This window comes from Marmota marmota, unplaced genomic scaffold, assembly GCF_001458135.2.
Source record: "Marmota marmota marmota unplaced genomic scaffold, marMar, whole genome shotgun sequence".
Taxonomy (NCBI): Eukaryota; Metazoa; Chordata; class Mammalia; order Rodentia; family Sciuridae; genus Marmota; species Marmota marmota.
The window spans coordinates 12,527,801-12,598,878 of record NW_026000222.1 but is presented as its reverse complement, the minus strand read 5'-3'; the positions used below and the strand labels follow the sequence as shown (position 1 = coordinate 12,598,878).

The 71,078-nt window shown below is 48.3% G+C and overlaps 1 protein-coding gene and 1 non-coding gene across 2 annotated transcripts; one reads left to right on the top strand and one right to left on the bottom strand.

Annotated features, from left to right (window-relative positions):
- Positions 1–22,011: 22,011 nt before the first annotated feature.
- Positions 22,012–49,332, bottom strand: Calb2 (calbindin 2). Its single transcript, XM_048792417.1, has 9 exons — positions 49,147–49,332; positions 37,813–37,889; positions 34,422–34,511; positions 32,071–32,151; positions 27,873–27,929; positions 27,213–27,290; positions 26,630–26,685; positions 25,683–25,854; positions 22,012–22,681 (listed from the first exon to the last, which is right to left on the bottom strand). Exons 1-9 carry the CDS (start codon positions 49,238–49,240, stop codon positions 22,565–22,567), a joined length of 822 nt encoding a protein of 273 aa, XP_048648374.1. The 5' UTR covers positions 49,241–49,332; the 3' UTR covers positions 22,012–22,564.
- On the top strand, positions 45,637–45,709 carry Trnav-cac. The gene has a single exon. It is a non-coding gene; the product is annotated as a tRNA-Val (tRNA).
- Positions 49,333–71,078: the final 21,746 nt, after the last annotated feature.

Genomic DNA, 71,078 nt, shown 5'->3' with positions numbered 1-71,078 from the left:
TGTCTCTTCTCTCCATTTAAATTCTTTAAAGCTCTTCTCACCTTGGAATGCTTTATTAATCTCGTGTGAAGTCTTGTAATATTTCTATAGATTCTGGGTTTTTTGACATCTTTGCTATTTTTCCTTGTTCCTCTGATTCCAAATGAACATGCAGATTCCCTACTAGAGTTCGGTTTGATTTATTCAAGCCCAGACATTTCCTCAGGCTGATTCCTGTTTTGCACCCTGATGAGCTCAAAAGATGCCCTTAAATTTTTGTTCACAATATGCCAATGAATTTAGGATGCCTTGAAGTCACTTCGTTCTGGGGACCAGTCTCTGGGTGAGGAAGGAAAATTGCTTCCCCCACTTTTTTCCTGTTAGCTAAAGCCAGGCACCAGGGGGTGCAAACGACAGGGGTCACCTGGGGCATTCTAATGGACAGGTGAAAGAGGATATAGGTCCCTTCTGCCAGCCTTAGCTCCAGGCACTCTCTCCAACTACTTGGACACAGCAGAAGAGTTTGGAGGCAGTGTCCTGTGTCCCCAGTCTTTCTCCCTGGGAGCTCAGCTTCCAGTGGCAAAGTGCAGTGCTCTCAGATGCTGGGTTGTGGGGATCTTGTGCCCTTCCGTTGTGGCATTCTGCATTTCTCTGTGTTGCCAGGAAGATATGGGAGCACTGACCTCTTCCAGGCTCCCCTGGACCTTGATGAGCTCTACCCTGGCATAGAGCAGCGCGAGTGGCCACTGAAGAGGGGGCTGCTGGGACTGGGGCTGGTGGGACCAGGGATCCTGGGGAAAATGGGAGGGGAGCGTGCAGGGGCTAGGTGTGGGGTCCCAAGCTGGGTGAAATGGGAGCCCTGGGAGGCCAGTTTGGGGTCCAAGTGACCCCTTCTCAGGGCTGGGGTGGTGATTGAAGAGAAGAGGACAAAGAGAGCAGAGGAAGCTGAGGTTCGATGTGTCCGGGACCACCTTCCAGATGTGCTCAGGCCCATACCGTCTCACTTTGGATCAGGCCTTCCAAGCTACCCAGTTCAGCCTGTGCCCCTTGCAGGTCACAGAGAGCTCTGCTTGTAGCTCATCTGTGGACCCCCTTAGGTAGAGGAGCCCATCCCAGGGGGAGCCTGCCTCTCTGCCTGCCAGCCCTGGACTCCTCATCCCTCACACTCTTCCTCTGTCTCTCCACCCAACTCCTAGGCCACCTGAACCCCACTGTTCATGTCACCTCTGAAAGATGCAGGTATTGACCTGGAAAAATTACCTTTCTGCAGAATGGAGGCATGGAGAACTTGGTTTTTGTCTGCAGATCTGTTGATAGCATATTCCGCTCCCCCCCACCCCCGCCCCGCCCCGCAGTTAGCACTCCCTGAGGCTCAGCAGCAGAGGAACATCATTGTTTGTGTTTGGGCATGATCAAAAGCACTGATATGTGGACTTTATTCTTGAGGGCTGACTTAGCTGGATATCAAATCCTAGGGTCAGGGTGGTTTCCTTGAGCCTCCTACCCCCAGTCCTATATTGCTGTGGAGATGTCTGGCCCAGCCTGGTTCTCACCTCTTTGTACAGGCTTCCTGGTTTATTCTTTTTTAGCTTCCAAGTGCAGTGTCTATTCTTGGGTGGTTCAAGGTGTGAAGGCAGTGTGGGTTCTGAGGCCAGATAGGCTAGAGTCAAGATCTCCTGAATCCATCCCTCATTGTATGGGCTTGGGAATTTGATATCTCTGTGCTTCCATTTTTTTTTTTTAAATTCAAAACATGGGCATAATAATGGCACTGACTTTACAGGGTTCAGTGGAGTGACCTATACAAAGGACATAGGATGAGGTTGGGACATAGTAGATGGACATGATTAGTACCACCACTAAATCAAATCTTGCATGAATAATTTATAAGCTTGTCAAAAGTGTTACATAATCCAAATAGCAAGAGAACCAGTCAAGGAAAACTGGATTTCTTTTAGCCCTGTTAGTACTGATTTCCATGGGAAGAAGGAATCATGGACAATGTTATTTGGGGTGACAGTGGACGGTTTTAGAGCCCTGCAGAGCTATGGTTTCTTCTTCAGATACTTGGGTGTTGGAACCTGTGTCCTAAAGACCCAGAGTCAGCTTGTAGCAATGCCAGGTGGGGGTGGTACTGCTAAAGGTGCAGCCACATAGTTCTACATATTTTTTTTTTCATTTGAGACACTCTTCTTTCTCCCTGATTCATATTCCATGTTAATTGTTCCCAGTGTGCCCCACCTTAGAAAAGCGTATTGAGACATAATTCATATAGAGTTCACCCATTACCACATACACCTCAGTGGTTTTTATATATGTAAAGTCTAATGCAGCATCACCACCATAAGTTTTAGAATGTTTTCTTCACCCCCCCCCAAAGGAAAACATACTGAGTAGCAGTCAGTCTTCATTTCTCTCCCTGCACCCCTAGGCCCCACCAATCTACTTCCTGTTCCTATAGGTTGGCCTCTTCAATCCACTTGATATAAATGGAGTCATACAGTATGTGGTCTTCTGTGACTGGTTTCTTTCATTCAGCATAAAGTGTTTAAGGTCCATACAGGTTGTAGCATGTGTCAAAACTTCATTATTTTTATGGAAAAATCATATTCTATTGCATTATTATATTAATACAAAACCATTTAAAATAATCAGTAAGAGAGAGGGGTAAGGAAGTATAAATAAACCAGTTTGGCAGTATATTGATATTTGGTGAAGTAGGATGAGGGTGACAAGAGATTGTTTATACTGTCTCTGTTTGAAGTGCCTCATAATGAAATTCTATGTGAACTTCAAAGACCAGATAGTTCCAGTGATCTACCAATTGTTTCAGATTATTTTTTTTTTTCAGTGAGTGGGTACCAGGGATTGAACCCACGGGTGCTTAGTCACTGAGCCACATGCCCACGCCTTTTTAAAATTTTTATTTTGAGACAGGTTCTTGCTGAGTTGCTTAGAGTCCTGCTAAATTGCTGAGGCTGGTTTTGAACTTGTAGTCCTCCTGCCTCAGCCTCCTGCACTGCTGGGATTACAGGTACGTGCAACCGAGCCTGGCTATTATTATTATTATTTAAACAATGAAGTAAAACTTTCTAACTCTTGTGAGGCAAGAATAATATTAAGACCTAGACCTGATGATGATAATACAATAAAAAAATTAAAAATCAGTATCACTTTTGTATATCAAGGCAAAATGCCAAATAAAACATTACCAAACAGAATCCAACACTATATTAAGAAAACAACATACCATGAGTAAGTGGAATATTCCAGGGATGTAATGTTGGACTAATACTAGGAAATGTGTTCATAAGTTCTCATATCAATAGTTTTTAACAAAACTTAACACCTGTTTTTAATTTTTAAAAATTAAAGAAAATGAATTGATCAATACCTCTATAATGAGATATTGAGATTGATCTAGATCTGTCTATTCAAGGCATTATCTCGTTTAATAAGAAATACAAGAGGACTAGCCCTGCCAGACATCAGACATTACACAGAACTCAAAAGCTCAGGGGGGCTTTGGGACATGGAAAGACACTGACAAGCAACTGGATGAATTTGAATGGAGTCTGTAGATTAGGTAGCTTATCAGTGTTCATTTTCTGGTTTCAATCATTGCATTAGTGTCGCGTGTTACAGGTAAGTTGGGTGAAGAGTCTATGGGAACTTTACTATTTTCATAACTGTTTTGTAAGTCTGAAAATTATTTTGAAAGGAAAAGTTAAAAATTAAAAAACAAAAGAATAAAATAGAAGTCTGCCGCCCTTACTCCTGAGATTCGGATTCAGTAAGTGTTGGAAATGGGCAGAGATGATGCTCTCAACACACTCTAGGCATTTCCAGCATTCAGGTATAAACTCTCTTGGATTAGGTGACCTTTCACATCTCTTCTACTCAAGAAATATTTGAATGAATAAACACATTTCATGGAAATGGAATAAATAAATAAAAACATGGCAAAGTGACTTGAGCTTGGCAAGGGGCTAGGCTGAGGGTGTGAGGGTTTCCATGACAGGAAATACGTCTGTGTTAAATGCTTTTTTAATTTATTTGGTACCAGGGGTGGAACCCAGGAGTGCTTAACCACTGAGCAACACCCCATCTCTTTCTTTTATTGAGACAGGGTCTCCCTAAATTGCTTAGAGCCTCACTAAGTTGCTCAGGCTGGCTTTGAACTCAGCCTCTGAGTTGCTGGGATTATAGGCATGTGCCACTGTGCCCAGCACGATATGTTTTTAAACCAAATGCTCCCTACGAATCAGATACTTTTTGCTTTAAACTAAATGCCCAAATTCCTTCCTTCAGAATATGTTTTAAATTATTTTTGGTGCCAAGTACTGGGATTCGTGTTGTGGGGATAAAAAGTAGGGAGACACAGGTCCTGCCCCGTTGGAGTCTGTGGTTCATTTGGAAGGATACACAGTGTGTCTCGTGTGACTAGTAGGAGGCAGAGGGCAGTTGAGATGGAGAGACTGGACCAGGCTTACTGAAGGGCGGGGTGAGCGGTTGGTCTGTTGGAATGTGGGGGAGGGAAAAATCTAGGAGGCAGTTGGGGGTGGCTATAAGCAGAGAGGACCGTTGGAGTGAGGAGACAGTTGGAGAGAGATCGGCCAAGGGATGTGACTGATAGTGCTGTGAGCAGACCAAGGGTCATTGGGAGGGGATGCCAGGTGGAGAAAGAAGTAAGTCCTATATCTGCTGTGTTTGGGTCTGTGAGAGACACAGTTCAGATTCCTGCTCTCCAGAATCCCACAGTCCAGGGCCGGACTTCTGGATAGAAGGAACTTAGTGCCCTAATGGAGGGAGTAGGGATGAACCGCCCAAGGCTCGAGTTAGACTCGGGGTCCAGAGATTGGGGCTGGTTGAGTTTTGGGGAAAGACAGACATCCGTATGGACCTAGCCCGATGACCTTTGGAAATGTGGGTCTGTTGATCAATAGAGAAATCTTGGAACCAAAACTTGGCATTTGCTCCCACAACTGTCTGAGAATGGATTCTGGAGGGGAGAATGTGGCCTGAGGGTCATGGAGTGGACACAGGAGAGTCTTGGGTAGGGTCACACTGGAAGCCATTGGAGGAGAGAGACACTTGAGCCAGTCACCTGATTCACACTCCTCTTGGGCTCCAGTACAAGAGGATTCCTGCATCCTATTCCTCCATTATGCCGTGTCTAATCCAGGATAGAACCAATCCTAGAAGGTCTCCAGCCCAGACTCCTCTCCAGTTCCAACATTTTCCATGGATCCCTGTGGCCTCCAGCCCAGGGTGTGAATCAGATGTCCCTGGCCAAAGTTCTCTGCCTGATTTCAGGGCCTTGTTTGTGCTTTGAGCCCCCCACCCCCCACCCCAGCTTTGTCTCCTCCTGCTTTCCAACCTGTCCCTGGTGCCCTGGCCATGCAGATCCCTTTCCTTTCTTTTAATACCCTTCATCCATCTTTTTCTTTTGGTTCAAAATGAGGCCCGTCCCTCCACCAGGGGTATTCTAACCCACCCTCCTGCACAAGCCCCACCTGCAGGAATTCTCCCCAGCCATGAATCCACACTGATGCTTTCCTCCCTTCTGTTTCCCTAGGTTTAGAGATGATTCCACAGCACGGCTCAAGGTGAGGGGCTGCACTTGGCTGAGACCATGTGTGTCTGTCCTAAGTTATAAATAACAGAAACTCCTTGAGCCAGGGCCGGGATCATAGCTATCCCTGGGATAGATACAGGCCACGCACTGACTGCTCTGGGGAGATTCCAAGACGCTGCCAAGCTCCCGTCACCATTTGATACCATCTTGTGCCCAAGTCCAGTTCTGGGGTTGGAGGGGCAGAAGTGGTGTGGGAGAAAGAGCACTGGACTGGGAGTCAGGGTCTTGAGTCTTCCATTACATAGACAGTGGCCATCAGCAAATGGATTCCTCTGGGTTTTGACCTCTGCATTCATACAGTGTAGACGTGGTATTGGACCAGACTGTCCTGACTTCCTCTTCAGTGACTAGGACCAGAAGTTTCTCAAACTTGAATGTGCACACTGTTAAAATGCAGATTCTGGTTAGTGCATTTGGCGTGGGTCCTAGGAGTTTGCATTTCTAACTGAATCCTGGGTGAGGTGATGTTGGTTGCCTGGGAACTGAACTTGGAGTTAACAAAGGTCTAGCTCAGTGGTTCTCAGCCCTAGCTGAATATTAGAATGGTCTGAGGAGTAGCTCCTTCCCCTCCCCTTCTCCATTTCTAAAGAAAAGTTCACCTGGAGGAGACTGTAAGGAACCTGATGTTAGGGTTGCATCCAAGGCACATTTAATCTGAATTTGCTGACAGAGAATTGAAGACCAATTAGTTGTTTTCAGGAGAACGTTTTTTTGTCTCTGTTGCCCCCTTGTGGTCACCTTGTGCACACATTTCAAACAAAAAGTTCATTTTCCATTAGAGACAAGAATATCAAAACAATAAAGAAAATAATGCTGCTGCCCATGGTGAATGGGCTTCCTCGTGACCCCTGGACCCACCTTGCCACGCATGAGTGCCTCCTCTGCACTGGAACTGAATATAATTCTTTAAAAGAGCTTCAGTCCTGTTTTCCTGGGATGTCGCAAATGAGTGAGGAAAATTCCATCATGTACAGGGATGATCCAGCAAAAAAGGGGCCTTGGAAGGGTGGCTGGCTGGACTCCAGACCCCAGCATCCACACTGTCCAGGGCCAGACGGGTCTGTTTCAGTTTTGAATCTCATCCTGAAGCCTGTGGAGTTGACCACAGCGTTGACTTGAGGGGCTGGGGTGGCTGTCAGAGGCCTTTGGAGACTGAGAAAAAAGTCTTTCTAAAAAGTCCTTTAATGGATGAGCATGAAGTCATGGTGAAGACCCAGCCCCTGGACCCATGATTCTCCATTGCTGCTGCCCTTTTTTTGAAGCTGTGAGTTCATTCTCAGGAGCCCTGATGAAGTTCCCTGGGGCCTTGGGTCAGCAAGCTCTGTCTGCCTGCTCACCTGCAGGGGGGCGGAGGGGGGAGGAGTTCTGCCTAAAGAACTAGTGAGCCCTAAGAGCAGGGGAGGTGAGCCCAGCTGGGAGGGGCCCCCCAGAAGCCATGGTGCCGGGGCTACCCTGGCCACCCCTTCTTGCCCTTGGTTGGTTGATACCAGACACCACAGAGGAGCAGAGACAATTTTGCTCCAGGAGTGTCTATAAGAACACTTAAATTCTTTTTAAAATCACATCCCTGTCCTGTTCTCAGTCTTGACTTCGCCATTAATGGGAGCGCCCCAACCCTCCTCCCATCCTGATCACACCTACTGTGTACTGTCCCACAGACAGTGCTGAGCCTCCTGCTCCAAACCTTTGCTCTAAATACTCCTTCCCATCCCACTGAGGCAAATCCAATGCCATTGCCTATGGGCTTTTTTCTCCCCACCCCCATCTCCTCTTGCCATAATGGCACAGAATGAACTTGCTCTGTCCCCTGGATCCCCCAGGCAACTTCACCAGGCACAACCCCTTTGCACTGTTTCTTCCCCCACCCCTACCTCCAGGGACAATTTCTCTTTCTTAGGGGGGAAGGGTGGTTTAGAGTTTGCTGAGTCCCCTGAAACTGGTGCATAAGATGTTTCCCATGTGTTGAATTCTCAAATGTCCAGACTGGGGACAGCCTTGTGTAGGATCCAGGAAACCAAGAAGTGTTTTTTGGCAGGATGAAGATATGAGTGCTGTTGGGTGCACTTCTGTAATCCCAGCGACTCTGAAGGCTGAGGCAGGAGGACTGCAAGTTGGAGACCAACTACAGCAACTTAGCAAGGCCCTAAGCAATTTAGTGAGACCCTGTCTCAAAAAGGCGGGGTGCTGGGGATGTGGCTCAGTGATTAAGTGACCCTGGGTTCAATACCTGGCACCAAAAAAAAAAATAAAAATAAAAATAAAATTGAGTGCTGAGGGAATCATAGGAATCCCACCAGATGTGGACCTGGCCAGAGGGAGGTGGTATGGTGAGACAGTCACGTTCTCAAGGTGGAGAGGTGCTGTGGCTCACGGTGAGTTAGGAAGTGGGGAAGAGGAAGCAGCTGGGACAAGGGGGAAAGTGAAATGCCTTCTCTCTTCTGCACCTGCCTCAGCCCTGCCCATTGCACTCATTTCCATCAAATCTTTGCCTCGAGGTTTCTTGGGCCATCAGCCTCATTCAGGAAACCTCACGGGGGCCTGAACAGTGTCTGCTCATTTCTGGTCCCCAAACTGCAGGTCCCAGTGGTTGGTACGCAGAAAGCCATAATCGGTGATGCGGAGTAGATAAGTTTGGGGAGGCAGTAGGGGGAGCATGCCTGGCTTGTGGCGGGAGTCCCAGGGAGTCCTAAGGGGTGATGTGGAGTGGAAGGAAAGAATATGCCTGGAGCCCAACCCACAGCTCTCCTGAGCAGCATCCACAGAAATCTTAACACACCTAAGGTATGGGTCACTCAGCAATTAGCCAGCAGAGGGCACTCTGGTGCCACCTGCCTTGGCTTTCCTAGCCATCCCACAAGTCCTGATGATAGGATGTGGAATTCTGGAAGCCAGCTGGCTCCTCTCTGCACAGGGTGCAGGGACAGGCAGATGCCTCTCTGTGCAACCTGCCCTCCATGGGATGAGGATCTGGAAGGGTCTGATATGAGGTAAAGTGGCATGGGCCAAGAGAACTAGCTAGTCCCCACCTCAGTGCCTCTGCCCCTGCCTATCGCGCACGCCCGCCTGCTTCTCTCCCATCAAAGGGTGGGGCTTATCTATTCCAGCCTGTTTTGGGATGCAGAGTGACCTCAGTCATCCTGGGCTGTGGTGCTGCTGTCAGGCAATGGGATGCAGGTGTTGGACCTGTGCATTTGGAGGCCCATGTTGCCCTGAAAGGGACCAGAATCAAGAGGATCAACCTTCTTTCACTATTGGGCCTGGTCCCAAGTTAAGCATTTCCCATCCCCCTCTCCAAAAGTCACCTGTGCTCAACTGTAGGGATGAGGTTCCCAGTCCCAATAAAGTGCTAGGGTCCTCCTAAGAGACACCCGAAAGCAGACCTCTTCTGCTAGGTATCAGAATTGCACCAGGCAGCACGACAAACTGGTTTTGACGACATGACTGCTCCCTAACAGTAAAAAATACCCAAAGAAGGAATGAACGTCAGCCGTGGGTGCTGATAGGAGGAGCAGGGTGCTGGGAGTTTGACTTCACAATACTGTTTTACCCATTTTAAAAAGTCGGTTTAGCAAATGGGGGACATCTATAAAGCTGACTGGCTGTTGCTTTCTTAAAAAGATTTGAACATGTGTGTTTTCAAACTATTTTTAAAAAGCACCTCTGAACACAGTTTGGTTGAATGCAGTTTCTTGATTGTCACAGGCCTCTGACAGATGTGACAGCGTCTTTCCCAGGCCATCAGGGTGCAAAGACAGAGGATGGGCCTCTGGGGCTCGGATTCCCACGCCTAGGGTCAGTCTCAGGCCGCAGTGTCCAGCCAGAGGAAAATCAGGTTGGTTCTAGCATGAGTATGATCCTGTCTGGCCCATGAGTAGTCACTTACTAGGAAACAAGTGCAGAGACAGAGGGGAACCAAGAGAAGATTTAATGGAGGAAAAATACTGAAACCTCAGGGATTCATCATGAATTACTCTCATTCATTTCCAGGTGTTTTCAGATTGCTGATCTGTCTGAGGAGCACAGAAAGCCCCCTGGTAGGCTCTGAGTAGGCAGGTTGGTGATGGTAAATACACCAGGTGGGTCTCGGAGCTGATTCGCTCACCATGAATCGACCACCGGTGTGCTGGTCACTTTCACCTGTGAGTATGTTTGGGGATGAGAAGGAGCTGACCGGGGACCTTGAGGCTTCCTACCAGGAGCTGTGAGCCAGCTCTGCACCTGGGGACACCTGCACCTGTGAGAGATTCAGAGCAGTGATCAGCTTCCCGCAAAGCCCTGAGGCCCGTGGAGGGTGCTGCCTCTGCTGGGCGCCTGCTCTCGTCCACGTTCATGTCCATCTCTCCATGTCTGCCTGGGGGAGCAGCTGTAGCTGGTAGCTGTGCGGCAGGATGTGAGGACCGACCAGGTATCTTCAGTGATCCTCCGGTCTCAGCCTTGCATTTCACTGTGTGAGCTGGATGGAAAGCCAAGTGTTGTGTGGGGGGTGGGCAGGGGGCGGGCAGGGCACTCCCAGGGTGGCCGCCCAGTGGGTTTCACGAATGTCTCAGAACCTGGAATACTGGAGCCATTCCTGCAGCCCTGCCAGTCACTAGCAGTGTCACCTTGGAAAGGTTGCCTTAACTTCTCTGTAACCCCCTTCTTCTCTGTCACATGGTGATCATAATAGTCGCAACTCAGTTGGATGGCTGTGAGGTTTAAATGAGGTAATATGTGCAAACAGCTCTTTTGAACAGGGTCCCTTTTATTTATAAAGATTAAAAAAAATAGTTGGCATACTTCCTTTGAAAAGTACCTGACCTCAATATCTTTGAGTGTTGGAGATTGAGAGGTGTTCATGACTGCTCATAAGAAACTGTTGAATCCACCCACACCCAAAAGCTCCTCTCAATGTATGATGTACGGTACACATATTTCCCCCCTAGGGATGAAGTCTCAGCTTAACTAAGATACTCAGAGGGGTTATGACTCAAGATTGGATGTCCAGGGGATCTCAAGGGATCTCAAGTGCCTGTATTCTAGACCTGCCTTTCTCAGCCTTGGCACTATTGACATTAGGGGCCCTATTATTTTTTGGTGTAGGGAAATGTCCTGTGCATTGTAGGATGATTGGCAGTATCCCTCTCTTTTACCACCTCCTCCCCTCTCCTTCCCTAGTTTTGCTGAATGTTCCCAGGTAGGGGTGAGGGGGACAAAGTCACCCTGATGGAGAACTGCCGCTTTACCACGTTGCCGTGTGCTGCGCTCTCTGTGAGCGGTTACGGGTGCTGTGTTGAAGTTCAGTGGGGTTTCTTTTCTGAACTTGTTGATCTCTGCTTACTTCTATGCACTGACTGAGCGGCTCACTGCAGTCCCAGGAAATGGGTTTTTCAAAGTTTAAGGACTACAGACTTTGCAAACCCCAGCCCTGTTTGAAATAAAGTACTGGTTCCTACACCGGGCTGGGCAGCTGAGTCAACTGAAACCAAGGTCTTCTATTTCTTGTTGTGCAAACCTGAAGGTTTTTTACAGCCATAAATGCAACATAAAACTTGCAGTCCTTTACTGTTGGGTAAGATAAGAGCTAATGATTAAAATGAACCCGTGAATTCTGTGGGGAAGAAGATCTTGAGGTAATTTTCTTTTGTGGTGAATACATTTTTGTTTAATCGCACACCAGCGCGTTGGTGGACCCGGATTCAGACAGACACCAAAGGTGGGTCCTAAGGAGAAGTCTTCACAGGATACAGGTGGAAGCCTTTGATGTCCCCACTCTGTAGGAGGGGGCCTAAATGCTCTGGGTGGGAGGGCTGGGCATCATTTGGGGGCATCACATGATGAGTATCTCTGCAATTTCTGTTGTTATGCTTAGTCAACCTCCAGAGACAAATGTGGCTCAGCTCTTCTTCTCTTGTTTGACTTCTTAAACATCAGCTCTAAGATCTCCACCTAGTTTCCATCTCAAGGATGTGTTGCTGCTCAGGAATGAAGAGTGTCTCCCCAGACTTGGGAAGCTTTTTTCCTGAATCCCTCATGGAGCTTGCTCCGGGGTGGTCCTCTTGCTGTGGGCTTGCCAGCACATTGGTTCCTCATCGTTGGGTTTGCCTCTGGTGCCTGGCACAGGGCAATGGAAGCAAGCTTTGGACATGCTGTTGGTGCAACAAGAAGCACCACTAGACCAAGTACTAGTTTTTGTCTTGAGTTGGTTGATGACCCGAGGTGTAAAAATCAACATGGAGAGAAGCTCTCAAAGGTATGCTTCAATAATGAGCATGATCATTTGAGCCTCCTTTTTGATCATGTAGACCTGGGTCATCATTTGTGCAGTTGATCCTGAGCCCTTGGTGCTTAGGATTCCAACTCACACCTTGCAATGGTTGTGCCCCAGCAGATATAGTGGATGCTGAGCATCTAGAGTTGGGTTAGGCATGTGCCCCTCAGCAGTGCTGCCTGCAAGGCTCTCTGCAGATCAGGTGTGGCTGTTAACCTGGGACTCCCTTTGCAACGATGCTAGGAGGTTGAGTGCTGCACAATGCAGACTGATGTTGCGGGTCATCGTTGACGTGTGGTATTGGAGATTCTGGCTTCCCATCTGAGCATGGTAGCCACAGGGCTTGGATATCAGGTTTGGAATTCATTGCAAATGACATCTCTTGAGACTACATCTCTTAAAATTGTGCTCACACCCCCGAGGATCACTGTGGTCTAAATTGTGAACAGTGTGCAGTCTCTTGCTTGCTGTGTCTTCAGCAGGAAAACATCTCATCCTCTGTGAGTGAGGCCCCAATCTCATGATTCTCACTTAGGGGAGTCAGGGGCAGATGCGGAGGACCTGAGGGAGTTGATGGTCAGATTGGCCCCAGATCTGCCATTTTTTTGGGAACAGAGTTGGTTCCCCTGTGACACTTTGGCACAGAGGTTCTTCTGCACTTACCTGCAGAGGTGAAGGGTTTCAGCAAAGCACAGATATGAGGTCAGGAGAGACAGCCCTGGGACAGGGTGTCAGGCTTGCTCAGCAGGCGCCAGACTCAGTCTAGGCTAAGCTCCCAGTGAGGGTTGAGGACACTGCATCTTGACTGGTCAGCAGCAGAAAGCAGTGTGTGTGTGTGTGTGGGGGGGCGGTCCTTATACTGGTCAAAACAGTGATTTGGAACCCCAGACCTTAGACTATGGTCTGCCTTGTACCCTCTTGAGAAACAGAAGTTCTTATTTAGGGAAAGATTGTGTTTTCTCGAAGGGTCTACGGGAACAGCAGGTGGAAGGAAGGGGAGGCACAGGATGTCCTCCTGCTATCAGGGGTGGTGGTCTCCCTGGTGGGGTGATCATGGAACTCGTGGAAAGGATGGGCAGCCTGTGATGTCTAGCTCTGTAGAAGAGAAGGGTTTCTTGCCCCTGTGGTGGGGCCTCTGCTGAGCCCTAGGAAGTGGTGTTGGGGCCTCCAGTCTAGACAGGCTCCTCCAGCAGGAAGAGAGATTCCACAGTTCAGGCAGTGGGTGGTGGTGGGGAGTTGGGCCTGGAGAACGCTCTGGAGATGGAGGGCATCTCCCAGGAAGTCTCTGGTGGCTGCTGTTTCTGGGAGCTGCTATGAGGGGCATGGTTTGTGGAAATGTCTTGGTTTTTCCTACAAGATGCCTCAGGTGGGCAGTTCTGAGTAGCCAGAGCTCTTTCACCCTCCTGAGCCATGAAGGAGGGTCTGCGGGTGTTCCTTGTAGACAGGACTGTGCATTCTACAAGACCTTTCTGTTGCTCTCGATTTTATCCAGGTCTGGGATTCGATGTTTGTGCATTTTCACTTCCTCAAGCAGCTTCTTCTCTTTCTCCTTCCTGACCAACTGTCTGTCCACCAACATGACGTGCTGCCTGTGGCCTCGGGGGGCCTCATGGTTTTACCTTCATTTTCCAGATGAGCACTGACCAGCAGCAAGCCGCGCCGGGCCTCTTCCTCGCCTTCCTCCCTCCTCCATCAATTGCCTGCTCCGACCCCTCTCATTGGGGACGGAAGGCTGCATCTTTTTCCAACCACTCTCTTTCTTCCTGACTTTGTTTGTGTTGCAGAGCCATGACTTGCTGCTGATGGCCTTCTGAAGGCTTGTTGTGAGGTTCCTCTTGATTTTTTGATAGAACATTGGCTGCCCGCCTTCCTTTTTCTTCCTGTGATGGCACAGTGAGAGCTCTTCTCTCCACTGGGAAGGGAACGGGGCTGCCCATTTTGAAACGTGGCAGACAATATTTTGTCCTGGGATCATGATATGACTTGTCAGACTTCGAATTTTGTCACCCTGGTGTTCAATTGCTTTCTGACTTGTGGCGCATTGGATGCTAGGGGAAGGTGTGTAAGTGGGTGGTGGATGGACCCCCTCCCCTCCAGTCTCTCTTTGGTTGAGGGGTGCCCTGGGTGGGGGTTAGCTCCCCAGAACTTGTGGCCTAGGGCCTGTTGGGCCATTTCTTTCCCTGTCTACACTTTTGCCTATGCCTCCTCAGCATGAACCAGTTGTGGCTTTAACTGCTCAGTCTCTGATGAGACTTCCTATCTTGTGAGGAGAGTCTGCTGACTTCACTATGAAACCAGAGCCTGAGAAAGGTCACACTGGGAAGGGAGTCCAGAGCAGTCCCCTTCCTTTGAGGACTTAACAGGGGTCTCCTCTGCTGCCTCCCTGGGAGCTCGCATCCTCTTGGCTTCTCCTTTCTGTCTGTTGACAGGAAGCCTCGGGTGACATCCACCAAGTCCCCACAGTCCCCATCTCAGAGGAGCAGCAAGAAGGGGGTTCTGTACCTTCAGAGCCATCCTAGCTGCAGTGAACCCCTGGAGGGGGGATTTTTGGTCAGGAAGGACTCTTCAAAACTTTAAAACTAATATTCAGAAACCTTGCTTTTCCTTAACTCTAAGTTCAGTTTGCGATTTTCTGCTCTGTCAAATTGTATCCTTCTCCTTGAAGGGAGGTGGTGAGATTCTGGGTCACTTTCAGAGCAGTTGGTGATGAGAGTCCCCACCCTTGCTCATGATATGCTGACAGCCACAGGCTGACTCGGCCTTCGGCTGACTGTTGATAAGTTCATTTCTTCCTTTATATTCAAAAGGGGCAGGGCCTGCTGGAGGACCCTGTGTCCCATGCACATGGCCTTAGGCTTGGCTTAATGCTCTGTGGCTGCCATCTTGAGATTGGGGGTTTTCGAAGCAGTGGGCTCTGTGTCTTTTAGCCCTGGGCCCTACAAATCAATTTCTGGATCTGAAGAGGGGCCGCATCAGTGGGAAGTGTGCTCTTAGAAGATTACTGAGGGCAGTGAGGGGAAGAACAGCTGGTGTCTAAGAGAACCAGTGGTCCAAAAAGGCCGGAGTGGAGGGGAGAGTGGAGCCCGCAGGAACGGAAAGACTCGGGGGTTTTCTTACTAAACAGGAGGAGCAGGGCGAGAGGACGGGCATTTCATTTGGGATTCAAGAAGTCAAGAATGCTGGCACATGACCTGTCAATCTGCCAGATAGGACCGTGCTAGCCCTCAGTGTGCGTGGAACACGGTGCATGGCCTGTTAGCAATGCTCCAATAAATAAGTTGCTAAACAGCCACACCTTCACATTGGGACCAAATGAGTTTCTGGTCAAGGGCACGGGTTAAGCAAAAACCCGTGGGTCATGTGGTGTTGGAGACAGTTTCTTCTAAGTGACGGAGCCTGCCTGCACCTAAGAGCAGTAGGTTGGGATCTGGTGGCTCTCACCTCTGGGTTAGCTCTGTGCTTGTGGAAGAGCTTTCTTCTCTCGGTTTCTGGCCCCCAACTCTGCAGTCTTTGGGATCCTGTCAAGTCCCATTTTCCTCCATCTTCCCCACCATGGGCTCTGTGGCTTGCCCACTGTTGGCACCTTTAAAATGTCCCCTGAACAGAGAGAGCACTGCTGGTGCAGCCCACCGCTTCTTGCTTTTTCCCTATTTTTCATTACCTATGATGCTCCGCACCCTGCTAGCATTCCTGCCCTGTCCCCACAACTGAACAAATGTGTAGGTGGTCTGTAAATGACCAACCTGCCTTCCTGGGGTGCTGCTCCCCGTGGGGCTGACCCTCATCCTTGGTGCCTCACTCTGTGTGACTTGCTGGAGAAAATCCTCCAGGCTGAGGCACCTTTGGGAAGGCGGTGATGCTGGGAGCCCTGGACAGGGACTCTTACAGTGGCAACTCTGGCCTGGGCAACGTTGCAGGGTGGCCAGTGAAATTTTCCTTTGGAGAAGGTGTGCCCCGAGGGGTGAGCTCAGCATGCTCCATGGGTCCCGGCAGATCACCACTGATGGTCCAGGTAGGGTCTCTCTCCTCTTATTCCCTTCAAGCTGGGTTCCTCATTCTCTTGCCGCTGTGGGCGACCGTTGAGGTATGTCAGTGGTGCTTTTCTTGAGTGACCTAACAAACAGCATTGTTTGTTTAGGTGCTTGTGATTCACATAGATGGCATTATTTTACCAGTTCTTATTCTCTTTTCTTTCTCAGCATTGTGTTTTAAGATTTGCCCCTCCCCTCTGCACACTGAAAACTTATTGAGATTGCCCAAAGAGCTTTTGTTTATGTGGGTTAAAACTATTGATATTTGCTGCATTAGACATTAAAACGGAAACACTTAAAAATACTTCCCCATTCATTTGAATATAGCAACGATGGTAACATTGCAAGCGAAGGTAAATAATAATTTAGCATTATTATGAAAATAGTTTTTACCTTGCAGATTCCCTGTCCCAGTTAGGTGGCTTTTTGTTCCACAATATGAAAGGGCACCATGAAGGACTAAACTTAGAAAGTAAATTTAATTTGTGTTGCTTTATAATACCTGTGTCAAGAAGCTATGAAATGCATTTGATTGTAGCAAAATCTGCTCAGGTTTGGTGGAATTGCCTCTTTGGTTATTGATACTGTTGCCTATAATATGAAAGGTCATTCTGGATGGCAGAGATTCTGTTTCTTACCAGAATACTTTTTGGTGCTTTATGTGGAATTTATAATGTCCTAGAACAGATTACTTAACATCTAGAAGAAAAAAATCTTCACATATGAGCAAACTATATGTATAAGTTCTCTACTAAGTTTACTTATTTTGCGGTCCATGTATCCATAGGCCTTTATTTTTAAGACTATTATTTTCCGTTTGGAAGAGTCAGTGGTTTTTAGTGTATTGTTGGGCTGTGAAAACATTACCACTATCTAATTTTAATTCCAGAACATTTTTCAAAATGAAATCTTCATGCTCCCTTCCCTCCTCGGCCTGTGGCATCCCCGAATCTACTTTGTCTTTTATGGGTTTGCCTATTCTGGACACTTCATATAAGTGGAATTGTGCACCACGTGGCCTTTTATGCCACAGATTTTATGCAGTATGTGGTTCCTCTTAGCATAATGTTTTCGAGGTTCGTCCATGTCAGTGCATGCATCAGCACTTTGTTCCATTTATGGATGAATAATATTCCATTGTATGGATATACCATGTTGTATTTCTCCATCAGTTGATGCACATTTGGGTTGTTTCCACTTTTTCTGCCTCCTTTTAAGAATGCTATGAACATTTGTGTGCAAGTTGTTATGTGGACACGTATCTTCAATCCCCTTGAGTCTGTTTCTTTTGACATGTTTTGTTATCAACCAAATGGGTAACCGAGGCCCATTTCCCAGGCAGCTATGACAGCTCTTCAGATGCTGCCTTCTCAAATCAGAAAGAAATGAAGGGGAAACAACAGGGTATCTTTTTACACTGGCAATGATCTTTGGGATTTCCCAGTGGGGTCTTGGAAAATCACAAAGATTTGTTCTTTCAGTTTAGAAGCAATCAGGTTTGTTCAGTATATTCCTGTGGTAAGATCTGCATGAGAAGAGTTGTCAAAAGAAATGCTCAGCCTGCCCAAGGTTACATTTACACAGACAAAACGTGATCCATAAATATTAAAGTGTTTTAGAAATTGTATATTTTGCGGGAAATCCTTGGAGATTGGTTGAGGCCCTGACTGCCCATAATATTGTTACTCTCAGGGGACACACTGAGAGGGGGATTTGCTGTGCTCCACTCTGATAAGGCTCTGCTGAGCTACGGCTGCAGCCTGTGTCTTCAGTGATAAATGACTGGAGTCTCATGGTAAACGGGTGCCAGGGGCACCTCAAACTGACCCATTTGAACAGACTTGTGGGTACAGGCTCCTGAGATGGTGCCACTTCAGCGGATGGAGTCGGGGCCCTTTTTAATCCAGAAGAGGACAGCTTCCCGAGCACAGACTGCTCACCCAAGATCCCATGGAACAGCCCTCCAGGCTGCAGGAAGGGGTGTGGGAATGCCGTGTGGTTATTGGTTTAAACTTTTGTTAATGTTGTTCAATGTTCTATTTTTAGGCTCTCTTCTTCAGCTCCTTGTAACCCACAGTGATTTAGTGGACTCTGCTTTGGTAAATGGAAATAAAACATGTAAAAATGACACTTTGACTGGTGTGCGGGGATATTTTGACTGGTGTGGGGGGGTATCCCGGTTGCCTCTTACTCTCCTCTTTCCTTTGGGCCTGAGGTGGTAGCGGTGACCCCACTGTAACACTGTCCCTCCCGGTTCACCCACGTGTTTGTCAAAGACCTTTGTGAACAGATCCTCCTTGAATGATCATTTGAAGTTGCCGTCTGTTTTCTACCGGGACCTGGACTGATTAGTAATTGGCACTAGAGATGGCCTTAGGAAACAGAGCCTGGATATTCTGGGATTGGGTTGATCCATTATTCAAGCGGGGTTGAGACAGCCTTCTCATCAGAGGGAAAATGGAACATGGATTCTCCATAGCAGGCGGTGACATCCCAAATCCTAGAGAATTATCTGTGGTAGCGATAGGGATGATAGGCAGGTAGAGGGTAAAGCACTGAGATTTCAAATGTTTGTGGCACTTGGTTTCTATGGCAATAAGAGGGGATTTAAAGATTTTGGAGTTGCCTGGATTCTATAGAAAGCACGCAGGGAAAAGAATCACAAAACCACAAACATACACTTGAGAGTGCGTGAACCAGATCTCTGGGGTGCTCTTGGAGAGTCATCTCCAGTGGTGAAGGACAAATGTGGTGGAGGACCAACCCCAGGTGACATGACATGTGCTGCATGCCTGCAGAGGTGAGTGTCTAACACGTGGACCTGAGACGGGGTGGCAGTGTCTCGACAGATGTGGGTAAGACAGAGGTTTGAAGCCTCCGTTTGTCCTGAACCTTCCTACTTTAATCCCAGAGGAAGCCCCTTCCCTGTCCAGTTTTCCTGGCCACTGTCCCCTGTGTAGGAACCTGCCCTCCTTGAAGTGGCTTCACGTGAGTCATTGGATCATGGGCTGATGACCCCTGGGCATGGTACCACCTTCTTTGTCCTCACTCCTCATTCACACCTTGACAGTTCCCCTGTCAACAAGCCCACCTTGAATTATCCCAGGACCATTGTGCCACCCGTTTCCTGTTGGCATCCCAATGGAGACGGCATGTTCAAAATCTGAATTCCCCGCCCAGCCTCTTCTAGGAATCATCCCACCTTGGCCTTAGGTTCCAGAGGATGCAACTAACTCCAGCTTACCGAGTCAAGGTTCTGTGGACTGTCTTCCTCATCAGCACTGGGCACTTCTATATTTCTGCCGTTCTCTGTGTTAGAAGCTGAGACAGTTGATGGGGTTGCCTGAAGAAAGCTTTAATCTATTTTCTGTTGCTATAATTGCATACCACAGACTGGGAAATTTTATAAAGAACAGAGGTTTATTTAACTTATGGTTCTGAAGGCAGAAAGGACCATGCACAAGATGCTGGCGTCTGGCAAGGGCTTTCTTTCTGAATCATAAGATGAGCATCAGATGGTGAGGTACAGCAAGCATGCTAGCTTGGGTCTCTTACCATCTTATAATGCTACTATTGCAATCATGGAGGCCCTGCCCTCATGGGCTCATCTAACCCTAATTACCTCCCAAAGAATCTACTTCCAAATACCATTGACATATGACTTTGGGGGTTGTGTTTCCAACACATGTATCCCAAACCACAGCCAAGGGTAACCTCTTAAAAAAATGTCAAAGAACCTTTGTGCCCTGGGGTCTGGGCCATTCCTGTGGTGGGCCAAGACATTGGGGCTCCACTCCAAAATATAGGATTATAAGGATTTGTGCCTGGATTTCAATAATCTTCCAACCAAAAGGAAATTGAGTGAATCTAGAATGTGCCTGGAGGTATCGCCTTTAGCTACTGTAGCTGTTTAGTTTTGGTATAGTTTCCAAGCTTCTATTTGGAGTGGGAAATGTTGGGATCCTGGCCTCTCAAGGGATAGGAGCTGGATGAGGATTTTCCTCCAAAGGGTTGTGCTTGGAGTTAAGGAACAGATAAGCCTGTGCCCCAGCTCCTAGGGCATCTGAGAGAGATGAACCGTGCCACCCATGCTCCCCGCCACCTCAGTCCTTGTCCTCTTAGTGTGGAGAGAGTCTGTAGACAACTAACTACAGACCACTAGTTTGTAGATGGCACCATGGTGACCTGTGGGTTTGTTCCTCTGTCCCTTTGTCCTGATGTGTGTGTGCTCAGAATTAGCCAAATGGCTCATTTAAAAAGACCATTTCTTCCTAAGAGCATGAGTTTCCCCTCCTCTGAAGGGAAAAGCATGCTGGGAGGTGGGCACCAGCAAAACTGCATCCCAGAGGTACAACAGGCAGACCCAGCTCTGCACCCACCATGGAAATGCCTTACCCTTCTTCCCCCCTCCAGGGAGCACTGGCTGAAGACCAGGGAGCCTGGATTCTGTCCGATGGCTCCCCTACCCACTCCTTCTATGTTCCAGTCTCTTTCTCTTCTCCTCTTCCTCCTCTTTTTTTCTCTCTGGCTTTTGGCTTCCCACCAGTGTTTCTCCTACATATCTTCTCCACTATTGTCTGGCTGGCTCCCTCTTCCCAGGGTCTGTATTTCTGTCCTTCCTAGCATCCAGATCCAAGCATTGGCTAGCCATATCACTACCTCTAGTCTCCAAGCTACGTTTCCACCAAATTTGAACCCCACACCTCTTGCCTGACAGTCCAGGCCTCAACCACACCCCATCTAGGATCATATATCTACTCTTGCCCAGTCAGTGGTGGGCGGGCGGGCAGGCTAGGCAGGCAGGCAAAGGTCATGGCCCACTGGGCTGTACCATCTAGCCCATGAGTAGACTGGGATCTTTCAGAAACTGGTGTGGCTGGGAAAGAAATAGGGATTAAATCTGATTCAGGGGCCAGGATCCTTGGTGGTTTCTTGGTGGGTTCCAGGATATCAAATCAAGTGACATTCCCACAGGTGACTTTGGAATCACACCAGCCCATATTTGAAGCCTAGTTATGTCACTTAGGAGTTACAGTACCTTGAACAAGTTAATGGTTTTTTGAGCCTTAGTTTCTTCATCTGAAAATAGTATCTATCTGTTGGGGACCACAAATCAAGTCAAGATGGCGCCTGGCACTTTGCCAGAAGGAGTGGTTTGTGAGGCGACGCCACCGAGCCATTAAGATGGTAGGGATTCCTTATTGGCTGACTGCTGTATCTAGATGATGCTAATTGAGTCAAGCTGTGTGTAATCAGGTATTTATACCTCTGCTGTTCTGCAATAAAGCGGCTCCCGCTACCTTGGGTGCAGGCTGAGTTCCCGCTGACACAATAAAGCAGTTCCGGCTTCAACCTTCACAAGTTGCTTGTCACCTCCCGGTTAATTTGCGCAGCCGGACTGCGGCATCTATCTCATGGAATTGTTGTGAAATCAAATGAGGTAATTCTGTCAAAATGCATCTTGTGGACAATAAGTGAGTATTTAAAAAATATCAGTTATTTTTCTATTCTAGGATCTTAAACAGCTCTGTGAACTCAAAGCTCAACCTGGCCCTAAACCAAGGAGCTTCTGATCAAGTGTTACTGGATTATCTGCACATGGAACTCCTGGCTAGCAGTTCCCTGTGTTTGCGGTTGATCAATTAGTCCCAGCACGGCCACATCCCCTTGGTATCCCTACTACAAAGGGAGGCGATGGTTTAGAAAGTGGATTCCGTCTGCTGGATTCATAGTCTGGCCTGTCCCCAGCTGGCCATAGCTCAACCTTTGTACAAAATCTTCAGTTTCCTTGACTGTGCTGAGAACAGTCAAGGTAAGTCTTAAATGGTTGAGACCAGCAGCCAGGCCAGCTGTTCGGCATAAAACCCGGACTTAATCAGCTTTCAGCGAACTGGTGGCTGCTGTCACCTGAGATGTCAAAACAAACCGGGAACAAAGAAGTGACTCAGGTTGGCGCAGGGACAGGCAGGGCATGGCGAGTGGCGGCCGTGAACCTTGGGTCCTGCCTGCCGGTTCGGTGGTCCCGGGGCCTTGCCCACCCGCTGGAGAGCAGCCCCCCGCCCTTGGCAGAGGAGAGCGGCTGAGAGGCGGTGACCCCTCGGCAGGACACGAGCTCCCACCGCAGAATGTTTGCACTTTATTGTCTGTAAACTCTTCTTTGGTAAACAGAAGACCAGAAACCCAAGAGAAAGGGAGCACGCACGTACAGGAGGCGAGGAGAGGGCAGAGGCCCTCCGCAGCGGGAGCTCCGGGAGACAGCGACCCCAATACCGAGGCGGTGGGCGGAGCCGGAGCCGGGGTGGGCGTGGCCCAGGGAAAGGCGGGGCAGCGAGAGGGGGAGGGGCGCGCGCTCCGTTGGACCGAGAAGCCTAAATCGTACAGCGAATGAGCTCATGCATCACAGCAGAGAGAACGAGGGAAGCTCCACCCCGGCCCCCACCCACCTTCCATGCAGTTGGCGATCCGCGAGGGCAGCGCTCTGTGCCTGGCCGGGCTCAAAGAGGCCCCTGGCCGCCCGGCCTCCATCTCTCCTGTCCCGCTCTGCAGGCTGGTGGTGTGCAGGTTGCAGGGGTGGGGGAGGGGCGCTCACAATCTCTGGGTCTGGGGAGAAGGATCAGGACAGCAGGGGCAGGGTTTGCGGGAGGTGGGGAATCAGCTCCTGCCTCCCCTTTACATGGGGGGTTCGCTGCAGAGCACAATCTCCAGGTCCTTTCGGTAGAGCTTCCCCGCCTCGGCCAAGGACATGACGCTCTTTCTGTAGTTAGTGAGTTGTTGGATGTTCATTTCCTAGGAGATGGAAGGAGAGGGTGAGAGCAGGCTCGGCGAAGGGCCCCACCCCAAGGAGCCCTCCTGCGCATTCATAAACACACTGGCCTGAGACTTTCTTCCCATCCCAGGGCAAGTGGCTCACAGGGACACAAAGCCCAGGCTTTGGATCCAGACAGACCTGGGTTAAAACCCTCTCACTCACTGGCTGCATTCCTTTGGGGAGAGTCGGATTTTTCTGAGGCTCAGCTGCTTCACCTGTGAAGTGGGTGCCTCATTGAGGTGTTAGATGATTAGAGGGAGGAGAGAACGTGAACACTTGGTACAGAACCTGTGCCACGCACTTCAAAAAAGGGTATCCATCACAATGCTGGTTGCTATCTGTGCATAACTTGTAAGCATCCCTCCATCTCACGGGGCTGCATTTACTCAGAGCAAATCTCGGTCCCCACAGGTGATGGAGGGATGGCCAGGAAAGCTCCCTGGTCTATTTCCAGGTGGTCTGGACCATAATTCCCTAAGTCTCCCCCATGTCTCCACCACAAACAAAACTCACCATCCCACTTCTTGTTCACTGGCTTCTTGTGGGCCTCTAAGGTGATCCATGAACATACACTCATGGAAAACGGAGACCAAAATTAAACAATACTACACCTGACATGCCTTATGTTGAATGTATGGTGTGTGAAATAATTGCTTTGAATACAAACAACCAGTGGGTCTGAAATATAGCAAGGTCACCATCAACACTGGAAATATCACTTAAACTCGATTTCCCTTCCTTCCTTTTTACTACCTTTACTCTTCCTTCCTGATCCTGCCTCCCTTCTCTTTCTGGTATTTCTCTCTCTCTCTCTCTCTCTCTCTCTCTCTCTCTCTCTCTCTTTCCGTATTGAAAACATTGGCAGATACATAAAACAAACAAACAAAAAAACTCTCTCTCCATTCTGCTATAAGAAAACGGAGGCATAAAGACTAAGATACTCACTAAAAGGTTGGACCAACTTGTCATAAATATCCTTAGTTTGTCCTCTGAGCCCTGAAGTCTACCTAATTATTTACCTGGCTTACCTGTCCTTGATCACCTCTTTTTCAGTTCCCAAAGTTCAGTCTTATTCATTGTTGTTTAGGGACATCCCCCCACATAACTGATTTCTGGTTTTGTACCACCACCCAGTCCAAGGGCACTTTGCAAGCATCTCTAGTCTGGGGGACATCTTTCCTAAAGTTGTAAAGTCCCTGGAAATGTCACCTGATTCATAACACTGGAGTGTGCCTTGGCTGTCTGCCACTCAGGAACTAAGGAAGGGACCCTGCATTATCAACCCCATGCTTGAGAAAACTCCCATGGTGAAATGTGGCAGTGGAGAGACCTTGTGTCCTAGAGGGAGGGGCTGCTATGTCTCAAAGTTTTGCTTGACACTGGGGAAGACGTTAGTGAGTTGCCATGGCCTTTGGTATGTTAAGAAATACTGAAGTCCAATCCCATCAGCCTGTCCCTTTAGGAGCCTCCAACATTAATCAGCTCAGAAACTTTATCATAGTCTGTGCAGGCACCATCAAAATGGAATTGCGTTACCATGTGAGCTCACCACAAATGGCCTTTCCTTTCCCAACTCAGGTGCTGTTCCGTTAGTCATGCAGCTTGCTCTACTGATTCATTCTCTCCATCCCCAGGTGCCAAATCTAGGGCCTGGTCCAGGTGGAAGGCTCTCAGGTAAACAGCTTCATTAATATCCCATCCTCTAACCTTCAGAGTTGTTTCTGAATCCTGACACCCAAATATTTGTCTTTGTTTCATATGTGGGGTCTGTGCAAGTCTATGCATGGTTCTTAGTCAAGAAAAAGCCTAGCAAGTTGATGACCAGGAAATTCAGGTCACTCTGAAATGTAATGCATGCCTCAGGGTTTATCAACCTCAGGTGTCAGACAGGGCCTTATGAAGAATAATTGTGCCTCATTAATTCAATTACAGTTAAAGACATTTTCCATTAAGGTGCCAGCATTCCTTGGACACCTAGGGGGTGCCTAATTTTCTACTGGGTTATGGTACCAGTTCACATACCTGGTAAGGATTTCCTTCTTCCTAGGAAGTCTTTGATTCCTTATATTTTCTGCCTCTTTCTAAAAGGACTTGTAGGACACACACACACACACACACACACACACACACACACACACTGCAACATGAAATAAATGAAGGATGATATTCAAGATGAAGATAAAGAGATCAGAAAGCACTTGGAAAGACAGATAGACTCAAAGGCTGCAGAAAAAATTTTTTTCCTGAAATTGAGCATTAAATTTAGCTCTTGCTTGGCAGCCAAGGCAGTCAGACAACTCAAGGAATTATAGAGCTTGCAACGTCTAATTAAGGAAAGCAGAAAAACCATTTGCTCTGTGAAAGACATTTTCCAGGGGGTGAAGAAAGACAACTGCAAAGGCCTGGTCTCCTAGTTGCAGTTTTCTCTGACCCCTCAACCAGGGCACCAGGGTGAGCCCACTGGGGGTGTCTGCAGGATGCCCAAGAGCCAACCCCAGGCAAAAGAGTGAACTTCACTTCTCAGCCTTTTCTTTGAGATGAACAAACTCCTCGGTGGCTCCTTTTAACTCCTTCCCCAGCTCTGGATTCTGTACTGAATCAATTCAGAATAGCTGCTCCCTCCTTCCCAGTGGCCCCTGCCCTCCAAAATTTCTATGTCAAAAGTCTTTTTTTGTGTGTGTGTGGGGGGCAATTTGGCTAACACTGCCACAAGCTGGGCTGTGTCAAAACTGTCATTGCTTTGTAGCATTATTGGTGAGAGCCCACAAATAGAAGCAAGTGTCATAGGTGAGAAATGGACAGACTAAATGTAGTTTCCATACGCAAAAGGACGGAGATTCTGACACACTACAACACGAATGAACCTTGAGGACATTACCCTGAGTGAAATAAGTGAGTCACAGAGGGATTGCATGATCTCCCTTCTATGAGGTACCTTCCCCGGGGCACCTGGCCCAGGCCTCTGGTTCACTTGCTTACCTTCTTGTTCTTCTCATACAGATCCTTCAAAAGGGCGTCCAGCTCATTCTCATCAATGTAGCCACTTCCATCCTGGAGGTGGCAGCAGAGAGTCAGCTCAGAGCTCTGAAACCCAAGCCCCTGCACCCGGCCTTGCCTTTTGCTTCCCGCAGCCCGGATCCATTCCAGGGGTCTATCCCGAGGATCTATCCTTCCTGTTACTTTGTACAAAAGAGGCATTCAGACCATGTAATGATAGAATAATGTGTCACTCTGTCCACCAGCCAGTGCAGGAACCAGGCAGTTCAGGACAAGCCTTTTCTCATGAATATATATAAATGAGGTTCCAGAAGCATCTAATTAGCTCCTTGAGTCTGGGGGCTATTTCAAGTCAATTTCCTAGGCTGGGTATGTAGCTTAGTGGCAGAGTGCTTGCCTACCATGTGCAAGGGCCTGGGTTCCAACATAAATAAATGAAGTCTACCTCCGACCCTTTGGTCATGGATAAGACCACAGAGTCACATGGGCGTGGTGTGGGGTGTGTGTGGAGGAGGTCATCACAATCCCAGCACTGATTCTAGTGCAGCCAACTGGCTCTGTCTCCAACGTGATCACATTTAGCTTCATCAGCCTCTTCTAACTATTCTTTGCTGCACTTTAAAGAAGCCAAACCCTTGGGCTCCTCAGGCCATGGATAGAGGAGGACACTTGTGTAATCACAGAGCAGAAGATGCTGCAGGAAGGAACCACATGGCCCAGTGCCCCTCTGGAGAGCTGATCTCTTCCCACAGATGAAATTGAGCCCTTCTGGCCAGGGCTTGGGNACCGCTTGAGCCACATCCCCAGCCCATGTTTTGGGCTTCTTGATACCTGGACCTGCCACTCATTCCACCCCGCCATCTTGGCAATGGGAATGGAAGACAGGAAGTCTTGTTCAAGGTGTCACAGTGGTGAGGGCAGGCACTTACCGGGACATCTCTGAGAGGCCCAGTTTGCCATCCCCATTCAAGTCAAACATCCGTAGCTGTTGGGGACAGAAAGAGGGGCTGGCGTTATTTGCTTTGACCGTCTCTCATATGGGGCCTTGACCTGCCACCTCCTTCCACTGAAGAGGGGGAGGAAGGCAGAGTGTGCTCATGCCTCCTCTCAGGTCACCTGGAGGCTAGGGACCAACATGGTCTCAACCAGTGACTGGAAAGGACAGCAGGGCCTTGGTTCCTGCTCTTCTCTCCCCTTCTCAGGGAGAGGGGTGGTGGAGGGATACCAGCCAACACCAAAGGCCCAACCTCTCCAGGTTTATCCTCTCCTGGGCCTCAGGGCTTGTCAGGGAAACAGATTGCCCCCACCCCGACCCCTCCAGCTCACACTGGCCCAGAAGTCAGCTTAGTGGGGATCTTGAAGGATGTGTGGGGCATGAACTCACATCCCTATTGATAGCTGCCACTGTGAGTTGCTTCACCCAGGCCAGAAGAACCAGCAAACAAAAGACCCTGCACACCAGGATTCTAGTGGCCTTCACCCCTGGGAGGGGGGACACTTCTGTTCACTCACTATGGTTTGGGTGTATTCCTGGAGCTTGGGTTCATCATATGGCCGGTTGGCCTTCTTCAGCAGGTCCGACAGGAATCCCTGGAACACAAAAGGCCTCTTCAGAGCTTGACTCACTATTCTAGTCCCTCATTCAGACAGTTCACATTGTTCTTTGAGGTCTACCAGTTATGTAGCTTATGTCCCTCATAATTTCTTGATCTTTAACACTTGTGCAGTGAACTTAAAGACCTTAGGTAGCTTCTGGCTGCAACCTTTTCCCATGCAATAGGTGGTAGAGACTGGCTCTGTCACACAGGGCTCACCAGTGCCCCAAGATCAGTGGTTGCCCAGAGGAATTTAGGGATGGATGTACCCTCCACTACATGGCAGAAGACCAATCTTTCTGGAATTGCCTCCAGGATGCCTGTCCTGGGTTCCAGGGTGGAGAGGAGCATGGGGTGGTTGAACTCTGTGGCCCTACAGCTCCATGTTACTGATTTTACAGGGCTTCTCCGAACAAGTCCAACAATCCAGTGCCAAGCTCAAGTACTCCTAAGCAGGCCATGAATCCATGCTCCTGGTCCAACGTCCCCGCCCTTCCCAGGTTCCTTAAACCCGTGGCCACTCCAGCCTCTGGCTCATTCTCCACATTCTCCATACCTTCCCCAAGGCTCATCCTACCTTGAGCTCATTGGCTTCGATGTAGCCACTTCTGTCGGTGTCATACTTCCGCCAAGCCTGCAAGGGGAATGTCAGCCTGTTCATAACGATGTATCAAACCTACATGCCTCCTTCCATTTCTCCTTAATGTAACAGGCAGGATCTTATTGAAGGAGTAGAATGAGGACATAGGGATGGTCTAGCCCAGTTACAAAGGAGGAAATGAGGGGAAGTGTCTTAGTCAAGGTCACACAGAGAAGGAGAAAACTGCTTGAACAAGGTCACCCTACTCTAACTTGATGCAGGACTGGGTCCTTCTTTGGATCAACTTGTAACTGGTGTTGATGTTTTCTAAGGTGTTAAACCAAGTGGCTTCTACCAGGTCTAGAATGGGGATCTAGTGGATCTTATTTTTGTTCTGGGCACGTGGGTATCTTTTTTCTGCTCTGAAAGCTTCCCATACCAGGTGGAGGCTGGAAGTAAGGGGAAGAGCTCCCTGGTAAGGGAATGAACGGGCTCACTGTGCCCCCTCCTCCATCCCTCCACCACATGGCAGCCGTATCTGATGGTGAAGCAGAATTGGTAATCAGTTTCTTTTGTATGACTAAAGTCACTCCCCTACCTTATGATTAAAAACATCCTTTTAAAATAGGAAACCCCCTATCAATCCATATGGTTCAGGGAGGTTGACCCCATGTCCACAAGTGGGCATGTGACAAATGCCTGCCCAGTCAGATGCCCCCCTGGATGGATCTCATCCCACACTGATTGTGGGTTCTGATCTGAGTCTCAATTTGGTGTCTATTGGAATCAGGCACAACTTTCTGAACATAGAAACTGTAGTCTTCAGAGAGGCAGCAGTGACATGGATTTGACTGCCTCTCTGTTCTGTCCGCTGGAGCAGGAACAGACATTACGCAGGAGACACAAACACAGTAGCCATGGTCTTAAGATATTCAGAGTTCTTTACCTCCCTTCCAAAGGTAGAACCTAGTTCTCCTTCCTTGGCTGTAGAGTGGATTGAGTGACTCACCTCTAATGAATAGAATATGGCAGATAAGAGAGTGTGTGACTTCTGGGACTAGGTCATAAAAGGTAGGTATGGCAGCTTCCTTCTCTCACTCTCTTGGGTCACTTGCTCTGGAGGAAGCCAGCTGCAGTGTCATGAGGATATTCAGCACTACAGAAAGGCCCAAGTAGTAAGTAACCAAGCCTTCCTGCCAATAGTCCTGTGAAGGAGCCTCTGTGGAGATGTCATATTTCCTAATCCCAGTCAAGTCTTCAGGGGACTTCAGCACAGCTGACATCCTGACCAGCAGTTTGTGAGAGATTCTGGGCCAGAGCCACCCAGCTAAGTTGTCCCTAAATTTCCCAACATAGAAACTGTGAGATAATAAATGCTTATTTAAGGGTGCTTTGGGGGATAATTTGTTACGCAGCAATAGATGACTAACACAATATCCTAGGAAAGTCTGGTCCTGTATGCACATGCACTGAGACCCCAGCCTTTTACCGAAGTCCTCTGGTGGAGAAGAGTGAATGTCTTGAGATGGAGGTTCAGGGCAGAAGGTGCTACCCATGTCTGGCCAAGAGGCCCAGGGAGCTCTGTTCCCCTAAATCTTGGGATTAGGTTGGTGTCTTGGATTTCTTATTTCTTAGATTCTCTTTCAAGTTTTGTTCTCTTGACTTTTCTTCCCTCTATCCCCTCTTGGCTCCAAATTGCACACCTGAACACTGGCTAGATTTGGTTTTCTGACAGCCATCAATCCTGTTTCCTGAACTTTATCTCTGGCTTCCCCCACTTCTCCACACACCCTCCCTGTGTTGACAGGAGTGTCAGCATTTATGGATAATTTAAAGTCTTTCTTTTACATCAAACAAGGGGTGTGATTTTCATGGTGCATCAGCGCCAGGGCTCAGGAAATTTGGTCCTGATTTTTCAAAGCTAGGAAACAGGAACAAATTCCAGCAAAAGAGTTAATGTGCTGTAGACAACTTTGGTAGATGGTATTTGATTAGGCAAATTTGTTTTCTCTGAAGAAAAAAAAATACCTTGGGTTCCACCAAAACATGCCTTCCTGTGCCCAGAAAACCCACCCTTGAAAAAGGCACTAAGAGATATGTGCAGGCTTCCAAGTATGACTTCACCAACCACCTGCAGGTATTTAGAGCATTAGAATTTAGCTCCTTAGTGAAGTCTTGACTGAGAAATGAAGCAGACAAACTCCAAGATACTGAAAAGGCAGGTGACCTGCGGGGACCCCAATCCTCCACAGAACAGAGCATCCCCAGACTGCTTTTCTGATTGATCCTGTCAGCAGGCCTGACCTCCCTCCCCAGACCCACCCCCACCGCAGCTGGCTGTGGGCTCTCACTCTTGACTTCTCTTCCCTGCCAGCGCCTGGTGCCCATCCATCAGGGTGTCCTTATTCTCTTCTCATTCAAGGAAAAGAGTTCAAGAGACCCGGGCTTTGTGAAATCTCAAAGAAGTCCTGAGGTGTCCCTAAAATTAGAAGTCAAAATGTTGTGCTGAGCAGCGGGTCAGGAGCTGAGAGCACAAGGCTTTTGGGGCTCTGGAAGGACCATTTCCTGTTTCTGGCTGATAAAAACAGAAAGAATAGATACCCCAAAAGGGATTGGTACTGCAGGAAGATGGGGTCCCAGGAGGTGTGGTGGTGGAGGGTGCTTGTTCTACAGTTATGCTGGGGCTTAGAAGAATAAAAGTGTGTAAGAATATGGAATCATGCCAACTACACAGAGATAAAATACTAATAATTTTGAGGAGGGAGGGGGAGAGAAGCTTTTTGCTCCTCTGAAAGCATCTCTGCTCCCTGAAAGCTATCCTCATCCCAATTCGGACCAGAGATGGAGGAGAGGTCAATTTTTGTCCACTTCTCTACAGGGAAAGGAGGGGTCAGACACAGTAGTCCCTTCTCTTTGGACAGAAAAATGGACACTCATAAAAATAGGACCCCCCCAATTAGAAGAATAAGCTGTACTTATCTCCCCCAAAGTCAAAAGAACAACCAAGACAGAATCCAGAATATCAATTACCAGCTTATGGGATCTTTCCATCTCAGAAAAACTGGAGAGAATCCTTTAAAGCACCATAAAATTAAACCCATATCTGATGCTTAGGCAAACTGCTCTTAAAAATGACTCTCCGCCTTGAGAATTGGTTCTTTCTCACCGACTTTGTATCCTTGCGGGGAGGTCGCTGCTGTGTGGGTTTCTGGGCTGGCTCTGCTGTTGTTCTCAGCAGTAAATCATGGGGAAGGGATTCCTGGTGACTGGGAATGGATTTTACCTAGTGAATGGCAACTCCGAGTCTCGTTGAAGATGGTCGTTGAGTATCAGAACACATAGTTTTCACGGTGGGAACAGGTTGGATTTCACTCTGAGAGACATACGTTATGAATGGCTTGGGTGCGAAGTCCCAGAAAAATGGTAAAAAATAATTGGTAATTGGCTGGATATCAGGATTAGTAATATGGATTGAACCATCCAGAACTTCCAATTTTTACATGTCAAAAAGCAGTTCAATATCAGCAGTTTTATGTGGTTCCATCTATCCTTGAATGTTATTCAAAAGACATTTGAGTTTTGTGTGCAATTCTTATTGCAAAGGGGCAATGCTCATTTTTAAGGGGGTTGCTGGAGCCCAGACCACAGTCAAAGATCAAATCCAGAAGACACTGGAAACTGGCGTTCTCACTGGGGTTTTCCAGCTTTAGACCGGCACATAAGTCTGTCCTTCCCAAACCTTGGAACTCTGACTTCCACTCTAACAGGAAGGGTAGCGGTGGTAGGATGAGCTGGAGCCAGGCTGAATGAAACAAGAGTCTTCAGTCTGATATCATTTGCAAATGCCACCATACATCCCCAAAGGGGAGATGCAGGCACATAGCACGCCCCAGTTGTCTTTGACCCAAACTTTTCATCTCGATCCCCACACTTTAGCAAGCACACGCCACCTGGGGATCTTGTTCAAATGTCAGCTCTGATTCAGCGGCGCAGGGAGTCTGCCTTTGTGACAAGCACCCAGGTGACAAGCACCCAGGTGGTACTAATGCTGCGGGGCCAGGCCATGGACCACACCCCGAGGGGCAGAATTCTAAGGGGTTTAGCGTCTCCCAGGGACCCTTCGTGGGCATGAATGTGGGCCTGGCTTTGAACACAGGAGGAAGGCTGGTCCCAATACCTGGAGAGAAAGTCTCACCTCCATAAACTCAGCGCTGGAGCCCACGTGCTGTCTGAAGCACAGGAGGAAATTCTCTTCGGTTGGCAGGATCTGCGCCAGCTGGAGACACACAGAGCAACACCAACATTAAGGGGGGACCTCAGGAGGGAAGCAGAGTTTCCACAGGAAGGATGGACGGGGCCAGTGGAGGGGCAGTGTGGAGGCCACGTTTTTACTGGCTGCCCTTCAAAGGGGAAGAAGATTGTTCTTTTACTGCAATCTTTAGGATAGGAGCAACGGGACAGACAGAAAGTGACACTCCTTTAACATGCAAGCACCCAGAACTGGGCAGTTTGGTGGTTGCCTGGGGTGAGATGGCCTGCTTCAGGTAGGAGGAACATTTGTGGGTGACAGAATGACTGTATCTTGATCCATTGAGATGGTGATCTCATGGTCTAAAATCTAAACTCAAGAATTTTAACACTCTAAATGGATGCAATTTATTGTATGTAAAATAATACCTCAACAATTTGATTCTAAAAAATTGTAAGTACGTTCATGCAGTAAACACTGCCAGCTGCCCACCAACTGGCCTTCCCCCTCTGCTCCCAGCCTCCTGTGGATACTAGCAAATCATCTAAGTCAGATAAATGTGATAATTCCACTCCCTCTGCCTGTGATTGGCTTACGGATAGGCCTGTGACCCAGTTCTGGCCAATAAAATGTGAGGGGAGGACTGCTGAGGGGACTGGGAAAGGTTTCTTTGCACCCAAGAGGGGCCCTTTCTGCTGGACATGGTGGGATCTGGATGTGGTACCTGGATCTGCTGCAGCCATCTTGCTGCCAGTTGAGGAGGAAGGTGTTTTGGAGGCAGAGAACTGCAGAGAAGCGGAGCTGCAGCCCTGGCCTCCTTTTCAGAGCACCAACCCTGCCCATGACCTTTGTCATTAGGAGCTTCTCTTGGTTTAAACTAGGAGTCAGTAAACTCTGACCCCTGGACCAAATACGGCCCAAGGCTTGTTTGTAAAGTTTCACTGGAACATTCATTTGCATTTTGTCTGTGGTTGCTTTTCGGCTGTGGTAGAGTTGGAGAGTTTTGGACAAAGGCTGCATGGACCATAAACCCTAAAGCATTTTACAATAATTTATATTTTTTACAAAGTCTGCTGATCCTGGTTTAAGCCCTTGTGACTGAGGATTTTCTGACTGCAGCACAGACGTCCACAGCAGCTGTTCTGGTGCCCCTCCTGGTGCGTCAGGAAAGGGCAGAGAGGGGGCTAAGTGGGCAGGTGGTATCTGCCAGAGCCCAGCCTCAGCCTACCTCATGCTGCTCTGCAGGCTGCAGCACCATCCCTCAGCGGCCCTGAAGTTTGCTAGCTCACTGCTCCTAGCTGCCCCCTGCACGAAAGCAGCCCTCAGACAAACCAGAGCTGCCCACCCAGGGAGGTTCCTGGTCTCCTCATTCCCCAGAAAGGGGCAGCTTGCTTCCAAGGACTGCCCAACATGGTGGCCTACAGGTGGGACCCACTCTGTGGCACAATCCACACCCTAGAGCTCCCCATGAGGTAGCAAGGTTGGCTCTGGCAGGCACCACCTGCCTACTCAGCCCCCTCTCTGCCCTTTCCTGATTCCCTTTCTTCCCTTCTCTTAAAAGAGTTCTTCTGCAAAGAATCACATCCACTTGAACTGGTGTCACAGACTTGGCTTCTAGGACACCGGGCTCTAGAGCAGCACCTGAAACAATTTACCTGGGGGAAGCTATGCCCTCATTCACATACCACCATCTGACCCCTTGACCATGAACGGCACACTGATCACCAGAGTTTTCCACAGACATGTTTGTATATAAGCATATGCATGTATATGTATGTATGCATGGATGAATGAACACATGTAAGTATACAAATTATGCATAGTATATAAATTATGCTTATATGTGTAATTTATATTTGTGTGAATTATGTATCTATATAAATCTTTCATAGTTGTGCCTTTGGATGCCTTGAGGTGGGTGGGGCATGAGCTCTCCTGTCCACCTGTCTTCCTCTCCCTACTCCCTTTAGTTGTGCTTGTCCCACACTTGTGCATTGACCCTGAGAGCCCAGGTCCCATCACATGTTGGCTGGGCCTGGAGAATGTGTAGAGTCTCCTCTTTCCCTGGGTGGAAAATGTGTAAAGGGTGTCAGCTCTGGTTTGTCTGAGGGCTGCTCTCCTGCAGGGGGCAGCTGTCCTTGTTCTCTTTGGTCAGCCCCAAGCACTGAGGGTGGATATCCTTAGGGCCTCATTGGTGGATATTGTTATACCCTCATTTGGGTGCCCGGCAGGAGGCATGTGGCCAGGAGAGGCACAGGGGTCAGACAGCCCTTCCTTCGCTGGGTCCCTGCACTCACCTCCGCCATCTCGATTTTCCCATCAGAGTTCTTGTCATATTTCTGCATAAACTCCTTCATCTTCTCCCCAAAGTTGTCACTCTTTGACATCTGTGGAAAGAGCAAGGGCTGATTTTGCTGCCACCTCGCATGGGAGCTGTGGATCTCAGTGCAGCAGTGTCGGGAGTCATCCTGTGTCCTGACTGGCACAGAGCTGGTACAGCCAGTGCTCTGAGGGATCTGGGCCGTGACCTTTTCCTTGTCACCATCCCTCCCAATCAAGTCGTTTCTTATTCAAGTCTCCGTCGCATAATTTTCAAAGTGGGGCAGCACATGCTCTGTACCAGGTTATTCACTGCCTTCAAAATGGATTCAACCACAACTCCATCAGAAGGGTTCAGAGTTTCCCATTAGTCAGATGGGAGAACTGAGGCCCCAACATTTTAAAATTTTATTTCCCCACATTCTTATTGGTGCATTATAGTTGTACATAATGGTGGGATTTGTTGTTTGTACATGCACACGATATAACAGTATAATTTAGCCAATATCACTCCCCAGGACTTCCCTCTCCCTTCCCACCTCTCAACCTCTGGTCCCTTTCCTCTATTCTACTGATCTCCCTTTGATTTTCATGAGATGCCCCCTAAACCTTTCTTTTCTTTTTTCCTCTCCAGCTTCTGCGTATGAGAGAAAACATGTGATGCGACCCTTGACTTTCTGAGTTTGGCTTTTTTTCCTTAACATAATGGTCTCAAGTTCCACCCATTTTCCTGCAAATGACATAATTTCATTTTTCTTTATGACTGAATAAAACTTCAGTGTGTGTGTGTGTGTGTGTGTGTGTGCGCGCGTGTGTGACATTTTCTTCATCTACTCATCCATTGATGGACACAAAGGCTGGTTCCAGATTTTGACTATTGTGAATGGTGCTGCTATAAACATAGGTATGCACGTATCACTGTAGTAAGATGAATTTAATTTTTAAGGATAAATACCAAGGAGTGCTATGGCTGGGTCATATGGTGGTTCCATGCCTAGCCTTTTGAGGAACCTCTGTGCTGATTTCCATAGTGGTTGTACCAATTTATAATCTCACCAACAGGTGTAAAAGTGTTCCTTTTCCTCTGCATCTTCTCCAGCATTTATTATCACTTGTATTCTTGATGGTTTGCCATTCTGACTAGTATGACATGAAATCCAAGTGTACTTTTGATTTGCATTTCCCTAATTGCTAATGTTGTTGAACATATTTTCATGTATTTTTGGAGGCTCCAACATTTTACCGAGACAGGTTGTAATAGAACCTAAATTAATCCAGTGCCCCTGCCCAATATTTAATTGTTCATTTCTCTCTTTGAAGACTAACTAGCAATTCCACAATATTTCTTACTCTGGTTTTATGCCAGGAGGAATATGAGATGTCATTACATGGTGAGGGACAATTTAAATAGTGCATTCAATTATTCTGACTATAGAAAAACAACTTAAGTTCCTTTAGCCCATTACTTCCTGTCTTTAATGTAAGGCTATCCTGGGCGGGGGCTGTAGCTCAGTAGTAGAGCGCTCACCTAGCATGTGTGAGACACTGGGTTTGATTCTCAGCACCGCATATAAATAAATAAAATAAAGATCCATCAACAGCTAAAGAAAAATATTTTTAAAAAATGTAAGACTGTCCTGAAGCTTTTACATCTTCCCCTGGTTTGGGATGCTGTGGATTATTTGCACCAAGGAGATCTTCCTCATCCCTATCAGTAATGAATCCATCGTGGGCACCTGATGCCTTTGCTTCACTTATCTGTCGATTTCCTGGGTTTCAGATTCCTAGTGAAATTCTACCTATTCCAAGGACCTTTTCTAAATCTCTTCTACCACCTTTACCTTTGGAACTAGTCTCAATTTGCCAATCTTTATGTGTTGGTCAATATTTATGTATTTATATTTACACCTGTGCATGGTGTGATGTTATGTATTTATCACAAATGTGGTCAAACCTTTTGAGTTTTACCATGGCCCCTTTGAGGTTAGTGGACTCTCCTTCTTAGACTCTAAGAAATGACTTCTCTCAAGGTCAACCAGTTAAGGATAGCCAGAATTTGAACTCATGGCTCCTGCTTCCAGGACTGATATTCTTCCTACCATTTAACAAATTGTTCTGAGACTCAGTCATGGGTGACAGCAATTGGGATTGTTGCTGGCAGACTTGAAAATCACCCTGATGCCATCTGAGGAAGGGAATGACTAAGAGAAAAATTTCAGATTTGAAACATTCCATTAAAACACATTCCTCTGCCTAGTCCATGATCCTGGTGTCAGTTTTGAAGCCCTGATTTCTGTAATCCAAGCTTCATTATTGTAGTAATGAGGGTCGATGAGACAACTATTGATAAACCAGCCCATGAATCATCTCCGACCCTGCAAGCCCAGGGTTGCTCTTCTCACTGGGGTGCTCTGCTCAGCTTTGAACCAGGAGCTCCTGGGTGATTGTGACTCATCTGTGAACTGCTTCCCGAAGAGTCGTGAATAAGCAGTGGGTAGGACAGTAGACGTGCAGCAAGGGAGAGGAGAGAGACCCTCAAAAGACCTGAAGGAGCTGGTGGGAGGGAGTGGGCTCCATCTTTCCAGAACCAGTCATGGGAGTCACAAGAGACTGATTCCAATCACCTCAACTATTCAATATCACAGACCTTCACACAGAAATGACATTCCTTTGACTAAAGGGGCCTGGCTGTGATCTGGAGTCTCTGAGTTCAGGCTCAGAAGTTCAAGACACCTCCTTGCACAAGGCTGGCCAGCACTGCTTCAGAACAATCCTCCATTTTCCTCCAGCTGCATGCTGAGGATCCCAGCCTCTGCTGCTCTACAAGGGTGGTTCTCTACTGAGGACCATCCTGTCCCCACCTAGGGGAATTCGAAGGAGGGTGCTACTGGCCTCTCCTGGGTAGAACTAGGCACACTGCTGGACATCCTACAACACACAGGACACCCCTGCAACAAAACTAGCCCCAAATATCAATAGCGCTGAGACTGAGAAACTGATCTAGCATGCAGACACTGAAGACCCCTGAGCATCCAGTCTCAAGTCCTACCCCTCTGAAGCATCTTAGGGAGGCTGTGGACTCTGTCCCAAGGAAAAAAAAATGTTTCATGCATACACAGAAATACAGCTATGTAGTTTTTGGGGGGAATATTGACCCTGGGCCCATTATGTCACCTCTCAATCCCAGACATCCAAGATATGGAGATAAGGTGCTCTTAGGGAGTGTTCTAATAATTTTTCTTTTTATCCTTAGGATTAAAAGAAAAACTTGAAGCGTCAAGGCCAGATGCCGCAGGAGCAGACCATGCTCAAGGCCACATGGGTCAGGGCACAGACAACCTGAAATGATGGGAAAGGGGCTGGGCTTACCATGCCAGAGCCTTTTCTTGCCTTCTCCAACTCTTGGAAAAAGTTTTCTAGCTCTTTACCTTCAATATATCCATTTCCTGTAAAGACAGAAAAAAGAAAAAAATAATAAGTGCCTTCAGCTAAATAGTAAGACTAAAGGGGGAGTGTGTTGGTATAACAGGAGTGCGGCAGGAAAGCGGGGGGATTCATGTAGAACTTCTCCCCACCAATCCCCCCAAAGGGGTCTTAGCCAGCAGTGTGAGGGATATGGGTTCCGCCCTCAGGGCATTTCCATGCATAGATTGACAGGGGTCCTTGGGATATTCAGCCAGAGAACAGTGGGGAAACTAGCATCTGACTCAAGCTGGCAGAAGTGGATGGAAGCTGGGAGCTGCCACCTCAGCCTGTGACCTTCAGGGAAAGCACTAGGGGGCTCAGTGGGAGTCAGTCATCTGCATCAGGGTTTGTTAGCAGGTGGAGGGCTCTGCTCGGAGGCAGAAGTCAGGCCCCTGGGATTGGAAAGGTATATAGAGTTGAAGGGTGATCTCCCAGAATCCACCTTTACCTGGAATCTCAGAATGTGATTTTATTTGAAAGTAGGCTCTTTGCAGATGTCATTAGTTATCATGAGACCAAGCTGGGCTAGGGTGGGCTCTAAGCCCAGTGACTGGCATCCTTATAAGAAGGCCATGTGAGGGACACAGGGAAGAGGGTCATGTGACGATGGAGGCAGAGATTTAAATGCTGCATCTACAAGCCAAGAAAAGCAGCAGATCGCCAACAAATGAGAGGCTGGGAGAGAGACTTGCAACGGCCCTTCCTCAGGGCCCCTAGGAAGAACCAGCCCTGCAGACACACACCTCAATTTCAGACCTCCAGCCTCCAGAACTGTGAGAGAACACATTTCCGTGGTGTAGGTCATCTAGTTTGTGGTCCTTTTTATGACAATCCTCAGAAACGAATACAGAAGGACACGGTGAAAGGAAATTATCGAACCCATCTCATCTGCAGGATGGATTATTATCATGAAATGGGATTTCATATGTAAATCACACAGTCCATTATGAGTGTGCAAAAATGTTGGTATTGCTTGCATTCAATTACCAGAACCCGTGTGCAAGCAAACTGATCAGAACCAGGCAGCAAGGTCAAAGCCTGACTTGCTAGAAGATCACAAGTGGTGAGAGGTCCTGTTGGGTCTTACACCTTGAGCCCAGATGGCCCAGGCACCAGGGGCTATGGCCATGGTTAGCATGCTATGTTGGAGTGGAGGCATTTGTGGGAGGGAAATCAGGGCTAAAACAAGCCTTACCAGGCACTACTACTGCAGATTGGATTCTCCTGGGGATCTTTAAAAAACATGGTGTCTGACTCTCACCTCCAGACATTCTGATGTAATTGGCTTGGGGTGTGAACTAAGCATTGTGATTTTTTTTTTTTTAACTCCTAGATGATTTTCATGGGCAGCAAAGTTAGGAAACCACTGGATCAAGTCAAGTTCCAAATCTGATCTAAAGCCAGTGAGCAAGGTTCCCACAGATGAGTTTCAACCTGAACAGGAAAGGGGCGATCTGCTTCTTCAAGAGAGATTGGAATTGCAGACATAACAAAAAAATAACGTAACTGAGGGCATTCGTCCTGGCCTCTGGATGGGGTGGGAGGTTAGGCTCAGCCTCTCCTCCTAGTGCCACCTGAGAACTTAAATTCCAAATAAATAACAGAGGCACCCTCTAGTGAAAATGCTACAGTAAACACTGTATGACATGTTACATGAGATAAATCATGCATTTTTGTCTGATTGCAATGTATGGAGGGAAAGACTTGAGTCCCCTCCCAGGACTGGGTGGTCATCTTTCTTCCTCTGCAGAAATTTTTGGGAAAGTTGGAATTTCACAAAAGGGTAATAGCTTAATGGCCTATGAGGCCTGCCAGAGTTGGGGAGGGAGAAAGAAAGGGGAGGAAAAGGGGCTTTCTGAGCAAAAGGGCAGCTATCCAGTTGATGATGTGCTGCGGGCTGGAGGAAGAAGTCACTTGGTCTCCTTGGTCACTCCCTGCAGTGACCAGGCCTTTCTCCCATAGCTTTGGTGCAGCTTCCTCCGGACTGAGAGGGCCAAGTCGTGTCCTTGTTCTCCAAGGCTTTGCAGAGTCAGACAGGGAGGTAGAAAGCTGATCTGGGCTCTGGGTCCATCTGCAGCTTCCAGAAGCCTGAGGCTGTGGTGGGAGGTGCAGGGGGCTTGGAGCTGGCACCAAGAATGTGTATCCTGGTTCAATGAAGCAGAGGCCACAGGACCTGGACCCTGAGCCATGTGGGTGAGGGTGTGTCTGTTTGGGGAGTGTATCTGGAGGGCTCTTCAGAGCCGACAAAATGGGTCATGCTGCCGGGCACGGTGGCACACGCCTGTAATCTCAGGGGCTCGCGAGGCTGAGACAGGAGGATCACAAGTTCAAAGTCAGCCCCAGCAACAGCAAGGCGCTAAGCAAGTCAGTGAGACCCTGTCTCTAAATAAAATACAAATTTTGGGCTGGAGATGTGGCTCAGTTTTCAAGTGCCCCTGAGTTCAGTCCCTGGTACTGCCCCCTGCAATGTGTCATGCTACTCTGTGGGGCTGCCCCTCCTTCTAGCTACCCCCTCATACTCGATGCTCTGCTGTTTCTCCTCCAGCCCCTTCACCTACTAGGTCAGGGGTTGGCAAAGTTCCTGACCCTTCCTGTCAAGGTCCCTCGTTCTTCTCCTACCTCTATCATACCTCAGTTTCTTTAATTATAAAATATGGCTCATATGGCTGCTGTGAAGCTTCAGTGGGACCATAACAAACAATGCGCCTAAATTGCTGGCCCAAAGTGAGCCTCAAGAACGCCTGCAGCCATCATCGCCATTGCGGCTGGAGTCTCAGCCAGCCACTGGCTCAGGGAAGGCTTGGCCTTGGGCCGCTTGCTTCAGGCTGGGAAGATTGGCAGGGGCCGAGGGAGGCAGAGCGGGCTCCTCTGACCAATTCCAACCCCAAAGAGAAAAGTAGAGAGGCACAGACCAAGAGAAGTCACCTTCTCCTCAGGGGTTTTCTGGACCTTGTTACAACTTACAATAAGCATTTATTTTTACTCCATCTCCTTTGAAGGCTGGGAGGAGGTTCAATGACCTCAAGGAACTCCAGCAGCCAGTGCAGCAAAGTACCGCAGGACACTTCTGAATGCCCACAACCCCGGTACGGCAACAAAGTCTTTCATTTTTCAGAGCACTTTTGACTTCCTTCTTTGCTTCAAGCAGACAACGTGAGGCCTGACTATGTGTATGGCCTGTGTGGGTTGCCATGGGGACCATGGGGATGTGCAGAGTTGTCCCTGCCTTCACACCACAGCATCTTCCTGGTGACAGAAGAAATCGAGGCATAGAGGAGGTACGTAACTTGCTCAGGATCACACAGTGAGGCAGGACCAGAACTGGAGTGTCCTAACTCCTGCTTGGGGCTTCCTTCCTTCCTTCAATCCTTACTCAGCATCTATGGAGCATGCGTTTGTGCAGGCCATATGCTAGGTGCTGGAAGGGCAAAGGCAAGCCAGAGCGGCCCTGCCATCCTGAAGCTTATTTCTGACTGGGTGGGGTGGCAGAAAGGCCGACCCTCAGCAAGGAAAGGAATTTACACCTGGTACTTGAGAGCATGTGGAGTGCAGTGAAGGCTGGTGATGTCCCAGAGGTGACTCCCAGGCCTACTTGGGCAGATTGGGCCAGTGCAGTCTTCTCTGAGCAGCCCCTGGCTCTGGGAAGAGGGAAGGAAAGGTGAGGAGCGAACTCAGAGGCAGGGTGAGGGGACCGGGGGCTGGGTTGGTGGCATGGCAGAAGGAAGCCCCTGCAGCAGAAGGTTCCAGATGAGCCCCTAGCTCCAAGCTGGGACCACGCACCTGCAGCCCCCGGTTTCCGAGTGCCCCAGCCAAGGGATGGAAATGCAGTTTGGCACAACATTTTCTGTTTTTTTCTGGGACCTCTTACAGGGGGGGTTGGGGTGACTGGCCACCAAGCAAATCTCACAAGGATGAGCATTGATAAAGATGTGGTTACCATAGTAACCAGCACTCCTAACCTCCTTATCAAACCGCATCAAGTGAACACGAGGGAGAGGGGGCAGGGTGGGAGCCTGGGACCCTTTGTCCTTTCTGAACCTACCTCTTGCTTCCATTCTTCACCATCATGTGCCTCAGTTTCCCCCATCTAGAGGGGGACAACACTTCTTTACTTTGGAAAGCCTTGACTTTCCAAAGGAGGCTCCACCCTATCAGGGTTTGCTTGTTTCTCCCTGAAGTTCGTATATGCAGATTTTCTAAGAGTTGAACAGGTAAGAGGTTCCTGAGTCTAATTCTGCCACCAGCTCTGTGCCTGTCCATGTTCAGCAAGTCAATACCCCTTGTTTTCTTTATCGCTACAGTGGACATAACTGCTCATGTCCTCTCTATAGAGTAATCATAAGAGCCACAACAGGATGTTGTGAAAGCATTCTAGAAATTGTAAAACCTTACTTGAACCAAAGGTGTGTGTTTATGCTGTCTCCTCTAATCGTCTTCTGAAAACCCTTCAGCCCAGAGGGTTCCAGCAGAACTGCTTTCATCAGAGTACCGGTTCTCAGCCCAGGCTGGTTCCCGGAATCACCTGGGAAGGGTTTACACCATTGCCTGCCCTTCCCAGACCTTCTGACTTAATTGGTGGTGTGGGGTGTTTTCCAAGCTCTCCGGGTGATTCTAATGTGCAGTGAAGGTTAAGAACTCCTGTGCAGCAGCAGGCCTCACCTGTAAGGTGCTGAAAAATTATCTGGGGATCTTATTAAAATGAAGATTCTAATTTGATAATTTTAGAGTAATGCCTAAGGGCTTGCTGTTCAAGTGTGGTCTGTGGACCAGTAACATCAGAATTACTCAAGAGCCAGTTAGAGATGCAGAGCCCAAGGCCCCTCCCTATACCTTCTGAATCAGACTCCTCTTCCCCAGAGCAGTGATGTTCAGCAATCTGTTTTATTACCTGGCTCAGGTGATTCTTTAACATGCTAACATCTGAGATATTTATAGTTCTCAAATTGTGGTCTAGACAGGCAGCATGGGGGTCACTTGAGAGTCTGTGAGAAATGAACATCATTAGGCCCCACCCATGACCTATTGGATCTTTCTGGGGGCCATGGAGGCTCTGAGACCTGTATTTTAGGGAGCCCTCCTGCATCTTAAGTTTGCGAATGCATGGCCTGGATGTTGTGACCAGTCTCTTCTAGCTCACCAATCTGCTAAGTGCCCCAGAATGTGTAGGGCAGGGAGGTGGGAGGAGGGAAGTTACACGGTTTTGCACTTCCTAGTACACGGCATCCAAGCATCCTTGAGGTCAGGTCACTTGTTGGCTGCACAGACAACCAAGTTCAAATTGATTGAAAAGCTAATATCCCCATAACTTCCAGCCTGAACATTCTTTTTTTAAAAAGTATATGTATATTTTTAGCTGTAGTTAGACACAATATCTTTATTTATTTATTTTTATGTGGTGCTGAGGAATGAACCCAGCACCTCGCATGTGTTAGGCAAGTGCTTTACAGCTGAGCCACAGCCCCAGCCCCCACCTGAGCATTCTTTGGAATCCCACCTTTTGAGTCAAGAAATCGACTCCCAGTATTATAATTACTTTCCCTAAGGCACACCAAACAAAGCTTTCCGCTCCCCACCTCACCTGGTCTTCTTCACAACCCTGCCAGGTAAACAGATGGGCATCAACAATCCCACCTTATAAAGGGAACTTGGAAGGGGAAGGAGTTTGGTCACAGGGCTAACTGAGAGCCCAGACCAGCCTCTTTGCCTTCTGTTCAGCCTGGCCATAAGCTCTCTCCATGTCTGTATTTGTCTGGGTTTTTCTCTCTGTTAATTACACATATGTGCACGTGTATGTGCACGTGTGCGCACACCCCTATCTCCCAGTAGCTTCTGGAAGAACAAGTCCCAGGGCAACTGCTATTGGATGAATGTTTGGACACTTGGATTTCAGTCTGTTCCTGGGCTCTGCTGCTTCTGGAGTGTGACTCTGGAGCTGGGCTGTGTCCCCTGAACCTGTGGACAGCAGGCTGCTGAATGCTGGGCTGAGCCCCAGGCATGGAGGAGACCAGAGGATGGGGCAGATTGGGTGAGGGAGGAGGCAGCAGAAAGCCAAAGTGGAGGGGAGAGGGCCGGAGCTGGAGGCCCCAGATGGGGCTGGCTCGGTGAAGGAGGGCATCTGATGCAATCTGCCAGGAGCCACGCCAGCCGGGCTGCCCGGGGAGGCTCTGTTCCTTGAAGAGCCTTGTGCCTGCTCTATTAATTCGGGCTCCCTAGGTATTGGAGAAGATTTCCCCGAGGGGTCTCCTGAGCCCTGGAAACCTCCCCGAGGGCTCAGCTAGCAAAAGCCTCAAAGATGGAAGGGGAATAAACAAGAAGAGTTGGGCAGGGACATGAGCTGGCGGGTGGCTGCCCAGACAAGGCAGGCTGAAATGTCTTGTTTGTGAAAACCTGTCCCCTGGGCCACTTCCCTGGGGACAGACCCAGCACCTCTCCCTGGCTGGTGCAGTCACAGTCTGAGAGGCAGGACCATGGTCATCCAGAGGGCAGAGCTGGCACATCATGGATACCCCACACCAAAGGGCACAGCTAGTGAAAGGATTGGAAACTTGGGGGTGAAAGCAAAGAGGGGTGGGGACGTGGCTCCAGGACTACCCCAGGGGTCGGGGCAGGAGGTTCTTCTAAAGAGCCTCAGAGCCTCCCATTATGCTGGGCCGAGATGTCTAGAGACCCCAGAGATTCCCAACAGCGTAAGAAGAAAGCCTCTGTCAGATGATTTTAGTCTTGGTTCCCAGCCCCCAGCCCACTGACTTTAATGGCATAGCTGTTTTTATAAATCCCATGACTGTCTTATGAATAATAGTTAACTTACCTTGTGAATATTGTATTTGCGTAAATACTTAATATCTGCTCTGTTTCTTGCAATCCTTTGTGGCAAGCCTTCCCTGGTCATATGTCAGGAGTCTTACTTGTCTTACCCAAAACCAGTTGTCCAGACCTCTCCCCACCTCTGAGAGGTGCTGCTGTTCCGGTTTTCCTTCCCTTTTCCCCTATGGGGACAAAAAGGAGCAGTGACCAGCACCCTAGGTGGGCAGATCTGGATACTGGGTTCTGGCTGGTGGTCCTTGGGGGTGTGTGGGTTGCAGGGCACTTCTGTTAGGACCTCTAGGCTTGGAGGAAGAGGAGAAGAGACAGGGAAGCACTCCTCAGCTCTGCATGGTCCTTCCTAATTTCCAAAGTCCTACAGAGCAATGGGGCTCAGAGGACCTTCAGATAAAGAACCAGGCTAGGGGCTGGGGATGTGGCTCAAGCGGTAGCGCGCTCGCCTGGCATGCGTGCAGCCTGGGTTCGATCCTCAGCACCACATACAAACAGGGATGTTGTGTCCGCCAAAAAACTAATAAATAAATAAAATTCTCTCTCTCTCTCTTTAAAAAAAAAAAAAGAACCAGGCTAAGTCCCCGTGAGAGGTTTTGAGAGAACCCCTGCTTCACGGGGGCCACTTGGCAGTGGAAAAAGCCCATAAGAGTCTGGAAGGTGTGTGTATATGTTCTTTTAGGGAAGTGTCCAGAAAATTATCTTCTTTTTACCTCTTTATTGTTTTCTTGTATGTATAAGAAAACACGCCCTCGTGAAATTTTCAAATGTTACAGAAATTAACTTAGAAAGTTATTTATTTTAATTTGATCTCATCTCTCCAGAGAGAACCACTATTGTTTGGTATTTTCCCCCCTCCCCAAATATTCTCCAATGTACTTATGTCATTAACAATAAAAATGGCCTCATGGGGCTGGGGATATAGCTCAGTTGGTAGAGTGCTTGCCTCACATGCACAGGGCCCTGGGTTCAATCCCCAGCACCACCACCAAAAAAAAAAAAAAAAAAAATGCCCTCATGAAAGTATTCTTCTATAGGTTTTTTTTTTTTTTTTGTACCAGATATTGCTTATTTTAGGGTCTCAGAGTTTCTCAGGGTTCACTAAGTTGCTGAGGCTGGCTTTGAACTTATGATCCTCCTGCTATAGTTAAACAAACAAACATCTTGGGCATCTTTCCATGGCAGCACAAAAGCTCCACATTAGTATTTTTGGTTGCATAAGAGTCCATTGTAGAGATGGTCATCGTTTACTTTTCTGATTCTCTTCCCCGCAAACCTTCAGTATTTCGAAGAACTTGTAAATGGGTTTCCTCATTCACATACTATTTTGCATGCGTAGGCTAGCTATTTTAACTATGTAGGGTAGATTCTTGGAGGGAGTGGGGTTCCGTAGTTGGTCCTGTGGATGTCCACTTGCCTCTAGGAAAGGACTCATCTTCTCCCCACACTCCTTATTGCTTCTAGAGGGATAACAAGGACTAAGGCATTTCTTTTCGGAGTCACAACTTGACCAGCATGGAATGGTGGCCTCAGTCAGAACCACTCAGAGAGGGCGTGTCAACTTTAACCTGCGCATCTCTCTGCCGCCTGGGTCTTATAGCAAAGAATGACCAGGAAACAACAGAACAATGGCATCAGACATGTGGGGGTTCCCACCATGGAGGTGACATGTAGAAGAGCCCTAGACCCCACCTGGCTCATAGGGTGGTTGGTTGTACCTTCCTGACCCCTGATGTTGACTTCAAGTGATAAGATCTGAACCCTCCCAGTGCCTGGCTTTGGTAACCACTGAGGAGGAGTCATGGGTGGTACATGAGACTAGGCAACCAGGTCCCCTGCCCCTTCCTGCTTTGCTGTGTGATCTTGTGAGGAAGTTTTGCTTCTCTGAGTCCCAACTCTCCACTCTCCAAATACCTGCTCGTTTTTTTTTCTCCACCACAAGGCTAATGGTAATTTTGAAAATAATCTCTCTGGGCAAGGACACTAGGATGAGTTTCTTCCTCTGTTTTAGAACAGGCTGAGTGAGGGTCAGTGCCTCCTACCCCCCAAACCCACTCTCCCTGGGATCCAGCTATTTCTTAAGGTCTCCTTGTCTTTGTTTAGCAGAGAGTCCAGAAGGTGTGGGGAGGTGGCTCACTCTCTCTGGTGGCTGTGATTAACTGGGCTCCAGTGAGCTCACTCCAGGGACCTTGTGAGCTGCAAAGGAGGGTCCTTCCAGAGGTCTTTAAGGCAGTGAGCACTAAAACTCTTTGAGTTGGGAAGAAAGCCTATGTTGCAAACAGAAGCCAGAGTTGGCCAGAGAGGGCCCAGGCACCCCACCTGGTGAGCTGTTGGACTCACCTGTAGCCTGAAGGTATTTAGGAGGGGAGGGATGGACACAGAGAAGGTCAGAAGTGAAGGTACAGAACAAGGTGGCCCCAAAGCTACCTCTGGATCCTTCAGTGGAATCCCATTTTGGCTGTATGTGCATTTCCATACCACCTCGATTCCATCTCTGCCACCTTAACCCTCTTTGTTTTCCTCCTCCATTGATCCAGGGTGCTCCAGTCAAGCCAAGGACCCCTTTCTGGGATAAAAGGAAGTGCCCATTGCCTCCGAGGCTAAGTTGGGGGCTCTTCTGTGGGCAAGTGGGAGGGAGATTTGCATCTGTCATCACAGAAAAATCCCCTCTTCCAACTCCAGCAGGTGTCCAGACCCCCACCTGGGTGGGGAAACAAGACTGGCCAGGCACCAGCACCACCACTAACTTGCTGCCCAACCTGGCCCAGGTCAGGCCTCCTTTCTCTCTCTCATCTGCAGGAGGGGAACCTGCCCAAAAGCTTCACAGCGGGACTCAAATAGGGTGCAACGGTTTTGAAAAGTACAATATTTCAGATTGTTCATCAGCTCAAGGCTTTGCATGATTACTGAGAGGGCCATTGGTTTCCCCATGCAGAATGGGGAAAGTAGAATTGTGGAGTCCTCTGTTTATAGCTGACTCATCTAGGAGGCCAGTGGTATAACCTTGGCTGTTTGGTAACTTTCCTTGAATCATGCAAGTCTCTGGTGCAGATAAACTGGCAGGAGCATCCTTAGGGGACGTACATGCCATGTGGAATACAGAGGCTGCAATCTTATTACAGTTCTTTTCACCAAGTTTTATGGAAATACAACCTCTCCTTAGCCCCATTTTTCAGATTGAACAATCTACCTCCTCCTGCAGAAATTCACAGACAGTTCACCATCCTACCCAGGTATCCAGATGCCCAGTTCTCTACTTCCACTTTTTTATTGCCTCCAAGGAAACAAAACTTCACCCATTAAGTCCCTAGACATTAACCCTTGCCTCCCCACAGCACTCTGAGCAGAGGATCTCTGTTTAGCTACCTCCACACTCTGCCGAGGTGAAGCAGGGAGGAGGGAAGAACTGAGTGAGCCACCACCTGGTAGTGCCTCCCATCCCCCTCGCTCTCAATCCCAGGATAAACACCTTGAGCCACCACCCTGCCAACGGGTCTGAGATGCCAGCACATGTTGGATGCCAGGACCTTGGAAAGGAAATCAGATGGCTTATTTATTTTGAAGTGATGGAGAAAAAGTCTCCAGCGACATCAGAAGCCTCTATGGTGGGGCTTCCCTGTATGTCTGAATTAGACCACCATAGATGCTTGGAGTCCCAAGTGCTAGGAACGATCTCCAAAGGCCATTTGGTCTGGACTGCACTTTTTGGGTTGGTCAACATCAAGACCACACAGTTTAAGGTTATAAGTCTGCCCACATCCAGAGACAGAGTCAACAAAAGCCCAGAATTATCATCATGAGAGAATAGGGAGGCTGGCACCCTAATCCTGTTCCAACACACCCACTGCTGCTCTGATTGGGAAATCCAGCCATGGGGCTGGAAAATAGACAAAAGAAGCCCAGGTGGGTGCTAAGAGGCCCAGGTGCCATTCTCCACTGCTGGTCCTGGCCACTAGGCTGAGGGAGCCGAGGCTTTCCCTTCAGGATGCCCCGAGTGCCCCAGCTTCCAGAATGGTGATGGGGCTAGCAGCACTCAGACAGAGGAACAGAGGGAAGAAATGAGTGGGCTTCTGAGACCTGTGGCCACAGCAGTTGGAAGCAAGAAGTTATCTTTAAGGGAAAGGTGGGGAAGATGGCAGGGGGAATCATGGGGTGCCTTTTCCTGCCCAGGCCGCCTCTCTGGGAAAGCTCCAAGTTGCCCAGAATGAGAATGCAAAAGCGGTGGGCTCTGTGTCCACCTCGGTCAGGGAGGAAAAGTTACTGACAGCTGTCTCCAAAGCATCTGAATGTCTCCCAGACTCGAAACCCCGATCCCAGCAGCCCAAGGGGAAACGCACACTACCCGCACTGACCCATGCCCCCTGCCCTTCCACCGCAGGTCCCCCGGGGACTAAGAGGCATCAGAAGTTGGGAGCTCTTACTGACCGTCTGCGTCAAAGTGCTTCCAGATTTCCAGGAACTGGGTCGCTGTCAGCTCCGCCAGGTGCAGGTAAGGGGGCTGCTGCTGCGGGCTAGCCATGGCGAGCCGCTCGCGGAGACCTCAGGCAGCACAGCGCTGTGGCTCTGCGCGGCTGGGCTCGGGCACTCGCGCTGGTGCTGCGCGCCACGCTGCCTTTATATGCGGTCCCGGGCTGCGCCACGCCAGGCCGCCAGCAGGGGGCGCGCGGGCTCAGGGAATCATTCAGGGGCGCGGCGCGGCGGGGGTGGCCGGGCAGGGCGGGTCGCCCTGGCTCCTTGTGGCCGCAGTCTGCGCTGAGACCCTCAGCACTGGCCAGGGACGCCCGGAGCCCTTGCAGAGGAAATGGGCAGAGGCTGCACTTGCTTTCCCCCTCTCTGACCGTCTTGTGTACAACCACCAATTATTGCTAACAGTGGCAACAACAATAATAACAGTAGTAACAATCACGACACATAGTAATACTGACACAAATTGGATCAAATATTCTGCAAACTTTGGAGTTCGCTAGGTCTCTCTGATGCTCCCTCTCACCTGACGCTTTCCAAGCAGGAAGAGCAGGGTCCACTTTTCTGATGAAGAACTTGAGGCTTCAGATGATTAAATAATGTGCCCAGCAAATAAGTGACAGATCTGGAATTTGAACCCAGAACTCTTCTCACACCCCTAACCCCTTGGAGGGGGGTCCAGACTTGCAGAAGGGCAGAGTTCTCAAGGCATTACGGGGAGACAGCTGGTACTTGCAAGGCCCAGAGAGGGTTCAGGGAGTGGGGAGGGTCTTTCACTGTCTCTGGGGCCTGGTCTGTCCCTCCTCTGGGTACCTCCCTCCATCCCTGTTACCTGCCTTGGCCTGGACATGCTCTGGGACTTTCAGATATTTGTCCAGGGGGATGGCAGAACTAGACCGCACGGGACTACTTTTTAACCATGCCCACCTATGGCCATGTGGGGGGGTCTGCCTAGGTACCCCTAGGGAAAAGGTCCACCTAGTGATGCTCTGAACTGGTCTCAGACAAGATAGAAGCAGCTATTGACCGCACATCCTGCAGAGAGCAGATAGGACTCCCCAAGCAGGGAAGGGGGTTCCCTCCCATCCTCACTGATGATCTGTGCTGGCCTTGCAGCCCCCTTACTCTCAGAGGGACATCACCGTCCCTCCCTCTCCCTTTCCTCCCACAGAGTGACTGAGACATGAATTGGTGCTTATTAACATGTGCTAATGAGTGTTAGGCAAACTCCCCGTGTGCAAGGGGGAGCACAAGGAAGGAGGTGAGAATCAAAAGCAGGTCGCTAGGGGAGGGGGAACCCAGGAGACAGAAGGGAAAGTTGACCTTTGGGGACAGGGGTGAGCCCACAGGGAGCCTCAAAGGGAAATACAGAGTGCAGCTTCTAAAGCCACAGTGTTTGCCCAGGGCGCAGGTGTTTAGAGTTACTTGCAGGTACAGACTAGGAAGGGCCTCAATGTATGTCCCCACCACTGCCCTCTTGGGCCTAGGGGATCCTGAGCTGAGAAATTCACCAAAGTCATGGGCTCCTTACTTTGCCTTTGGGGAGGCAAAATGGTTCAGTGGTTGATAGTAAGCGCTCTAGAATGGGGTTACTTGGTCTGAATCCCTGGCTCAGCCCTGGCCCTCCAAGGATCAAAGCCAATGCCCTGCTTTCTACCTTGGATGAATTACACAACCTGTCTGTGCCTCGTTTTCTTGACTGCAAAATGGGAACATGGATGTTTACCTCTTAGAATTATTCTGAGGATTAAATGTTAGTGCTCCTGCTGCCCTTCATGAAACCAGTGATTGGTGGTGAGCTTAGCAAGAAATTCCAAGGAAGGGCTAACACTAAATCAAGTCCCAGGGGAGAGGCTGAGACAGATGACTTCTCTAGAACATGAGCTCTTGACCACTATGCAGTATAGTTCCTCAAGGGACCAGGCTGCAGCCTCTGGGTTTTGACATCTGTCATTCTGGCTTCTCTCAATCGCCTCCAGTCCCCTCCCCTGCCCAGGTCCCTAGGTGAGAGAGCTCACCCCTGGCCCTCTAAGGATCAAAGCCAATGCCCTGCTTCCTACTGGGGAAAGATGGTCCTGGGTATCACTCCAGGGTGGCCACTGTGACCTGCAATCTCTTCACTGACAGTCCTGCGTCATTCATAGTGGATGCATCCCTGGAGTCTGTTGCTGGGGGGCCCATCCCTAGCTTTTAAGGACACATGCTCAGGGAGGACTGAAGAGCCCCAGCCAGCCCCTTTGTCCCCAACCTGGGTCCTGCAGAAGCAGTCACATGTGGGCATTACAAGTCCCTGCCCTGGAGTCAGATGGCTGTGGGTTTAAAACTCACTTGTTGTGAGGCTTTGGACAAGTTATGTAACACCTTTGAACCTTAGTAAAAATAGAGGTGATGATAATAATACTAGTCTTACAAAGTCATGGGAGGATCAAAAATATTGGAGTTAAGGGGTTAACTAGCAAGACTCCTGGCTGCTGGCAAGGCTTAATGAAAAGGTAGGTATTATTATGAAAGCGGGCCAACTGCAGGGCTTTCTATTGTTGTTCTGAGAGAGTGGCACTTAGACCACACCTGGAAGCTGGGAGGCAGTCACCTCCTGTCTGCTTCCTGCTCAGCACTCCTCCCCCTCCAACCTCCAGCTGAGGCCCAGGAGAAGCCCCGGTGCACAGAGGGCTTTCTCTGAAGCCAGCAAACCTCTCCAGTTCCCAGGGCTACTGCAGAGAGGGGGCCACATGGGCCCACCTGGACCCAGGCAGCCTGGGCTGAGCAGGATTTGGGATTGGGCCACATGTGAAGGCAGACACGCTTATTCCTGACTTAAAACTGTCTGGAGTCCTGAGGAAGCAGCCCAGACTGTCTTGTCCTGTCTAGAACGAAGATGAAGTGGCCACAGTCCTCTGCAGCCCTCAGAGGTTGCAGGGGCTCCTGGGAAAGGTGCACAGAATGCAGAGGAGGAGCGGAGCCAGACTCCACAGCTGGGGGGCTGTGTTTAAGGTGGAGCTGAGAACTGCTCCCAGAAGACCTTTCCTCCAACATGCAGAGGCCCTTGTCTGTTGGTTGCTGTGTAAAATGCATAGACCAGGTCATTCATGAAGAAGAGATCCACTTAGCTCATGGTTCTAGAAGCTGGGAAGTCCAAGAACACGGTGCTGGCATCTAGTGGGGGTAATATCATGACCAAGGGCATCACTGGGGGATACAGAGCAAGCATGATTGCTTGAGTCTCTCCTCCTCCTCTTATTAAGCCACTAATTCTGCCATCAGCCCCCACCCTCATGACCTCACCTAACCCTACCGACTTCCCGAAGACTCCATCTCCATATACCATCAGCATATGAATTCTAATCGAATTTCCCACTCTCTTAATCCTGTTAAAATGTTAACAAAATTTCAGCACATTGGAACCATAGCACCTCCTCCACCTCTAGCTGTAGCCAGAACTGGGGATGCTCCTACAAACCACAGGTGTCCTCATAGTTGAGAAAAGCTCCTCCCTCTTTTCCTCCCAGCCCCAGCCCCTCTCCACCTGGGAGGGGACATCTGAGAGCCAGCCAATTTGCAGTGGGGGAGGGGACAGCATTTCACAGAGAAGAATCTGGAGTTTTAAGCCAGGCAGACCACATTTAAATGACCAAATGTGAGAGGAAAACATGGAAGGAATCCTGAAGTGGTAGGAAGGGGAGGTGTACTTTGAAGCAGTGTAGGTAACAACAACACGACTCTTTATGTTTACATCTTAATGAATGGAGGCTCTTGTTCAGTCTTTTCAGATGCCTGAGGTTTTGCTCCTCTTCTAGGACTTCCCTTTCATAACCATGACAACAACTTGGCTGGCGAGGGTGACGAGGTGATGATCATGAGGACACCTTTCCATGGGGCTTTTGGGTATTCTGCTTTGTTGGTCCTCACACTGTCTATCTATGGGGCCCATTTTAAAGAGGAGGAAACCAGGGCTCAGGGAGAGGAACCCCAGTCAAGGCCTGGCAGGGAGGAACATCAAGAATACTTTGGCTCCTCCAGGATCCTGGGGTTTATGGCATCCTTGTGGGCCAGGTACCAAGTTCCTGGGCAATATCTATAAAATTCTCCACAGACCCTGGCCACTAGGGCCATAGAACCCCTCCCAGTGGCAAGGAGTGACACCATATGCACTGTTTCCAGGGGTGTCCACCGGTTCCCCTCTGGCTGGTTTGTCCCTTCTCTGGATAGGGCAGATTGGACACCTCCTCATTGTGCACCCCCCGCCCACTGACTGCATCCCAGGTGCTGTACCAAAGATTGGTGAGAAGACTGGCCCCCCTGACCCTCTGCCTTCGGCTCCCAGACTCGCCCCTCAGAGAGGGAGGGAGGCCTGCTGACTACGGAAAGGTGAGACACTGGAGAACCAGGACATACAACCTTCCAGCCAGTATCCACTGGGATGCGGTAATTGGCAGAGCTCCTCAGAGCACCTGGTGTTATTTTGGAGCACATCAAAGAAAAGAAATCAGAACCTGGTACCTCCCTCTTCCTGCAAATGTTTCTTTCAGATATTGCTTCTTTGGTCTTTATAATGGTCAGGTCTGGCTACCAGGGTGAAGAGAGCTGGCCTCGCTTCCCAGAAAGGAGGATGAAAGGGATGCAGGAGCCCAGCAGTTTCCATGGAAACGGATCGAGGTGGTAGGGAGAATAGAGAGTCCTAAGGAACCCAGAGGTAAGTAGGAGCAGAACTTTTGAGTAACTCAGTCTGAAGACTGAGATCTGTGGACAAAATACCTCCGGGTAGCCACACCAGCAGTAGGGGCTATTGAGTCCCCCTCTCTCAACAGGCGGGGATGCAGGGGCTGAGAGTTCAGGCTCCAAAATCCCACAGGTCCCTTTCAGCGCCTGGATCTGCTGCTTACCAGCAGTTCTGCCCTGTGTTGGCTCTGTGGCTCTGGGCAAGGTGCCTACGCTCTCTGAGCTTTGATTCTCTCATTGGTAGAAGGGAGAGTATCCTTGTAGCTCCCTTGGAGGCATTTGTGAACATTAAGAGAGGTTATGTGTGTGAAGGGTGAAGCAGGACCCGGAACAAAATCAGCAAACATTGCTACTGAAGGCAATGTGATGGGAAGTCTGATGTAACTGGTGCCCCCCATCCCCACCTGCCAAAGCAACTGGTTCAGGGATAGGCAATGAGATCTCATATCCCCAAACGTGAAAGAGTTGCTGGGCTTCCCTTTCTATTTGCAGATCATCTAGACTGAAGCTATTAGATCTGGAATTGCTGCAGCCATCTTAAGATTGAGTGAAATATCTAGAGTGGCCAGAGATGGGAGAGAGCAGAGTGGGGACCAAGGATGAAACCAATATTGCAAAAGGCTGGGCAGAGAGACTATAAGACAGGGGGACAGAAGTGACATTTGAATTGCTGGATCTAGCTGAGCCTGAAGTAGTATATTAGGACTTCAGAGTTAGATGAGTCAGTATATACTCACTAGTGTTTAAGCCCATTCATGGTAATTTGCTTTTGTTTTGTTTGCAACCCTGATAATCCACCATTGTCCTCATGGGACCTGGAATTGGGGAACCTTCAGGAACCAAAGCTGCTGTCTCCTTTTTCCTCTTAGAGCAACAGGCAGGGCCACTCCTTCTCAGATCCTGTCCCCCTCCATAGCGATTTTGCCTTCTTCTCCCTTGACCAGCTTGTCTCTCTCAATCTTGGCTTTTCACCATCTCCGGCCTCAAACTATCCTCAAGATTCTACAGCTCCCATTTCCCCTAAGCGGGCGGGGGCTCTCCATTGCCCTATTCCATATTCCCAAGAGAAGAATATGATTGGTCGAGTCCCCATTGTGGGGTGCTGTCCAGCTGTGCATGCCACCAAGGGTCAGGAGCTCATCCCTTGGTCTGGTCAGCTGTGGCTGGACTCAGGGATTAGGGGAGTGGTGCACAGTGCAGGGAGGAATGGATTTCCCTCAGAGGCAGCTGTGGGTGTGGTGGCATTATTGATACCTCTAATGCTGGGTGCTTAACAGGGACAACTCAAGCAGGTGACAGGATATGTTTGCTGTAAGTTAGGTGAAAAAACACTTCGACCAATGAGTCCACTTATAAAAGGGGGAGCCCCAGACAGGGATCGGCACACATTACTTTATAAAATTTCAGGTAGTAAACTCTTCTCTTGGCTTTGCAGGCCGTGGGAGCTCTGCCATTGTTGCAGAAGAGCAACCACATGGCTCTGTTTTAATAAAACTTCTTTTAGAAAACTGTATGCTGGCCCAGATTTGACCTGTGGGACATGGTTTACCGATCCCTAATCTGGTAAATGAATTCTAGGTTCTCCCCTGCTCCCCCTTAAGTTTTCGGTACTGGAAATTGAAGCCACAGATGATCTACCACCAAGCTGCATTCCCAGCCCTTTTTATTTTTATTTTGACATAGGATCTTGCTTAGTTGCTATGACTGGCAACAGCTTGCAATCCTCCTGCTTCAGTCTTCCGAGTCAATGGGATGACAGGCAAGTGTCATTGCAGCAGGCAGGGATTCTAGGTTCCCTGTAACCTCTCCAGGCTGTAGTTTCTTCTTTTGTGAAAGGAGCACCCTCACAGAGCTGACATAGAAAGATTGTGGTAATGACTCAATAACGTGATGCATAGGGCTATACGGAGAAGGGGGATGTTGGCTACCTTTCTGCTCTTTATTCTCGGGTGAAGCCTTAGAATAACTGGATTCTGGACCCACCAACTTGCTTTGTAAATGTACAAGTTGCTGAATCTTCTCTGAGCTGGAAGCCGATGTTCTGTTTCCATGAGGTGAGACAGGGCAGTAAGGAAAGGGGTGTAGTAAAATTGACCAAATTATGTTATAAACATGTAACATAATATGGCAGGAGGAATCCTACTATGTAATTAAGATGCACCAGTAAATAAATTTTAAAAAAAATTAAGGGGGTGGAGGAGGTAGAGAAAGACAAGGTCCAGGCAAGAGGGACTGAAGGAAGTATGGCAGCAAATGAATCCAAATCTGCGGGGCCTCAGGACGAAGCTGGCTTGGCTCTGCTAAGGGACCTGGCAGGGAGCCCTGGGCTTGATTTGCAAACAAATTTGCTCCACTTCCTGCCAGAACAGAACTTCCTGGTGGCCGGGAATTTGGATCCTTATACCCAGGATGGAATAAGTGTCCCTAGAGGGGCAGTGTCCCATTTCCAGGATTCTCCAGTATGTGGCAGGATATTAGGATGAGATGCTAATAGATAAAGACAACAATTATGGATTTTCTAAAAATTGTGTTCATTAGTTGTAATCAAAAATATTTGTTAATCACCTACTTTGTTCCAGGTACTGTACTAAGTCCTAAGGATTCAGTGGTTAGCAAAACAGAAATGGTCCCTCCCTTCAGGAGTTTAAAAGTCCAGTGGGGAAGGCAGACATTGATCCACCCAGACAATCAATATATAAACAGAACCAGAAGGTATGACAGGGATCCGACCTTAGCTAGCATTAATGAGGCCACCTGAGAGTGGACACTCTGGGAATTTGAACAGGTATACAGAGGCCCCATGGAGGAGGGCCTGTGGGAAAGCCAAAGGGACTGGAAGTGCAGTGGGGTTGGTGACATGGGGCAGGGGTGACCAAGAGAGATGGCAGGGTCAGATCCCAAGGAATTGGGAGCTGTCAAAAGCATTTTCTTTGGGGGAACAAATGTGACCAGAGTTTCCTTTCTATAGGCTTCCTCTGGCTTTTTGGGGGGTAACCACAGAGGAATTTCAGTAGATACAGGGAGACCAGCTGTGTGACTCCTGTAGCTGTCCAGGAGAGACGGGTGTGCCTTGGACTTTTGGGGGAGGGGCAGTGCCTGTGGACCGAAGTGGTCAGGAGCTATTGAGGCAGCAGATGGGATTTGGTGATGAGCTGAAGATAGAAGGAGAAGGGAAAAGAAATACCTCAAGGGTGTGGGTACCTGGGATGGGGGATGCTGGCCGGGGACTTCATCTAGGAGGGAGTTTTGTTGGATGTGTTGAGTTTGAGTTTGCTTTGAGTCAATCTTCTGTGTCTGTGTCCCTTCAAAAATCTATCAGTGAGGCCTAATCCCTAATGTGATGGTATTGGAGGCAGAGTCTTTGGGTGGTAATGAGGTCAAGAGGGTAGATCCCTGAGAAGATTTATATATATATTTAGTTGTTGATGGACATTTTTAAAAATTTATTTGTATGTGGTGCTGAGAATCGAACCCAGTGCCTCATGCATGCTAGGCAAGCGCTCTACCACTGAGCCACAACCCCAGCCCACCCCCCAGAAGATTAATGTTCTTATAAAATGCAGAGAAGACACAGGTCTGTCTGTCTGTCTGTCTCTCTCTCTCTCTCCCCCCTTCCTCCTTCCTTCCCTCACCACCCCCACCTCCAAGGATATGAGAAGAGCACCATCCTCAAACCAGCGCACAGTTCCTCATGAGATACCAGATCTACTGGTACCTTGACCTTGGACTTCCCATCTTCCAGAATGGGGAGAAATGAACTTCTGTTGTTTAATCCACTAAAATATAACAATGGCATATTTGTTAGAAACGAAATCACCATCTAAGGGAAGGTGTGGACCAGGCAGGTGGGTTCATAGACGTAGAGCTTGGAGCCAAGGTCTGGGTGGGAGGGGTGAGTGTGGGAGCTGAGGGAGGGCCCTGCACCACTGCACTGGGCCTGGCCTCCTGCACTTGGGATGCTCTTTGCCTTAGGGACTGGTGGTGCCCTCCCTTACCCTGCAGCATCCTTGCCCCACAGCCATCAGGAGAGGTGACAGCGTCAAGGCTGAAGGGATCCTTGGTCTCGCTCTTCAAGTCCCCCATCCCTCATCTCACCTGGGAGGAAGGAGCTCTTGCTAAGGTGGACAAGCTGGCAAGGACCATAAGTCACAAGTTCAATCTATCTCCGTACCCCACCCTCCATCCATCTGAATGAATTTGTCACCCAGCTGTGCCCAGCCCTTTTCTGTCTCCCCCTCCAGAATTAGGTAGGAACCTTGTCTGTTTCACTTATTGCCTTGCTCGGCTCCTCAGCTCAGTCTGTGCCCCTTCTGTGCTCAGTGAATAATCGTTGAATGAATGAAAGAATGAATGAAGGCGGGAGCGAGGATGTTTCCATGAATAGAGTCAGGACCCCTCTGGAAGCTCTAGCAGTGACCCTGTGCATGCACCTGGCAGCTCAGCTCCTGGCAATCAAGCGCAGGCAGTGAGCCTTCCTGGGCTCCCTCAGGAGGGCAGCTGCTAGCCCTGCTGGGGGCCGCAGTGCCTTCTGGTGAGGAGGAGTGGCCTGGCACTGTCCTCCCACCTCATTCATTATGCCCCAGGCCTGGCTCAGACCTCTTCCCCTCTGCCTTCCTGATGGCGTCACTGGGAATCCCCTCACAGGCAGGCCACAGGTGGGGGTCAGAGGGAGCAGGCCTGGCCCGGAAGAGGCCAAGCAGGGCTGGGTGCCTCCTGGTGTCTTCAGATCTGGCTGCGGTTGCTGATGATGGAACACAGGAGCCAGAAGCCTGGGCCAGCCCAGGGCAGGAAAGGGAAGGCCATGTGGTTTTGCAGGAGTTGCAGAGCTGGTTAGTGATATCTGGGCTTCCCGGGTCTCCTGCTCCTAGAGATGCCAATGGCGCCCTGCCCAGGTCCTTCTAATAGCAGTGTCCATCTCCCAGCTGCTGTGAGTGTTGGGAGCTGAGGCTCACAGCTGCCGGAGAATTGCCACTGAGCCCAGAAATGTTCTTCCCACCTCTACCACAGGACAGCCTGGAGCCAATCCGAGATGGAGGCCTGGCCCTGGCCTCTTGTTATAGAGCGCCCTTGGGGATCAGGCTGAGGCCAGACTTCTGGGGGACCCACACCCTTACTTGGCTTCTTCCCCTGAACAGCCTTCTCCCTCCCTCCTTACAGGCTCCCCCTGGGAGCCACCTTCAAGAACTGACCTGCATGACAGTCCTCATCTCAGCCCTGCTTTTACAGTTGATTTACAACATGCTCTTAGGCCAGAATTTGTCTCTCACCACTTGGGGGCCCAGTCCTTCAGTCTAGGACCCCATGTGCATTTTCACGGGGTGCTTCCAGCTACTCTGCTCGGGGTGCCTGCAGAGCGTTCCAGTCCTGCCTGTATCAGCTGATGAACATGGCTCGAGACCTCTCCTCAGAGTTTCTATTTCCACATTTGAAGAATTGTGATCTGAATCCAACCTTGCTGGTGGCTGTGAGTCAGGGAAAGGCAGGGGAGCCCAGTGGGTGGCAGAGAACCCAGTTTGAGAGCCAGACAGACCTGCCACTGTGTGTGTTTTCAACTTCTCCAGCCTCCGTTTTCTCATGCATAAATTGAAGATGATAAGTGCCAATCAGGCTTGTCACCTGAGCCGGCACACTTGGTGAACACTAGCCACAGCATTTACACAGCACCTGGTACAGAACAAGAAGTGAGTGTTGTTTTAATAATGGGAACAATATGCCTAAAGTCAGATGGTAATAATAATAATAATAATAATAATAATAACCCTGGTAATTTGAGAGAGTGTCCCAGGAATGTGACAGATGGACCCCACGGGGCCCGATACGCCAGGTGTGGACTCAGGATGGGCAGCAGATGGAACCACCAAGGCTTGCTTCTCAGTCAACTGGCATGAACCCTAGGTCAGCACTCTTCAGCAGCCTGCCACCAGTGCCTTGCCTGCACACCAGCCCGTTTGTCACCCTGTCATTGCATCCACACTTGAGAGCAGATCCCCAGGGACCATGGACAAAGCACGCAGAGCAAGGCCTGGAGAAGGGAAAGCAAGGATGGCACTCAGCAAAGACAGACCCAGGGCTTGTCCTTGAGGAGAGGCCCTTTGGACAACATGGGAAAGGACCAGGGGTTAGCAAATCTCAGCCAGCAGGCGATTCAGATTCCTCTTGAGTTTGTGTGCTGGCCTGCAAATTGTGGCTTTTATATTTGCGAATGGTTGGGAAAATTTAACAAGCATATTTTGTGAAAATTGATGAATTCACATTTTAGTGTCCATAAGTAAAGTTTTATGGGAGTGCGGCCACCCCCACTCCTTGATTTAATGTCTGTGGCTGTTTTGTGCTATGCTGGCAGAGTTCAGAGGTCGTGCAAGAGGTTGGATGGCCCCAGGAAGCTGGAAAGGTTGACGCTTTTACCTTTTCCATATATATTTATTTGTGTTTGTACCGGGGATTGAACCTGGGGCTCTACCACTATGCTGCATCCCCAGCCCTCTTTTATTTTATTTTCAGACAGGGTCTTGCTAAGTCTCTCAGGCTAGCCTGAAACTTGCAATCCTCCCACCTCAGCCTCTCAAGTCACTGAGATTACAGGTGTGTGCCAAGACACCTGGCTGTCCAGCCCTTTCCAGATAAAGTTTGCTGACCCCTGACTAAGAGCATCGGGCTGACCAGGATTGGCTTCTCCTCTATTTATCTCCCGCCCCCACTATTCCATCTCTTTTCAGCAACCTTTCCCCTTAAATGCTTGATACTTTCTTAACGCCTGGCTAATGCAGAGGGAAGAATCTGATTAGTAAATTCACACTAAGGTGTTGGTGACTTAATGTATTGCACCCTCCTTCTCCCAGGAGGACTAAAGGAATGAATCTTTGGTAGAACTTAAAGAACTGTAGAGTGTGTGTGTGTGTGTGAGAGAGAGAGAGATTTGCAATTACAAAGGATAGACACTTGGATGCTTCAGGGCCTAGGACCAAAGGAAATAGATACACAGGTCCTTTGGGGCCTGAACCACCCAGGACAAGGTGCTGCTCTTCCTGCTGTGACTCAGCCCCTATGTACCAGGCTCCTTTGATAAACCAGATGGCATTGGGAGGACAGTGACTCTGAACATGTCAAACAATGGGGTCAACACTGCTCCCCGAGGTGGAGCTCAGGAGGCCAAACCCCCTTGGCTTGGCCCAGAGGACAGGGGACAGCTGGCCTATGTCTCTGCCAGCTTCTATGCTGGCCCTGGAGGCCTCTGGGGCTCTGGGTACCAGCTGCCGGCCTTTGTCTAGCAGCTCTACCTTTGTCCTCCCCTTCTCTCTGCTGCCTGGAACTGAAGGTCACTCACAGCCAGAGCAGGGCCACTTCAGTCCTGTGACTGCTGCTCAGCATTGCAGGCTGTGGCATCAGCCACCCACACCTCAGGCTTTAATTGTGTGGGCAGCTTCCAGGGCTTCCCCCGCCTGCCCACCTCTAGTCTTTGTTCTCCAGGTGACACTCCAACTAAAACCAGGGCAAGCTTTCCACAAAACCAGCCCAACCGCGGAACTCCTCATGGAAATCTCTACACTGAACCACACCCGTGGTTCGCCTTCACCTAGGGCTTCCCACCCCTCCAGCCCCTCTCCTCCCCACCTCTCTTGGCCTTCACTCCGTCCATACCAAACTCCTGGAGCTTGCCAGGAGGCCCAGCTGTCGTGTGGGCTGTGACCTGTCTTAGGAAGCTCCTTCCCCAGCCTGGCAACTCCCATTGCTCCTGAGCCTCTTCCTCTGCCCTCCCTGGTAGGACACCCACTAGGGCTCTGGTGAAGGTCCTTCCAGTGTTACATGCTGGATTCACCAATGATCCTCGTGTCCCCAGAATTCAGACCATGACAACAACATGATCCATGAAGCTTCCCTTTACCACTTTCCATGGGGTTGTGCTGAGCACCGAGGGGACATGATCTCATTTAATTCTCAGCAGCAAGTGGGCGTCACACACTTCCTGCCTCTGAGAGGGTGGTTTCATCGCAATGCCCATGAAGTATGTAGCGCAGGACTCCTGCCTGGGAGGCTTGATATGTGGGAACAACAATGAATATCCAGGGCACAGTGCATCAGAGCTCCACCCAGAACCCCTCAAATCCCTGTCGCAGGTTCTGAACACCCCCCTCAGCTTCTGTGAGCTTTGCTTCTAGCAGCACACCTGCTGCCGTCTTTAGGGACTGCCTGAGCCCCTTTACCTGCAAGGGACCCGGAAGTGCTCCATAGGACCAGGCAGGGGACTTGGCCTGACTCCAGGCCCTTGCTTGGCCTCTTTTCCTTGGCTGTTCTGCTTCCCCACTCCCTTACTGGCTCATCCTGGCAGCCTTTCCTTGAGACCCCAATCCTCATTTCAAGTTCTGCTTCTGAACTTGAAGAAGTAGGATTGGCAAACTTTCTGAGAAGGGCCAGATAAACGTTCTAGGCTTTGTGGGCCATGTTGTCTCTGTCATAATGACTCAGTTTGGCCATCACAGCACAAAGGCATTCACTGATGGCAGGTAAATGAGTGTGCATGGCTGTGTTCCAATAAAACTTTATTTGTAGAGACAGACAGGAAATAGCTCAGATTTAGTACCGAGGGACACAATTTCCTGACCCTTGACCCCCTGGAAGGTGGGTCCTCTATTACATCCCTAGTTTTATAAATGAGGAAACTGAGGTACAGAAGGTTTACACACTGGTGAGTGGTAATGCCAGCAGATTGGTTCTTTTGTCCTCAACTGAAATGCCTCCTGTAATAGGGGTTCAATAACTTTGGGTGAGTGTCATGGGTCCAGGTGTCTCCCAGGGTGAAAGAAAAAGAAGATGCAGGTGAGAAAGTTCTGGTTGGTTTAATGCAGGCTCCCTCCTCCATCTAGAGGAAAGGGCAGCAGATGTCTGTCTGCCTACCACTGAAGTTCAGGATGACTTCCATTAAGTTATTAATTGGTTCATTTGCCTTCTGAAAGCTTTGGGTGGACTGAGAAGGACTCCTAGAATCCCTTGTGAAAGCGACGTGTTGGAAAGGTTTTTAAAAATAGCCAGCCCTTTGACAAGTCGAGCGCTAATTACTCTGATGCTCTGGCACCCTGGCCGCTGTGCCGCTCAGGCAGCGAGTGCCCGCCACCCCCAGCTTTGTATCGCGAAGTCTTCCTTGAGAAGGGAGGAGACACTGCCAGAATGCCTTGAATTTTCCTACTCGGGCCATGGAGCTGCCTCATTATAGAAATCTCCAACCTGAATGCGACTCTGATGGGGTTTCAAAAGCAAAGCCTTGCTTTCTGTACATGCCAGGAAGTGGACTGGGGGCAAGAGGAACCCAGACCCCATGTCCAATGGCTGGCCAACCTGGAAAGCCTTCTGGCCAGCTGGGGGTGCACGCGAGCAATCCCATGTGCATGCACGCCCTTGCAATTTTTTTTTTTTTAAACAAAAATCCTTTATATGCATCGTAGTAAATGCTGCCGGACAAAAAGAAGAAAAATCACCCACCAGCCCACCCCTTGTGTTAGCTGTTATGAACATCTTGGTCTATTTTTTTCCAGTCTCTTGCCTCTGCTTATATTTACATATTATATGTTTATTGCAAAAATGAGATCCAACTGTTTTCTTAGTTTCAATGACATATTTTGACCATTTCCCATGTTACTGCACATTCTTCCGTAGAGTCTTTTTAAAGAGCTTTGCCAACGTGCATTCTAACTTCATTTGCTTATTCCCTGTTATTAGAGAAAAGCTATTGTTTCCAGTCATTCCCTGTTATAAACAAAGTAGCTAATTCTTTGCTCAAGTCCTTGATGATTCTTTTACATTTTCCAGCATGGAATCATGGGCTAGTGTAGACTTGGGAAAACTGGATTTTTTTTTTTTTTTTCTGGATATAAGAGAGGAAGCAAGTAAGGGCACATGTACTGAGGATTCAGTGGCTGTGTTTGAATCCATTTGGTCTAGAAAAGGTTTGGGAACTGGGTGCAGTGGCACACATCTGTACTCCCAGCTACTTGGGAGCTTGAGGCAGGAGGATTACAAGTTCAAGGATAGACTTGGCAATCAGCAAGACCCTGCCTCAACATAAAAAATAATAAAAAGGGACTGGGGGTGTGGCTCAGTCTTAGAGCGCTTGCCTGGCATGTGTGAGGCACTGGGTTCAATCCTCAGCACCACATATCAATAATAAAATAAAGGTTCATTAACAACTAAAAAATAATAAAAAGTATTGGGGGATATAACTCAGGTGGTACAGTGACCCTGGGAGTATCCAGAAAAAGAAAAAAAAAATAAAGAAAAAGAAAAGATGTGGCTTGGGACGTTTGGGACTTGGGACATACTACTTAACCTCTGTAATGTGAGAACAATAGTACCTCACTATCATTACAATAGCACAATGAAGATGTGACTTCCTGTAACCTCTCTGACTTGATTCCCTCCCTGGCTCGTCCTTGCTTCTGCTGCCTTATGATACATTCTTCCTCCAAATTTCCATGTGGTCCTCTTTCTCAGTCCCCTCAGTCTTGGCTCAGATAACTCCCCTCCTGACCATCCCCTCTCCATCATTCTTTGTCCTTTCAGTAGTATTTATTTTTCTTAGACCACTTATGACCTCCTGAGACATTACACATCTATTTGATTTGTCTATCTCTCCTCTAATCCCAAGAATAGAAATTCCTTGAGAACGAGAAGTTTATTATTTGTTCATGGCCATGTCCCCAGTGTCTGAATTATACTGATATGATAGTCACATGGAAGGTGCTCAGGCATCATTTTTTAAATGAATGAATTTTGCATGAAGTACCATGCTCAGTGCCAAGCCCTGGTAGGAAGTAGCTACTTACCTTCTGGCAGGGCTGAGTGGGGGAACTGGGAGGTTGAAATAGCATGTTCCTGTGGCTCTAAGTAGCAGTGGAGACAGGAAGTGGGAGATGTCCTATCCAATTCTTAGCTGTCCTTGAGCGGGCAGTGGGAACTGTGGCCACAGGGCCATTTCTTCCCACCTTCTGCTCCCTTCTCCTTGGAGACACTATTCTTCCACCCCCAGAGAGCCTTGTCTCAGCTCAGCTTCTCAATTCCTAACTAATCATCTCCTGAGATGTTTCAGTTTGAACAGATGCAGCCCAGAAAGAACCAAGAGGGTTTCCTTTCCTTGCACTTATTTTCTTCTTGAGCCACATCTTTCCTCTTTCACCCCATTCTCCAGGCCCTAGCTGTTGGACTCTTGGCTTCCCTGAATGCTCTCCCCACCTCTTGGCATTTACACCTGCTGTTCTCCTGCCTGGGATGCTTTTCCTCCTTCCCACCCATCCCCCGCCCCATCCCAGAGAACTCTTGCACCACCTTCAAGACTCAGCTTAGGTCTCACCTGGAAAACACCCGTGTCCTTCCTCCCAGGCTGGTGCCTCTGCAGCCTTCATCTGCCTGCTCTTGTTCTTTTCCTTACGTTGACTTATAATGCTGTTTCTTATCAGCTCCCCTAACTAAATGTCTTGGTGGCCACAGGGTCTCGGCATTGTTCATCATGTATCCTTAGCACTTTGCCTGACACAGAAATTGATGGTGGGGAACTTGGCACTGGAAGCCTCAGTGGGAATGTCTGGGTGGGACACTTGCTCACGGCCATGTGGTTCCTTGATGCCTCTCAGGCCAGGCACTATCTGTGGTTTCTGGAGAGAGAATCCCATCTGTCTGAGGGAGTGACATCCTCTCCTCTGTGACCAGGCTCTATCATGTTCAAATGCTTTCAACCCAGTTTCTATAAATGAGGACATTTCAGTTGGGCAGCAGCTGCCATGGTAACTGTTTGCATTTTAGAACTGGGGACAGTCAGGGACCTGGTAACTTTTAAGAGGCTCTCTTCCAACCATGCTGATGTCTGAAAGCCCATTAGTAAGAAGTGACTTTTCCCAGGCACTGGATGATAAGAGGTCTCAGTGCTTCCCTCTCTCTGGGAAGGAATCTTAAGGGTTTTCATTGCTCATTTTGGGGGAATCTCCAACTTCTTCTCTTGAATTTTGGGTTGTTTGGGGCTCAGACAAGGCAGGCTGTGTTCCTTCGCTTTTCATTGCTGTGACTAATACACCCAATAAGAACAACTTAGAGGAGGAGAATTTCATTTGGCTCATGGTTTCAAATCATTCCATGGTCCACTGACCCCATAGCTCTGGGCCCAAGGTGAGACAGAACAACGTGGCAGCACAAAGTGGTGGAGGGAATCTGCTCAGCTCATGATGGCCAGGAAGTAGAGAGCTTGAGTACAAGGAGCCAGAGATATCTAATCCCCAAGTGGATGCCCTCAGGGACCTGCCTCCTCCAGCCGTTTCCTACCTGCCTACAGTTTCCACCCATTAATCCATTCAAATTATTCATCCGTCAAATGGATTAATCCCCCTGAGGTTGCAGCTCTCAACTCATAATCTAATCATTTCACCTCTGAACATTCCTGCATTGTCTCACCCACGAGCTTATCCAAACCATGACACTGGCTGAGGTTTTCTCTGGCATTCCAACATGATAAGGTTGGAGAGGGAACAAAGTAAAGTAGGGAAAGGAAAGTCACTTCCACTTTTTATTCTTTCTTCAGTCAAACTTCCCAGTAACCATCCAGACTCACTCTCTGGAGCTTATTAAGTGCAGAGTGATTCCTTCCTTCCTTCCTTCCTTCCTTCCTTCCTTCCTTCCTTCCTTCCTTCCTGAACCCAGGGCCCTGTGCATGCAAGGCAAGCACTCTACCAACTGAGCTATATCCCTAGCCAGAGTGATTTATTTGAAGCACTAACTCACGTTGCTTCCTCCATTATCACCATCACCATTCAGACTGTGCAGGTTGTGCTCTGCCTAAGTCCCCTGAGGCCAGATGCTTCCTGGGATTGTGCATGGTGGTAGCCTTGGTGAGCACTGTAACAACACAGGAAAAGGAAAATCCTAATGCTTCCAGGATTTTGCACTCAAAAACCGGGACCCCTGAGAGACAAAAGGAATTCATAGGTAAAAGAATGAGAGGATATTGAATAACTGAGACTAAGGATTTCTTCAGCCCAATCTAGATAAAGATTCCTTGGGCTACTGGATAGGGAAGACACAAGTGCATAGAAATCAGTGGTTCATTGAGAAAAGGATCCTGCGCTCTGCTTCAAGGGCCAAGTCTGGCTAAGGGCAGCAGGTGTGGCAAGAGTCCTCAAGTTTACTCAACCCAGTCATAGTGACTCACGGGGCAGCAGAATGACTTGAGTGCTGTAGATCTGGCTTCAGAACCATCCAGGGAGCTTCTGACTGAACAGCCCTGTGTTCAGTTCACGGATGAGCCATGGCTTAGCAGGCTCCTGCAAGAACCAACAATGCTGGTCACGTGATGCCTGAGTCCAGGGAGGCCTGAAGGGACAGGGGACAGCAAGAATCACATCTCCCACCCCTTGACACTCCTGGAAACTTATGTACATGTGTGGGGAAGTAGAATTGGGTGTCCTCATTTTGGCCAGGATCTACTGTCCTTTCTCTGGTGCAATAAGAGGGCAGAATGGAGATAATGTGGTATTAAAGGAAAATAAGGTCCTGCTTTTTGTAGTCCTGAATTTTGGATGCAAGACTTACTCCAGCAACAACAAATTGTTTTTGAGAGTCTTAAAAAGAAGCCTGATTGGGTGTTGCTAGCTTTTGCTAGAGGCTTGTTCACCAGGGCTGCTACCTAGAATCTCCTGGAAGTTTTGCAAAAACACATGAGCCTGGGTCCCACTTCAGACTTGGGGGATCATCAGTGTTTTCAGAGAGGGGCTGGCCTGTGCCTCCTGTTGGATTCCTGGGAAAGAGCTGAATTTGCTGTGTTCTCTTGGGAAAATTTCTTCCTCTTTTTCTTATTTTTATATCCATTAAGTTGGGAAAACCCTTTCCTTCTTGTAAATGGACCTGAACATTCAGAAATTCTTAGATCTTAAACAGAGCAATGCTGCTTACTTAAAAGTATTTCATTATTATTGTTTAAAAGTGGAGTTTTTCTTTGCCACTTAGAAATGTATTTTTAATTATTTTATTATGTTTTATTTATATTTATTTTACTTATGAACCTATTAACAAATTAAATAATGGTATGATAATTAATTTTTTTGTAGCTGTAGATGGACAGAATGCCTTTATTTTGTTTATTTTTATGTAGTGCTGAGGATCGAACCCAGTGCCTCATGCATGCTAGGCAAGCACTCTACCCCTGAGCTACAGCCCCAGCCCTATATGATAATTTTTTTAAAAGCTAATTATCTATAGGGGATTGGAAGGAACAGGTGGAGGGGACAGGGACAGAAGCTAGACTTCTAGGAGTGTACCTTTTCTTTATATTCAGAGTCATTTACATTTACATAACTTCAGAGTCATGTAAATGTTTTATATGATAACAAAACATAATTTACTCAACAATGAAAATTACAAGCCATGAAATGTGGAAGAAATGTGAAACCAGTGAATCTAATTGTGTGTCCAGTTGGAGGCAATCAAAGAGAAATTATTTCAAATTACTTTTAAAACACAGTATTTTAATTATACACATGTAGTGGAATATGTCCCAAGGAAAAAAAATCTAAAAAATAAAATTTTCAGTAAAAATACCATCAGAAATAATATTAGTGTTTATGTTAGTTAATTTTCTGTTAGAATCAAGATTTTCAGCAGAAGATAAGCAAATATGAAACTAAAGAGTTCAAGGAAAATTTCTGTAATTTTAACTTTGGAAATACCTGCTGAAAACTTATGTCATGTCTTCTCTTTGAAACATGTATGTGTATGCACGTGTGCACGTACGTACACACATACACACACACACACACACACACACACATACTTTGTATTTTCTACATCTGGAAGTCCCAAAAGGCCTACAAGAAATGATCACTTCCTAGCAACGAGAAGTCCAGAATTTAGTTTATAGTTTCCAAATACTATTCCCTACAATAGGGGAACATTTCAATAGAATGCAGCATGTGGACCTTATTTTGATCCTGATTTGAACAGAATAACCATAAAGAAACATTTATGAAAAGGTGGGGAAAGTTTGAAGACCAATTTGATATTTGATGAAATTAAGGGATTATGATAGTTATATTTTGGCTATGTTTTTAAAGATACCTTATATTTTTAAAATATATGCTGAAGTATTCACAGGTGACAAATCTTGAATTTTCTTCAAAATAATCCAGTAGGAATGGAAAAAAAAATTGGGTGAAGGATAGGAGATAAAAGATGGTCATGTGCTGGCCTTTGGTGAAGCTGGACAAGGGTTACATGGGGGTTCATTGCACTGTCCTCTTGTTTAGTTTAGTTTTGAAAACTTCAGTCAAAAATGTTTAAGTAGAAATGAGAAGAAAAAATGGGGGGCGGGGGAGGAGAAAAGGGAGGAGAAAAGGGAGTAAGAGAAGAAAAGAGGGACATTCCCCAGATTTCCCAAGTTGAAGGATTCTCAGGTTGTCCACAGAGACAGAAGCCCAGGCAGCTCCAAGCACAGCCACTGCCCTCTGCTCCAAAGGTCACAGAGCCAACGGGACAGAGAAACACGTGATGGTGACCCAGGCAGTGATTCGGAAAACATGGCAGTGAACTGGATAATCCATTTAGAGGCAGCTGGCTGAGCTGCCTGATGGAAGGGTGGCCATGAGCCTGGCACAGGTGGACAGGACAGGGTAAGGGAACCAGCTATGGGCTCTGACCCCCTTTTCTCTGGTCATGGCTTTTAAAGGAGCACATCTTCCTTGTTTTGTGTGTGTGGTGCTGGGGATTGAAGCCAGGAACTTGTGCATGCAAGGCAAGCATTCTACCAACTGAGCTATATCCCCAGCCCCACACATCCTCCTTTTTAAGGTGGGTCAATCCTGTTTAGAAGGTATCAACCAGGATGCTATCAACTGAGTCAGCCTCTGGAGGCCCTCTTGTGATCCTGGGTATTTAAAATACCTTGTAACTTTCGGATTATGAAAATAACATATCCTAAAAACATAATGTTGAGTGAGTCAGACCCATCAGAATGCAGACTGTATTGATCTATTTATATAGACTTCAAAAATAGCAAAATTAAGCTTTGTTTTGAGAGACGCGTTTAGGGGCTGATGTTACAGACTAGAGTGTGACAACTTGATAGTGTTGATGGTCATCTACAGGTGGGAGGGAGGACAGTGAGAGGGTCACACAGGGCTTCCCGAGGGCTGAGATATATAGTCCCCTGTGATCGTTCCACCTACCCTGACCTTGAAGATCATTTTAGAAGGGGTCTGGTTTGGTGATTAAGAAGATGAACTTTGGAATTTCAGCAGATCCAAGCAGGTTTCAAATCCTGGCATGGCCCACATACAAACCTGAGAATTCAGGCAAGTTACTACAATCATCCTCTTCTGTGAAATAAGGATGATACAGTACTTGTCTTAAGGGGTTGTCGTGGGGATAACATAACATCATGCATGAAAAACACCTATTTTCAGTCAGTGTTAGTCATTCATTTAACTCATTCCACTCTTTAAGAAAAGCTATGTGTGTATATTATATATGATATCTGTGTATTATATTTATGTATATACCATTCATATGTTTTTATGAAATTGTGACTGTAGTTCTTAACAATTCTTCTAACTTGAGACAATTTTTTATAAAGTAATGATGCCTTTTTGAGTTGAACTCCTTAGAGATACAATTCTATATCAGAAAGCCTGAATATCGTGGTACAGCATCCAAAACTGTCCTAACTTACATTTGCCAAAGAGTTTGATGATCTCTCCAGGGGCCTTTGCTTCACCAGGTGTCCCTTCCCCTTTCTCCTGCTTAAAATTCTTTTTAAGAACCCCTTTGTTGATGTATGACTGACATACAAAAAATTGAACATATCTAATGTATACAACTTGATGATGGGAGGTAAGTACACAGTTGTGAAGCCATAGCCACAATTAATGCCCTAAATCAATCCATCCATCACCTTCAAGGGTTTTCCTCCAACTCTATTGATGATGATGATAATGATGATTACATTTAACCTAAGATATACCCTATTAGGGAATTTTAAAGTTTACAATAAATTGTTTTACACCATAGGCACTATCCCTTACTAGGACTTATTCATCTTGTATAATTGAAACTTTATACCCTTTGACTCACATATTTGCATCCTCTTCCCCCAGCACCTGGCAACTATTATTCCATTCTTTGCTTCTTTTGCGTTTGATTAACTTAGATTCATC

What these genes read in the sequence shown, in the direction of transcription:
- Calb2 (XM_048792417.1), bottom strand. Translation starts at nt 49,240, where the DNA reads ATGGCTAGCCCGCAGCAGCAGCCCCCTTACCTGCACCTGGCGGAGCTG. An exon ending in CAAGAAAAGGCTCTGGCATG is followed by an intron (nt 34,512 to 37,812) that starts GTAAGCCCAGCC and finishes CTCTTTCCACAG; the next exon opens with ATGTCAAAGAGTGACAACTT. An exon ending in TCGAAGCCAATGAGCTCAAG is followed by an intron (nt 27,291 to 27,872) that starts GTAGGATGAGCC and finishes TTTGTGTTCCAG; the next exon opens with GGATTCCTGTCGGACCTGCT.